We start from the raw sequence: 72,089 nt of genomic DNA on the forward strand, positions 1-72,089 counted from the left end.
GACAATCTCCACCTTTTCCTCATTTGGTGACTCCCTCCCATGCACCAGTTACTGAGTTAGGCAGTGGTGTACAAAATAGAAAAAACTGGCATTTTGGGTGATTGAAAAGAAATAGATTTTTTTCCAAAAATGGGTGCCTTTGATCCGTTTATTACAAAAATCAATTAATTTACTAATTAATTATATAGTAGAGTTAATTTCTTAATGATTTGACTAGTTTTTTTACAAAACTAGATTATTTTGATTTATTTATTATAAAGATGGATCAGTCTACTATCACAGATTTGATTTGATTAATGATATGATCTTTTTCTATCTTTTTTTAAACTTTTATAATAATTTCTAAAGTTATATATATATATATATATATATATATATATATATATATATATATTTATAAATAAATAATTTTTTAATAATTTGATTAAAAATATTTTAAATAAAATTTTATGATTGTAAATTTTATAATAAAATAAAATAATAAAATTTAAAATATAAGTTTTAAAATATCAAAATTTTTATAAAATTTTATTTAAAATAATTTTAATCAAATTTTATTATTGTAAATTTTATAATAAAATGTAATAATAAAATTTAAAATATTAAGTTTTAAAATATCAAAATTTTAATAATTTTTTTACAATATTTTTAATCAAATTTTATAATAAAATGTAATAATAAAATTTAAAATACAAAGTTTTAAAATATCAAAATTTTAATAAAATTTTATTTAAAATATTTTTAATCAAATTATTAAAAATTTATTTTTTTAAAAATATATAAAATTTTAGAAATTATATAAAAGTTAAAAATAAATAGAAAAAAGTCAAATTATCGTTAAACTGATTTTGTTATGTAATTAATTAATAAACTGACCTATTTTTATAATAAAAAAGGAAAAATGACCTTTTTTGTAAAAAAAAAAAAAAAGCAAAGAAATAAGGTGGCAGAAAACAATGGGAGGAACTAACCACCCCTTCCCATTTACGTAACCTAATGTTGAGGTATCAAGGACCTTCAGTTTTGAATCCTGAGGGATCCCTTGGTTAATATTCATGAGCTTTCTCAAAGGCCCCCGTAATTCTGTCACTCAGTGTTTGATCACATAAATCTTGTACGAAATGGTTGATGCCGCATGGTTGTTCGCCTACTGTTACTACTTCCCATTCTTCCATCATCATGCCTTCATGATTAACCACGTTGAGACCGACGCACACTACCCATACCCGAACCACATTTTTCTTCCTCCCGCTAAACCGGTAGACGCTAACTTTCCTCATAATCCTACAACTCAGACCCACATTTTTCATCTATCATCATTCTCCATAACCAACAAATACCATCACATAAAAACAACAGCTCCCTCTAGATTCTCTCCCCATTCACGCGCACACAAGCACTCATCCTTTCGCATTTCCAACTACACATTGTCGCCACCCATTCCCTCACCATCTTCCTCACCTCCCTTTTTCATCCATCTTTCATCTTCTTTCATTTTCTTCACCAAATAGAGGACTCGCTCACGCTTATCGCCTTATCACTCACATCTTCCACTTGCACAATAGAAAACAGAATACCAAAACAGTTTCCATCACTCCCAAGACTATTCCATCATCCAAGTAACAGAGAACAACCATCACCCAATCGAACAGATAAAGGGAAGAAAAATTCGTCGGCCGCATTGCCGGAGGCGTGTCAAAGTTCGATTGGAGAAGAGCGATTCCGGTTGAGGGCGCGACAGTAGGGCTCAGCGGCGTGGCTCCCAGACCTGGTGTGGCCGGCGCAAGAAGAAGAATGAGGGAGTTGGAGCGCCGTGGATGACGACGACGCTTCTGGTAGCAATGAGTGGAAGGAGTGTCTCGTGTTTGTGAGTAAAAATGAGATCAAAGGAGCACTCGGACGCGAAAGGGAATGAAAGAGAAACAGTGACGTTAACGTTGGCAGCTCCTTCGGCGGTGATCGGCGTCGGCAACATTGGCCCTGGCCAGCCATGAGTGTGTGAGGATTGGTGTTGCTCACGCAGAGGAAGAAGAAACCCTTAAGGGATTTTTATGTTTTGATAGTTATTTTGGGGTTGGGCTTAAATTGGGTTATTTTGCTTTCCGTACCCCACTTTTAATATTCTCAACCTCTTATCTATTGGGTCTTGGGTCTTGGGTCTAGCCTTCTTTTGTTTCCTACGCGCATCCCCATTTTAATATTTACACCTTCATCATTTGTATGTTTGTTTGTGTTTTCTTTTCCTATTCCTATTTACTCGTTACACCCGTATTATTTAAGTCCTGCACCCCTTTTGCCATTGGTTCTCGTCTACTTACTGTACCCTGCTTTTCACAATTCGCAGCCTCAATCTATTTTAATTTTATTTTCAGCCTTTACTCCTTGCATGCACCCTTCCATGCATCTTATCCCATTTTTCACCTTTGTTTTTTTATTAAACCCCATCTTTTTTACACACATGTTATTTTTTTAAAAAAGTTAAAAATATTTGAAAATTATAAAAAATTACAAAAATAGAAAAATTTTACAAAAATGAAAATTGTTTTCTTTTAGTGTTTATTCAGCCTTTACGTCGTGTGATACTAATTTTCAAATAATTTAAAAATATCAAAAAAGATATAAAATTTCAAAAATTAAAAACATCAACACTTTCTAACAAACAATTTCTCTAAGAACTACGTGAATCTTGATTTTCACTACGCGTAACGGACTTCCGGACCTAAAATCTAGTTCTTGTATAGCATGTCTTATTTTACTGTTTTCCATACATTTTCTATAATAAACTATGGTGACAACTTCAAAATCTCTTTTTAAGCTCGTCTCTTTTTTGTTCGTCGTCTAGTCAAGATTTTGGTTGTAATAGATGGCAACTCCACTAGAGATTCAAGCCATCCTTTTTTCATGAGTTGCTCTACTTGCTTTTGTATTTCTTTAGTCTCTTGTGGATTGCTCCTATAGGTTGGCATGTTATGAAGGATGTCCTTGGAATGAGATCCATATTATGTTCAATACATCTTTTAGGAGGTAAACCTTGAGGAATGTCTTTGGGAGATACATCTGCATTTTCCTTGAGAATGTGCTCCACACCTAAAGATAAAGAAACTTTTACAGAAGACAAATAAATATTGTTAGGCATAAGCATATATAGGGGGTGTTTTTGTCATTAACACTCTTTTTACCTCTTCTTCTCTCAAAAAAGGACTTTTACCACTATTTGATTTTTCAACTTTACTCCCCTTTTCTTGCCTTTTTTGGGTTTTCTCTCCCACTCTTATTTTCTCTCTTTCTTCTTCTCTCTCTTTCTTTTTCTCTCTCTTTCTTCTTTTCTCTCTCGCTCTCTCTTTACCCTCATTTTTATTTGGTCCTCACAAACCTCTATAGTTGATAAAGGTGTTACGGGCACCTTTTGCCCTTTGAGCAAGAAAAAATACTTGTTGGATAGACCATAATGTCACCTTTCTATCATATTGTCAAGGCCTTCCTAATAACAATTGACTTGTTTCCATAGGAACCACATCACATACCACTTAATCTACATACTTACCTATAGAAAAAGTAATATCCACCTGCTTATCCAGCACCAACTCTCCATCCTCACTTAGCCATTGCAAAAGCATAAAGACTAGGGTGTATAGATGTCTCCCAAACCAACTTTTCCACCAGCCTTTTACTTGCTACATTGGTACAACTCTTTCCATCAATGATGATTGAGCTCACCTTTTCCATAATTTAACATCTAAAATAGATAATATTTCTTCTTTGTGTCTCATCCTCCTCCTTGTTCATATTACCCAACAACCTCCTAACCATTAAAAGATCTCCCTCCAAAAGTGGTACTTCGCATTAGGGGTGGCAATGTCGGTTGGCCCGGCCCGTTTAGGCATGCCCCGCACTTAGCCACACATGGATAGACTCAACATAACGTTGGAAACTTATAATCTAAATCTCATATTGAGTCTAAGTCTTACAAGTAGAAATGAAAAAGTTGGACAACTTAGGTCTATAAACTCATTATCTTAAAATTTTATATTGAAGGTGGTGTTAATCAACTCTTATATGGATTGAACTCAGATCTGCTTGATGTTACCCCTGAATATGGTCATTGTATTGAAAGTCTTCTTAACAAAGAGTTTAAGTAATTGTGGGGTACTCAATTTCAAGTGAGTAAATAAAATTTCGTATTAAATATTATAGATACATATAAAATTTTGTGGAAAGTCAGAATGGCGAAACTTGGACAAAAACTTTAAGAGTGTCAAATTAGATTTTTTATATATAAATTATTTTTTCTAATTAAATAAAAAAATTCATTTTCTTTGTTTCAATCATTTTCATAAAGTGATTCTTGTATGCATTTTTCAATTTATAATCTTTCTAATTCATTAAATTAACATTATAAGGATATTCTAATTTTTAATCCAATTCAAAGTTATTCAACTAATTCATTATGTGCAACGAAATTCGTAGTTCAACCCAAGATACATCCATAAAATCTTACAAAATTTACCATATGTAATGGAAAACACAAAATTTCTAAATTTCATAATCTATGATATACTAATTTCAGGACAAATATAATTAAGGTTAGTGCCAATTTTAGAAAAGAATCCTTACCATCATAATTAGGCAAACTAATTCAAAAAAAAAAAAAAAAACTTAATGTAAGAAAATCATCGTAATATGAGAATCATAAACACATAAATTATAATAAGATACTAATCTCGATTCATGAGAGATATTGTGCATTTTTCAATCTTTTGTTTCCTAATCTATCTCTTTATATTTCTTTCTATTCTCATTATTTTTTGATGATTTACTGTAAAAGAACCTCATCACTAGTGATAAAATTTATTACCTTTCATTAACCAATATCCATCAAATTGATTTTTATTTTACTTTTTATACAATAAATATATATAAATTTTAATATATAAATAAGATAGATGATAAAAAAAAAATATTTTATTAAATTTAATATAAATAAAATAATAATCTATAAATATAATTTTAAAATATATATAACATATATAAAAAATAGAATTAAAATTTTTTTGGGGAGCCATGGCTCCCCTTGTCACAACAATGGTCCGCCATTGAAAAGTCGTATGTGTGGCTATGAATGAGATTTTTTCTATCTTTCAAGATCCACCCAACAATATAGTGCCAGAGCCAAAATAAGTGATTTTAGTTCTTATACAAGTTCTAAAAAGACATATTCCACCTTTTATACTCATGTCATGATGATCCAATCTATGTAATCAACTTAACATGTTGGTTAATTGTATTATCAATGTGGAAAGGATTCATTCTTGAAAAATATATTTTTGAAAATCCAAGTGAGTTTAAATTACTTTAAGGTTGTGCGTTGAAGATGGTGATAATCCATGTGAATTGAGCTTAGATTTCATTGTTGTTATACCTCCCTAATGAATTCTAGACATATATTTAACTCTAATTAACACCTTTGGTCTCTTAAATTTCCATACATTTTGCGTTCCTAGAAAGTTGAGATATTAGAAAGGGTCTAAATGACAAAAGCAATGGTAGGGAGCATGAAGTGATCCCAAGAGTAGAACTTGGTAACATCTAGATTAGAGTTGTTCCTTCAATTTCCGGGTAAGAGTATAAACTAAGGAAAGAAAATTGGGAATGCCGTATGAAGTCTGAGAAGCAGCACTATGAAGACCTGGTCAACAACCTCACTGCATACATAGTACAAATTCAATGATGTAACAGGGCATAACCAACCTTTTCAAAATTTCATTGTCATGTCTACAACAAAACAAATAAATACAGTGCCATGCTGAAACTAAAGTTGACTAGTAAACAAACAACCAGTGAAGAAAGATTAACACACGACCCAAAAGTCAAACCAATGAAGAAAGAGTCACACATGATCAGAAAATTTAAGCCCAAATTTGCATTATTACTCGATACAACAACAATGGGTTCTATCCAAAGGAACAACATTTAACAGTATATGTGGCTAGGTATAGTTGAAAAATCTATCACCCTTCATGTAGTGAGATTGTATCAATGAAGATCTCAGATAATACTCAATTCAGGGTACTTCTCACTAGGACTACTCTGGTTGCCTGCTATGTAAGTAACTTTATCACTGTGTGATACCTGAAATAGAGAAAAATCATGATGTGCCTCAGTAAATTGTAAAATAAATATTTTAGAGATTGAATGGATAACCTTTATAGGAAAAATGAAAGAAAGGAAGAAGAGACCTTATCCACCAATATGTATCATGGGCCTATTTGCAGTCTTTGCTATATCAAACATGCCAGCATGTGAAGCTTTCTTCTTCTTCACCTAGAACAAAGGAAAGATAACATTAAGAAATAGGATAGTACAAGACCACTCATAATATTGCTTACCTAAAGTTGGACACACAATTTCAAGTAGTCTATGATCCACTATTGACTATGTTGTTCAAAAGCAATCAAAGAGCTTACTAGGACAAGAGCAAACAGGTGGAAAATCATAGGAAAGAAGTGAGTCAGTAACATATTATTCAATGGAAATGCTCACGTTAGTCTAGAGGTTGAAGGTGATAAGTTATGATGCACTGATACCTCAATCTGTGTCATGTATTCATGTTTGACACGTATCAATATCTGATACTTTACCGATATTTATCAATAAAGTATCTAATCTATAAACTTGTAATACTTTTTGTGATAAAAATAATTTATAACTTTTTATTTTGACAGTTTTTAAGATATTTGATTTTAATTTGAATTCACACAATAACAATATATATTTATCATGTTTTAAGGTTTTTGTAAAATTTTTCAATATGCATATATAACGTATCATACCTTATTGTTTTCAAAATAAGTGTATTGATATATCCAATACGTACCATATCCGATACACGCATCATATCCATGCATCATTATAAGAATAGTTACATTATAAGGGTCTACCGATTGCCAAATGAGGCTAAACTTCACCTAACTCTATCACCCCCACCCACTTTTTTCTCCATATATACATAATCTCTAACTAACTCCTTTTCAGTTAGGTTGTGGGGTGTGTTGTCCCTTCTTGCTATGCTCCTCTTATTCCTAAAGTATATCTTTTTTAATAAAGGTTCACTACCATGTTAAATTAAAATAGCAATGAGTGAAATTCTTTTGCAGCAGCATCATTATATTAAAAGGATGATAAATCCTGGTAAAGAAATAAAAACATTATAAATCATTACAACACAATTGAGATTTAGCAATAATAATCAGAAGAAGTGCATACCGCTGCTCCTATTATCTCCCTAAGTTCATGATCCTCTGCACCACATCTCAAAGGATCTCTTAAACTAACCTGAAACACGATCCATATAAGAAAATCACAAAAATCTTTTAATGAAGCTCTCATTAAAGATGCTATATGTATGCCATGACACGTTTTATTGTCCCGACTGATGTCAACATCCATACATACATCAAGCACCTTTAACTTGAACATAAATGGTAGAGATAACATCCATAATGACCGGCATGTCTTGAATAGGGAAAATATTTATCAGTTTCATTGATAAGAAAATTTTCAGAAATGATTAAGAATTCAAAATAATGATGAAAGTATATTAGTGCGCCTAAAAAATCAATTACAAGTAATCAAATAAATAGAATATCAAATGAAATAGCATGTGCAATGGAAAGAAGGGGCAAGACAGTGCATGTTCAATCCAAAATATTGTATGAGGTAGAGCCATATTTTAATGTTCGCAAAGACCATGTCCTAATGTGAATCAAATCTTCCATTTACAGACAAATATCAAGATTCACTACAGGAATCCACTTTCTGCAGGGAACTTCAATCTTTGTAAACAAATATTTGAAGTTATGTTTTTCTATTATGAGTTGGCAGATAGTTTCCCTTTTCCCCATTATCGAGTATGTACCATATCAAGAATTCAGAACTGACAGTAGACATCACAGTTTCAAAGTACTAATCCAAAAGTAAACAACTCCCAGAACCATACTCAGCCATTGAAACAGCTAACTGCAAGAAATCAGTCACACTCCTTAAAAAACAAGACTGCTAAAAGTTTGCATAGAAAGTCTTGATTTTACTTGCCAAAAAATTTATAGGCCTTAAATACCAATTTCTTAATCCCGAGTCCTTCACCCTCATCACCAAACTATCTAATTCATTTACCGGTACATTTAGAAGGCCTGCAATTAATATGATCTACGATGCCCTGATACTCAAAATGGAAACATCAAGGTGTTTGTTCCCATGTCAAATACTGATACTTCTCCATTCATATCAATTTTTTAAATTAAATTGCGATCATCATAATCATGAATTAATGAGAAATTACCCCCACTCTCTCTTTCTTCACCGATATTATGCATCTATAATGTTTTGCTAAGAATCCAAAACATAGCATATCCTAAATTTCAAAAAGATCATCGTATTCCTGTAGTTGTACGTACTCATGTCGTACTAAGCATCCAGACTTCATATACTATCATCAAGTTTAGCGTTACAGATTCACCAAAAACATTAAGTATTCAAATAGAAGTGACATCACAGATTTTAGCCCAATTACCATCACCAGGTTTAGGGGACAAGCATAGTACACTGAGCTTTGATGATTTGAATATAACTTACCTCCGAAGGACCAAATAAACAGACTTTGAAGTTTCCATCAGCAAGTAGCCGCAATCTATTGCAACCAGCACAGAAATGCTCAGTCATTGATGTGATAAACGAAACTCTACCTTCATGCCCATCTATTGTGAAATTTTTGGCCGTATCTGTAGGGTGATCCTGATCTCTTTTTAAGCTTGGAAACTGTTTCATCTGTTTGGTAATGATGGTTATAAAGGGTCTCTATCTGCTATAAGAGAACAACAAAATGTAGTATAAAAGTTAGGCCTCCAGTCTGAATTCTACCTTACCACTGTATCCAACATTTCTGAGTAGGGTACAAGTTTCTTGACATTCCAAACATTCCCATCAAAAGGCATGAACTCTATAAAGCGAATATCAATTGGCTTGTCCCGGGTCAGCTCAACAAAATCACAGATCTCATCATCATTGAATCCTCGCATTACAACACAATTGACCTGAAATGCAGAGAAACATCAAAGATACCTTAAAATTCATCCATCAGTGACATGAAATTTACCTGAGGTTATGCACCCTTGTTGAAAAATTCATTTGATTAACTTAATGAATTTGAGCAAAAGGGTAGCTGCTCATGGGAAGGTGATCAATGAGAAACACTAGCAAAAAGTAATGATATGTAACCAAGAAATACCTTAACTGGATTAAATCCAAGGTCTATGGCAGCATTAATTGAATTCATAACTTTTTCATGCCCTCTGCGTCTGGTCATAAACTCAAACTTTGCAGGTACCAAAGTGTCTACACTAATGTTGAGGGAAGTAAGCCCACAATCTTTCAGCCTTGGAAGTTTTCTCGTTAAAGCAATACCATTGGTAGTCATGGACAATGTTCTCAGTCCCTTCAAGTTTGATAATTCCAAACATATGTCTTCAATATCCTTTCTAACAGTTGGTTCCCCACCCGTCAAACGTATTTTAGTTACCCCGGAGCTTACAAACAGATTTGCCAATCGTAGAATCTCAGTTTTTGTCAAAATTTGAGGGCTAGGAGTGAGTTCCACACCTTCTGCTGGCATACAATACTGACACCTTAAATTGCACCTCTCTGTTACAGATATTCTCAAGTATGTGTGAAGCCTTCCAAATGAATCTACCAACATATCAGAGACGGAATTATCCTTTGGCAGATCTTCAGACACCGAAGCACAAGATGTAGTGGCCAAAGCTCTTGTGGCACATTCATTCAAGTGTCCACCGAACAAACCTTGACGAATACTATTGGCAGCACAGAACGAACTCACATCACATTTCAACTGCTTCAAGAAAATTAGTGTCACATGCCAGCCACATTTTCATAAACAAAATTTGAACACATATAAACTCCACCAAAACCCCAGATTAATAAATTCTTAAACAACAAAAAATAATCATCTGGGTATCAATATTTAATCCTTCAAGTACGCATAAGGTAAAAACTTAATTTATATTAAAATGGAACAACTAAGTGATTGATTTTTGCATTTTCTAGGTTGGTAGAACCAGAGGAGGAGTACAAGTTTATTACTGAATTTGCACATATATTAGTACCACCACACCCCAGATTAACACACAAAGCATGAATCTAGCACAGGCTAACCAGTACTCTTAGGACAAGAAATAAAATAACAGTTCTCATCTGCATGTAAATGGGTATCACTATAACTTATCATTGAAGTGAGCATTCGATAAAAAAAGAAACTGAATTGAAGTACAATGAGGGGGTTTTCCATGATCCTGATAGAACAGGGAAATTATAAGTTTATACCCGAAATTTGACATGGCATGAACGATTCAGTTAACTTCATAGATGTGTTCCAAAACGTCAATTTTCAATCCATTACAACCAACTTGATTGACCAGTTACATCACCAAAAGAATAAGCTAAACAAACCGAGAGAGAGAGGGGTCTCACCGGAAAGGAATTTGATAGGTTAAACCCAATTGGGTAGTGAAAGAATTTTGATAAGTGTCGCCTCATGGTTGACGCTGAAACAATGAATTTGGACAAAATATTGAGTTGGGGTTGGAAAAGTTTTTCTCTTTTTTAATAATTTTTGTCTGGGACACCAGAGACTTATAACATATGTATCTATATATACAAGGTAAGAGGAAGTTCTGAGATGTTGTCGTGTTTGTTCTGAAGGGTAAGGTGACAGACACTGTGGCAAAGAGACCCGAAAGTGCAAAGTGCCGACTCCATTGTAATATATTATATTCTATCCACACTATTAAAAAATTATTTTTCTTAAGGGCCATATGACCCCAAACATTTTTTTTTTCCTAAGGGATTAGTTGGTTCCAGTTTTAGATATCCACCACAGATTATCTTTTCGAGATTTTTTAAGATGTGGAAGTATATGGTAGTTTTCAACTAAGGATGTAATTGTTGATTTAATTGGATTTTGAAACTTAATTATTTGAATTAGTTTTTCAATTAACTATTATCATAGAAAATTAATTATGAATTGATTTTCATTTAACTATTGTCATAAAATATTAATTGTGTAATTATGTAAATTTATTGAAAGGTTGTTGTAAATAGAGGTTAGAATGTATTCACAATCCTAAATCAATCCAACTTATCGCAAATTCGAATCGAACTCACCAACTATAGAGAAATTTTAATTTTACATTTAAATTTAGAATTATAAATATATTTAATCTAAAAAATTAAATTTATTTTAATTATAATATAATAAATATATAAAATAAATTAAAAAATATTTTTTAAGTAAGTCAATCCATTTAATTGTTGGGTTAAATCAAGTTACAAAATTTTTAATTTATCAAAAAATAAGAATTGAGTTAACTTATTTCTGACTCAACTTGTTGTGACTTATCCCATTCACTCTTTACAAGTGCTTAAATTGAATTGTGAATTGAAAAATTATTTATAAAAAGGTATTTGAATTTAGTGAACTTGTAGGGGAGAAAAAAAAAATCTGAAATAACGATTGCAAATTAAGGAAAATATATGAATTATAATGGTGATCGAAGCTTTAATCATATCTCCCCAAGATGGGAAAGTTAATCGCATCCACTGGCTTTGATAAAGGTAAACTTAACGGATGAGAATTTTTGTTATTTTATTTTGTTTGGTATATTATAAAAAAATCCGTAATTTTGGTTATTAAATATTTTTGTCATAATTTTAATAGTTTAATTTTTCATTATATATAACCTTAGTTCCCATTGCCCTCCGAAAAGGTATGTGTTCTACCCGTAATCCCTCTCCCCATTATATTACTGAGTTATCATCGATTGTCATTACCTTTTTATACATGTCTTTCCTCTCTTTCTTCTATGACCATTCCAAAAACTGTCCGTGACGCTTTAGCCCATCCTGGTTGGCGTCAGGCCATGACAGATGAATTAAGTGTTCTTCATAACAGTGGAACTTGGGAACTGGTCCCGTTGCCATCTGGAAAATCTGTTGTTGGTTGCAGGTGGGTGTTTGCTATCAAAGTTGGACCTGATGGTACTATTGATCGCCTCAAAGCTCGTCTTGTGGCCAAAGGTTATACTCAAATTTTTGGGTTGGATTATGGAGATACTTTTTCCCCCGTGGCAAAGATGGCGTCTGTTCGTTTATTTATCGCCATGGCTGCTCTTCAACAATGGCCTTTTTATCAACTAGATGTTAAAAATGCTTTTCTCAATGGTGATTTGCAAGAAGAAATCTATATGGAGAAACCTCCTGGATTTGTTGCTCAGGGAGAGTCTTCTGGGATGGTATGTCGTCTTCGAAAATCCCTATATGGCCTAAAACAATCTCCTAGAGCTTGGTTTGGAAAGTTTAGCAATGTTGTTCAGCAATTTGGTATGACTCGGTGTGAAACAGATCATTCTGTCTTTTATCAACACTCGAGTGCTGGATGTGTTTACTTGATAGTATATGTTGATGACATCGTTCTTACAGGGAGTAACAACCATGGCATCTCTCAGTTGAAACAACATATCTGTCACCATTTTCAGACCAAAGATCTTGGCAAACTCAGATATTTCTTGGGTATTGAGGTGGCACAGTCTAATGATGGTATTGTTATATCTCAGAGAAAGTATGCCATGGATATTCTGGAAGAAACTGGGTTGATGAGTTCAAAGTCTATTGATACACCCATGGATCCCAATACTAAACTTCTACCAAATCAGGGGGAGCCTATATCTGATCCTGAGCAGTATAGACGATTGGTTGGGAAATTGAATTATCATACCGTTACTCGTCCTGACATTTCCTTTGCAGTCAGTGTGGTAAGCCAATTTCTTAATTCTCCATGTGAAGATCATTGGAATGCAGTCATTCGCATCTTGAAGTATATTAAAAAATCTCCTGGAAAAGGATTGTTATATGGTTCTAATAACCATACAAGAGTTGTTTGCTATTCAGATGCTGATTGGGCAGGATCTCCTTCTGATAGAAGATCTACATCTGGGTATTGTGTCTCCATTGGTGGTAACTTGATCTCGTGGAAAAGTAAGAAACAAAGTGTTGTAGCAAGATCCAGTGCAAAAGCAGAATATAGAGCTATGGCCTCAGCTGCCTGTGAACTTATTTGGCTCAAGCAATTGCTTCAAAAGTTACAATTTGGAGATGTTACTCAAATGACACTTGTGTGTGACAATCAGGCTGCTCTTCATATTAGCTCTAATCCTGTCTTTCATGAGAGGACCAAACACATTGAGATTGATTGTCATTTTGTTCGGGAAAAGGTTATGTCTGGAGACATCAAGACTGAGTTTGTTAACTCAAGTGATCAATTAGCAGATATTTTTACTAAATTTTTACGGGGGCCTAGAATTGATTATATTTGTAACAAGCTTGGCACATACGATTTGTATGCTCCAGCTTGAGGGGGAGTGTTAGATATTGTTTGATATTATTAAGATATTGTTAGATATTGATAACCACAATATCAAACAATATCTTCTATTTAATCTTTTTATTTTCAGTTACTCTTTTTACTTGTACCTTTCTCTATTATAAATAGATTACCCTATGTGTGGTTTATACACAAGGGACATTAATCTCAATCCCTATTTTCTTTATTCTCAACAATACACAAGGGACACCAACTTATGTCCATATTCAAATATCACATGCAACCAATTTTTACAGGACTTAATGCTGCTGATAATTAAATCCAACATCTCGAAGTCATATGGTTGAATGATTTCATTCCACATACAAACAAATGGCATTGGAATAATAAAGCAGAAGCATGGTAAAAAGAATTATTTAACAGCATCCAAACTTTAACATGCATGACATGACACTTAATACCTCAACATTTTTTAGGTCTGCAGCAGCATGAAATGCAGTGTGATAAGCTGTAAATGGTAGATTCAAAAACCTTCCACGCCTATGAATATATTCTGCTGTTGGTAGGTTGTATAATTCTTCATCAGTAACACCCATCATCACATTCTCAGCATTGGCACTGTTGGTTTCAACTGAAGACCACATCTTTGACTTCTCCACAAACTCAATGACCTTTTTCCACAGAATAAAAGTTTTAGACATCACTGGATAAATACAGCATATACGATTCCAAATAAAAAGATAGGAATGATAACTACTTTTGCAGAAAAATCATCAGCAAGAGGTGTCTTATTCTTGTGTGCAACTATAAGCCCAGCATAGCAGAACTTGTTCAATCCCAGACCAGCAGCTATCATATCACGGACAATTGCATACCTGGATCAATACATTTCAATACATATAATTTAAATATTCCAAAAAAATAAAAAATATATCTAAGTGACGAGTTGATGATGCTGATATACAATTTGTACTAAAAAACAGACAACTAGAAGAGCAAAACCTCCTACGTTACTCAAAAGACAAGAAAAAAAATTATCTTGTAGAAAATCAGGTTTTACTTGTTAGGCCATTAAGAGTAGAATTTCATAACACTGTTTTAAAATAAAACAACAAGCATTGTATAAAACAGACAATGGAATTATAGAGAGAAGGAATTAAGGGCAAAAGTAATTTATAGTAAAGTATTAGATAGTGCAAGAAGTAGATGCAACATACACTCGGTCTATGCGTCCACCGGCAGCACAAGCATTTAGCAAGCAGATGTAGGTTTGTACATTAGGCTTTACTTCCATGCATTTCATTTCCTCCAAAATCTTCATTTCATACAAAAAACAAATAAATCATATATCTAAAGAGAAAGAAGCAAAAAACACAAATAGTAATACTTCAAATCCTTGACTATAAGCAATAGTCATAAGTACCTGAATAGCCTTATTAGAGTTCTTGCATTTTCCACAAGTCGAAATCAGAAAGTTGTACAAAGTAACCTACGTCATCAACATGAAACAACTGTCATAGACCTACATAGAGGATATACAAATTACACATCAAAATGTTTTGTGGCCTAATGGCATCTGCTGATACAAACTACTAGATAAAATCATTATGGGACACACATTCAAGCTCCCAACAACCTTTTCATGCAAAAATGTGTACAAAAATAACAAAAGTATCTTCTGATCTACAATAGCACGGAAACGCAAAAAAGACTATAAAGAATAAAAGAACCTCAAAACCTTCTTTTTCTCACTCAAGAGTGTCCATATTCTAAATTCTAAAAGTTATTATAAAAGGAAGAGACCCAGAAAATAAAAGTTCAACGCAGCAAACTAAAGATATCGAACTACAACACTTTCAAGTATAATCATTCCACTCTTATCCCTTCCCCTTGTTAATAAACACGGGGAAAGCAACAAAACTAGTTCAATATCTCAACTTCAGATCTCATTATATGCCAGTAGTACCAAATTGAATATCAAGCAATGATATCGATTTCTGCAAGGCGATGATCAACCTAAATTTGTTAAGCACCCCTTTCTCAGCATATAAATTCAAGTATTACATTCAATATCAATAAGTCCATTCCAACACCTCGTCACACCCAAAATGGAAAACTATTCAAGCAAAAATTATGAATAATGATATAAAAACAGTACATACATCAGGGAGCAAACCCATAGTTTTCATTTGGTCCACGAAGAAGAAAGCATCTTGCATCCTAGCTCCTTTCATAGTTCCAACAACAAGGGAATGGAAAGTGTCGCGCGTAGGTTTCACCCCATCAAGCATCATATCATGATACACATCTCTCAGCAAGAAATTCCTACCAAATAAACCCCTCATACAAAAATTCAAACTTGGCAAAATTCAAACAAATGGGATGCTCAAAATAATTAATTAACCCATTTTTTATTTAAAAAAAAAAGGAGACAAAACCTTCTTTGTGCAGTGAGAGAGCCCAAAACAGTGTTGTACTCGGAAACGTTGTTTGCATAGTTTCTCTTGGCGTACTCTTCAGTGGAAACAGCGAAGAATCGGAGTCCAGAAACCCCATTCAGTGACCCGACAAGCGCAGCATGACGTGATTGAACTACGGAAAGAGAAAAGAAAGAGAAACCGAGACTGTGAAAAAAGCTGCATAACGTGATTGAGCTATGGAAAGCGAAAAGAAAGAGAAAATGAGATTGTGAAAGAAAGTTTGTACAAGAAAATGAAGAAATAGTAGAACACGGAGAAGAAGAAGAAGAATATACCAATGAGAGATCGAAGGAACTTCATGGCAGAGAAGTGGAATGAATCACTTCAGAACAGGAGAGTTCCAATCTCTCTCTTGTTTCTTCCTAAAACCCTTGGATTTTGTTTGTCTTCGTTTTTGGGCTTTCGTTTGTTGTAAGGACTGTGTTTCGGGACAAGCCTGAGAAACTATTCTCGACATTTTCTTCCTGCGCCCCTCGTATTTCCTTTTACCACCCGTAATATAATAAAATGACTAAATTATTTTTGTCATTATATCCTTATTTATTCAATTCAAAATTATGTTTTGAATTACGTATTTGAAATAAAGTTTTGAACTATCCAATCAAGAATATGATTTTGGATAATTTGAAAAATAAGTTTAAATTGTATAATTTAGAGATGTTTTGAATTGTCTAATTCATAATTATTTAAATTATTTAATAGGTAGACTAAATTACAAATTTCTAGAAATAACAAATTCAAAATATATTTTTGAAAATATGATTTTAAAACAAGTCAACAAAAAATAAAGATAAAATATCACTTTATTCTCATCATGTTGATTGGGCTGTTTACTTGTCATCCACTACTAGAGATCATTGTTGAGCCAATCACAAATTAGGAAAGAAAATTAATTCTTAAACCTAAAGGATTGACTTTCTAAACCATTAACATCAAACCATGACTATAAACTTAATCTAGAAACAACAAAACCACATGCAAATAAAATAATACATTGAAACAAATTTTCTTTAAACATTACAAGCACAAAAAGGGAAGAAAATACAAGTGAATCGTTATATTTCTCTCTTACATAGAGAACGATCTTGAAATCACTATAAGAAATCTCAAAAAAAAAATGTTTTCTTCAAACACACATTGACATGACTTTCTAATTATAATTATAAGATTAAACTACTCAATAAGAAACTTACATAAAATCCCAATCAACATAACACACTTCATAAACACATCTAAGTCATCAAACTTCATGAATCTTCAAGGAAAGGTGATCAAGTCTTACTCAACTCAAAGAAAAGTTGGATTCATCAAATCTTGGTCAACTCCAACAACACCGACATCGTGTATTATTTGGACATGTAGTCACTCCTAACTAAGACCCTAGGTATGCTTTGGAATGTAGTCCTTCCTAGCTAAGATAAAGTATTGTTTGAAATGTAGTCACTTCTGACTAACCCACTAAGTATTATTTTAAACACAACAATTGGCCAAAACCAATTATTGTTTAAAACACATCCACTTATGACTAAACCACTAAGTATTGTTTGAAACATGGTCGCTTTTAGCTAAAAAACTCGAGTATTATTTGAAAATGCAACCACTCTTATCTAACAACTTTGGTGTTCTTTGGAATGCAACCACTATTGGTAACCCACTAAGTATTATTTTAAACACAATCACTCATGGACAAAACAAAAAATCTTACGGGGAAAATTATCTAAAATGATCACTAGATTGCACATTCTAAAAAGAAGTAATGTCTTAGGATTGATACAAGATCTTACAATATTTTATATTATTAATGAACATAAATATTGTTCTTCTTTTTTACAAATACAAGGCTAAGAATTGCTTCAAGTACCTTTATACATCAAACTAAAAGATATAATTCCCACTAATGCAAAATGGGCTTCTACAACATCAAATAATAACAACTAACTAACAAATGTCGTCAAATGAAACACAGTGACGTATTTTGTAATTTTGGTAGTTTTTAACAACGGTTCCTAACCATTGCTAGTTTTCACCCCACATCGTCCGAAGGCGAACCTTTGTACCTTATGAAGCTCTGTCGCACAACGTTCCTTACTCCGTAACGAGGCTCTGCCGCACTACCTTATGCAATCTCTACATCCTGCAAAGCTCCTTTGCACCACACTACACACTCCTTGAAGCTCCTCCTTGTCGCACTACGCCTTTATCCTTTCACCGGTGGCCTTTTATAGTGTCGAACTTCTGCGAGTTGCCCATGTGAAACCTAATGCATTCTTTGTGAACATCCCATGAGAAATTGACACAACCTGTAACATCCCTAAGGAATATTACTAATTTTTAATAAATAAAATTTGAAATAAAATAAATGCTGCATTTAATATAAACTATTTCCCAAAAGCACGGGAAATTTAAAACTTTAATATATAAGTCATAAAACCAAGAGTCCATAATTTATAAAACTAAAACAATATTCACATGGCTCCCAAAGGTTTACATATTTATCTCAAAAACCAAAATAATAACATATAAACAAAATTCCTGACTATCCCTCGCTCCGAGTCTAGGCATCTCCTGGCCCATCTATCAAATCATCTGCTCCCGAATAACGAGTTATCCGAACATCGCCACACATATATAGAAAGGGTGAGCTATGCACAATATATATATATATATATAAACAAATACATGAAATAAATATGCCACCCATCCCAAAATAACATAATTAAGTATCTCATTATCAAATTACCCAACCATGACCTCATAGTCCTTCATGAGTCATATGCATGAACTAAGTCTTGGGACTCCACTGTGCTTCCACGAAACTAACTCATTCGTGGTCCAACCCTATGAGCCTATCCTGCTCATAGTCCTGCCCTACAGACTCCTCGCTTGTAGTAAATCATCCAAGCCTCATAACTTGGACCCTGGCACGCACGCAATCACCATACTATGGACTCCTCGCCCAATAGTAGCTGACGGGAACATAACAGTTCCTTGCCCATCGTGCGTCCAACGCATGTAATCACCATACTAAGGACTCCTCGCCCAATAGTAGCCGACGGGAACTCAACCAGTTCCATGCCCATCATGCGTGCAACCATTCAAGCACATCTCAAACCCCTAATGGACTTAGTCCTTCAAGCCCAAACATCATAAACACAAGCATATACTTCCTATCCTTTAGGAAATAACAAGCAAACAATCCAATTAGTACACAAACACATGGCAATTCGCATAAACTCGCTTAAGCCAGGGACCCTCGCCCAAGCTAAGCCCTCAGCCTCGCTTAGGCTAATTTACCTCACCTGAGCGAGCTCAAAATAACAATCTCATCACGTTATCTCCAGGGATGAATCGAAAAAGCACTCTTTATTGGTTCTACCTCCTCTTTTTTATGAAGAGAATGAATCTTTTTATCGAAGGATCATAAAAAAATGGGTCCAGACCTCTTGCGGAAATAATGTGGAAGATCCAAAACCTAAAATAGTTGTATTTGCTAGCAACAACATAATGGAGGCAGTCAATCAATATAGATTGATCCGAAATCTGATTCAAATCCAATATAGCACCCATGGTTACATAAGAAATGTATTGAATCGATTCAATTGCAACTTCGAATATGGAATTCAAAGGTAGGCGAGATCATCTCTTGCCCAAACACCCAATTCAGTCTCGCCTGAGCTATAATGCAAGCACATATCCAACTTGATCGCAACATCTCGCTTAGGCGAGACCGTCTCGCCTGACCGAGACCCTGGTTCGCTCAAACCCACAAAACTCCTCGCCTGGACGAGTTTTCGCCCTCGAAACCAACCAGGTTTCCTCACGACCTCGCTTAGGCGAGCCAATCTCGCCTAAGCGAGACTATATTTCGCCCAAACCCAACCTTGGTCGCCTGAGCGAAATGCTCGAGTATGAACACTGAAAGGACTCCTGCAACTCTCGCCTAGGCGAGAAGGGGTCGCTTGGGCGAAACTTGTAGAGTTTCACAACTACTCGTGCACCAAAAACACCAAACCAATGCCAATTTACAATACAATCATGTTCATTCAATATGTACCATCAATCAAACTCTAAAGCACACTGTAAACATGTTTGAATCCTCAAAACGCATAAATTGACCATGAATCAAATAACAGTACCCGAAACCCTCATCACATTCTTGTTTCATACCCAAAAGACTTGACACTCCACATTCTCTTCCCAAATTCTCAATTGCAGTGTACATTATACCAGAAACCACAACACATAAAATTCCAATTTGAGAACAAAATGCAGGAACACAAACCATATAAAAATGCACATAATTCAGCACCCCTAACCTGAATGTTTGATTGAAATTGGGAAGAAAAGTGGGATTCCCCCCCCTTTTATAAGTGCCTTAATGGCTATTCAAGTCACTTAGTTGGGTGATTTTTCAGCACCTAAGGGTTACCCTTCTGCTAGGTTTTCTTTGCCTTTTCACCTTCAAACCACAACCAATAGTTAGCAAAAATAAAGCTTACTCTATGCCCATCAAGGTTTGAACCCGTGACCTTCCACTCATAAGGTCAAAGTACAATCACTATGCCAATTCACATTTGGTGATAACCATTATAATCTTATGATTATATATCACTCACTGTCAACAACCAATTTCGTCCGGGTAAATAAATTTATTTTCAAAAATAAATAAATAAATAAATAAAATGTGAAACATTATTTTCTTCAAAGATTTTCAAACTTTAATTTTAGAAAAAAAAAAGAAAATAAGAGAGATGAAAAAAAAAGGAATAAAGAGGGAAGAGCCCAATTTGTTATTAATTATTGCATTTCTTCTCATGAGCCCAACAACTCACCCTGCTTTCTACCCTTGTTCCTGGAAGAGAAATTAGTGATATGATTCTAATAATTAGAAGAAATATTTCTTCAAATGGTTATAATCAATATTAGTAATTGGGATTGATTTTGTGCTCTGATTTGTTAATCGTTAGAATCAATATTACTAATTTGGGATTGATTTTGTGCTCTGATTTACTATGATTTGATTCCCATAATGTGTTGCTATCATAACCAATTCCTTCCTTATATTGTTCATTACAATTAAGGCTGAGATTGCATTGAGATTGCAATATGTGAATATAAATATGTACTCTGTCATATGAAAAAGGGACTGAAAAAGAAAAATTCTCTACACTTCTCTAATTCTTTCACGTCACGACCTCCACATACACACCCCATTTTTTATCTCTCTTTCAAAACAAAAAAAAAAAACATATCGAAGGAGGTAGAAAAAAAGAAGAAGAAGAAGAAAACATTCTCTACACTCTCTCTTCCTCTCATTACCACCTACATAGACACCTCTCATCTTTATCTTTATTGGACAAACAAACACAAAAATATTAGAAAAGGAAGCAAAAAAAAAAAGAAAAGAGAAAAGGTGAGGAGATATTGAAAATTTTTTAAGGTACGTCTGAATTCTTTCATTTTTTTTATTTAGTTTTTTTTTTCAATTTTCATTCTTTTTTTTAATCATAAAAATATATTTTTCCCCTTTCTTTGTTGTCTGTCTGACCGCTCGCGTCGCATGATATCCAATTTAGACTTTTGCTGTTTTTTAAAAATATATACAAATGATCTAAAATTAAAATATAACTTTCTTTGTTTACTCTTTTATATCTATTTTGTTGCTCACGTCGCAATGACATCCACAACTACTCTAAAATAACTTTAAAAAAATATTAAAAATTTATAAATGATTAAAAAAATAAAAGATTAGAAAAAAAAGAATTTACTTGAAGTGTCTATCCGACCGCTCGCGTCGCATGACACCAATTTTAAAATAATACTAAAATTTAAATAAAAAGATTTTCAAAATTGTAAAACAAATTAAATCATTTTCAAATAATTTTCCAAATAGATTTTTCAAAAAGAACTACGTAACCCTGATTCTCCATTCACACGGAGATTTTCAAAAAAAATTAAAACAAATTAAATCGTTTTGTTGTTATACAACAAACACAAAATTGGCATACATGGGACTCAAACCCAAGTCCTCTCACATAATTAAAGTACTCTCAACCACTTGAGCTAATACTTTTTCACGTCACATCAAACAGTAATTAATGTCATAAAGGCTCTTTCTACTCGCATTTATTAATTAATTTAACGGGTCTTACACAACCTCTGTAAGCAAACCTTAAATTTTTAACAACAGTTAGAATCTAGAACAATCATCGTTTTTAAAAATTTTAATGACGGTTTAAAACCGTCATGGATTCTCCAACCTTTTAATGACGTCTAATTTAACAACGGTTAAAAAATCGTCTTTACAAGTCATCACCAAGGTTTGATCTTTCTTAAGTTTCTAGGTGTTTCCTGGTAGGATTTCATATCTACAAGTTGGGGTCTTGTCGTGTCTTGTTGAGATTCTTGTGAGATTCAAGATTTTTGTTGTAGTTTTATATTTTCGAAAGTGTAATCTTGGTGGATTTCTTAAAATTTTTGAAGTAGTCAAAGTCAAACTAATGTAGTCTTGACTAACTGGGTGTAACTCAGTTTTGAGTGAACCATTATAAAATTATGTGTGTATGTCTTTGATCTTTCTCTCTTTTTTTGTTGTTTGATAAAAAGTTTCAAAAAATCTGTTTTGATTTGATTTGAAATTGTAACTCTGTATTACTAATTTTTATCTTTAGAAATAAATACACATCTTGAGATTTGTTTTCTTGAAGAAGTTCCATTGCAGTTTAAAAGGTAATAAAAAATAGAACAATGACCAAAGTTAATTTTTTTTATCATTAATCCGAAAATCCAATTATCTTTTATGGGATTCAAAGGAAGATCGATAAAGAAACAATTTAAATATATTTCTATATTTTGAGTTTATACATCCCTTTAGTCATTCTAACTCTTAAAAAAATATCTTCAAAAATATTTTTAATTAATATTATCTTTAAATAAAATAAATCTCTTAAATTAATAAACTGTTTTATCTCTTATGACAATAATCTTTTAAATAAAATAAATATTATAAATTAAATAAATAATAAATTCTTTTATTTTTTACTTACAATATCTATTTAATCTTATTTATTTATCTTCTTAATTATTATAATTTTCAAGATGTACACATTATACATTCCTTTTAGTAAGCAGTTCTTTCTCTTTATGCATAATTCGAGAACCAAGCATCACAAGTTTTTATTTCAAAATTACTTATGTCTGGACAAATTATAAAACAACATTCATGTTACTCATTCGTTTTTTATATTATATTTACTATTTATACATAAGTATTTACCATGTTATTGTTTTCGTTTAAAGAATTCGTCACTCCTTGAAAAAAAGTATATGTATGACATAATTAATTAATAAATCATGGAACATTTCCACTTAATCTATTGGTTATAACATCATATTTTCTTTCATTAGCAAATAACATTTGTAATATGAAAAGTTCGTTAAGTTTTAGAAAATTGTTCCCTCGTACAAGATAAGATAAGGACGCGCGCTATATGAGAAAAAGAACATCTACGCTGTATGAGAAAAAGAAGATCAAGAACAAGAATAATTCACATAGTCTACTAAAATTATTTTTGAACGAAATTTGGATAATCTTTTTAAACCACGAATAGTTAGAGAAAAACAAAATCGTACGGGGCATATGATAGATACTCTGAATGAACAGAACATATGAAAGTAAAATTCTGCACTTTTTACTGCAATTAAGATGAAACGTACATTACCTAAACAAAGCAGCATGAACTAAGAAGATGCCAAAAACTAATTTAGTGTTAAAGAAAGACGACATATGGTATAACAATAACACAAAACCAAGTTCAGTAAAAAGAAAGCATGCTATAGTAATTGGTTTGATTTTGATATTGAGCAGAAATGGTTGGCAAGAGAGATTGATGAGGAAGATGACATGGTTGATAAGACGAATCACAATTAGAAAGTTCCCAAATCAATTCCTCAAACTCCAACTCACTGAGTTGATTGGTTGAATTCAGTGGCACATCTACTGCTTCATAATTCTTATCATAAAGTTCCATAAAATCTTGAAGCAGTGGTTGGCTTTGAGAGATGTTTTCCTGAGGCATGTTTGGCACAAAACTAAACCCACCCTCTTCCATGTTTCTCAACAAATAACTATTTTCATCGAAATTCTGCATCAGATTGGGTACATTCTTGTTCTTCAACAATTTAATTCCCTCATCACAGGCTTGAATTTTGGCATCCACATGAGCACAGAAGGCCCTCAATTCATCCTCTTCCATGTTCACGAAACTTGGATCCCAAGTTGGGTACTTGATGCTGCTGATTTCTTTATGAACTTTGGAAATCTCAGCTTCAATCATGTTCTTTCTGTTCTCAAAAAACTCTTGAATACCGTAAGTCTTGTGAGGTCTCCCATTCTTTAATTGAGTTTCATAGTACTTTTGAATCATCGAATGTATTTCTATAGGGTTTTGGGGCGAAGTCACTGCTTCAACATCACCATCATCATCATACACAATCAAACACTGCTCACCACCGCACCTCTTCGAAAATTCCCACATTTTCTTCATCAGTCCTCTCTTTCTTCGCGCCAAAGTTGTCTTGCGACATCTTTCACTCGAGATCTGTTTTAAGGTTACTCTTGCACGACCCATTTTCTGCAAAACAACACATACCAAAAACAATCAATACCAACCAATAAAACTCAACGGTGTAAAACACACAAGACTTCAACAATACTTTAGTTTCTTGAAACTATACCTGGCAAAAGCCAAAAGGGAGAACCAAAGGAGAAACTGAAATGGAAAAGCCTGAGGGAGAACAGTGAATAAAAAGGTTTACGTTGGTCTCTTTTTATTTCTTATTTTTGTCTCTTCTCAATCACAATCAAACATTTTCAACAAATTAAATCTGTTTCAAATATTTAATGCATAACGACAAATATAAGTTTTGTAACTACTAACTTTATATAAATTAATTGTAATTAGACCATACAAATCTTCATGGAAATATATCATTAATTATCATCCATCAATTAGTTAGCTTGAAATTAATGAATAACAACAAATTTTTATAAATTGACTCGTTGAAATCAAATTTAGATTAAAATGCTTAAGATGCCATCATTAATGCAACAAGAAAAATATTATTGTATGAATTATTAGACTTTTCTGCATTAATTATTTATATTTCTTTTAACATATCATAGCAAATCAAATAAATTCTCTATCTTTTGTCTCTTTCTCCTCATCTAAATCTTTATCTTTGTTTTTTCCGTATAGCAAAAAGGAATTTCTGTACAATACAACTAAACAACTCATAACCCGTACTCAAAAAATGAATGAATTAATTAATTGACTTTATACATATTTATATTTTAGTTTCAAGAACTAACCTTAACAAATAATAAATCAAAGTTAACAATATAATATATATTATTGTAATTATTATGAAATTTAACAATTAACTACATTATTTATTAAATAATCATTTTAAAATTTGTGATTATTTAAAAGAAGTCTATCATTTGTTAGATTTGTTAGATGTACTCTGTTCTGAATCATTCTAACTTGTTATCCGATATTGCCTCGTGTCTTCTCATGTGTGTGTGATGTGACAAGTAACTAAATGTTGCTTGAGCACTTGCGGCTGTTTTTGTTTGGTGAAAAAAGTCTTCTTGCCCTAATTATAAATAATTACTTATAGAGAAGAATGTGTTAGAAAAAAATAATGATAAAGCATAAACAATATAGAAATATGGATAAAAGAGATGATCAAGTCAGATTGTTCTTATAACAAACAATAACAATATAAAGATAATGTAAATATGTAAATGAGATAAGGATAGAGTAAGCCTGGGTTGAGGCACGCTGAGCGCTATCCTTAGAGAGAAAATGCTCCTATTGTACAAGACAATACTCAATATTATGCGCTCCTCCCCCAAGATACAACAACCCGTCAGATCGATCGAGTGCAGCGAAGGATCTCTGAATCTTATGAACACCACTATTTTTAAGAGATAATATAGAGAAGGAAAAGAAAAACACTATTGAGAGGAAGAACTCTAGTGTTTGTTGTGTGTCTATTCCTTATGAAACTAGGTGGTATTTATAGGTGAGAAAAGGAGACACAAGAGTAAATGGCCATCAAACTGATTTAAACCAAAAATAATTTCAAATCAATGAAAAGAATAAAAACTGTTTATACAGAAATAGAATTTAACTCTGCAATTAACATTGTATTAAAACTCCAGTAACAACAATATTTTATTTTATTTATTTTTTAAATTATATTAATATTTCTAACAATAATAATAATACATATACCTCAACCTTATTATTGTCACAATTTATAGTACACCTCGCCATAGGAATGAGACATAACATTTAATCAAATCAATTGGTGTACTTTAGTCAACAAACAACTTTGTTGTTACCCATTGAACTCCATTCCATGGGATCGCCATTCATATGGAGATGGGTGTCCATTGTTGCAACTAATTTATGGGCTTTAGTCCCATTCCCCTCGACGACTCAAGTACTTGTTGACGCGTCAACCCTTTGGTAAGCGGATCCGCAATATTTCTTTCTGACCTGACAAAGTCAAGAGAAATAATACCATTAGTAATTAAGTTTCTAATAGATTTATGTCTCACTCTGAGATGCCTTCTTTTTTTATTAAAGTTTTTGCTAGAAACTTTAGATATGGCAGCTTGACTATCACAATGCATTGAAATAGGAGGTATGGGTTTATTTAACAATGGTAAATCATATAGAAATTTTTTAATAAACTTTGCCTCAGCAGTAGCAGTATCTAAAGCAATAATCTCTACTTCCATGGTAGATCGTGAAATAATAGATTGTTTAGCAGATTTCCATGATACTGCACCTCCACCCAAAGTAAAAACATAACTAGTGGTTGACTTTGTTTCATCAGAATCATAAATCCAATTTGCATCACTATATCCTTCAATAGCAGCAGGAAATTTTGTATAGTGAATTCCATAATTAATGGTTCCTTTCAAATATTTAAACACCCGTTCTAATGCAGTCCAATGAGAATGATCAGGATTATGTGTATATTTCCCTAATCTACCAACTGCATATGCAATATCAGGTCTAGAGAAATTTGTCAAATGTAATAAGGAACCAATAATTTGAGAATATTTATGAGAAGAAATGCCTTCACCTAAATTTTTCTTTAGTTCAATAGATGGGTCAAAAGGCATTAAAACAGGTTTCACATCAGAATAATTAAATTTCTTCAATAATTTCTCAACATAATGAGACTGCATTAACATAATATCACCATCTTTTTGTAAAATCTTAATACCCAAAATAACATCTATAGGACTAAGGTCTTTCATAACAAAATTACTGGACAACATATGTTTCACATCATTTATAACATCTATGTTGGTACCAAATATTAATGTCATCTACATACAAGCATAAAATAGCATAAACACCATCATCATATTGTTTTACATACACACATTTATCACTATTATTAATATGAAAACCATATGAAATAATAACTTCATCAAATTTTTCATGCCATTGCTTTGGTGCTTGTTTTAAACCATATAAAGACTTAACAAGTTTACACACTTTATTTTCTTTCCCTGACTCAATAAAGCCCTCAGGTTGTTTCATATATATTTCCTCTTCCAAATCACCATTTAAAAATGCAGTTTTAACATCCATTTGATGATTTTGTAAATTAAAAATGCAAGCAAGAGCAATCAAAACTCTAATGGTAGTGATTTTTGAAACAGGTGAATATGTATCAAAGAAATCTACACCTTCTACTTGTTGGCAACCAATAACAACAAGTCTTGCCTTAAATTTATCTACAGACCCATCAGTCCTTAATTTTTTCCTAAAAATCCATTTACATCCAATACTTCTACAACCAGGAGGAAGATCAGTTAAAAACCAAGTTTTATTTTCTTTAAGTGAATTCATTTCATTATTAATAGCTTCTTTCCAAAAAGGAGCATCAATAGATCTCATTGCTTCACCAAAAGTTTTAGGATCATCTTCAAGCATAAAAGAATAAAAGTCTGGTCCAAAATCTTTAGCTTTTCTTTTTCTTTTACTCTTTCTTGACTCATTTTGAATACTTTTATTACCATTTTCACTTGAAGGAAAAACAGAACTAAAACCACCACAAATAACATTACCACCAGAAGGCAAACCAAAAGTAGAAGTATCATAAATAGTTTTAGTCATTTTATTTTTTAAAGGAAAAACATTTTCAAAGAAAATTACATCTCTAGATTCCATAATAGTATTATTAGAGATTTCATTCACTTCAGAATTAATAACCAAAAATCTATAAGTGGTGCTATTCAGAGAGTAACCAATAAAAACACAATCAATTGTTTTAATTCCTAATTTTCTTTTCTTATTAGGTGGTATATTAACCTTTGCAAGACACCCCCACACTTTAAAATATTTTAGTAAAGGTTCTCTTTGCTTCCATAACTCATAAGGAGTTTTATCACAATCTTTATAAGGAATTATATTGAGAATATAACAAACTGAATATAAAGCTTCACCCCACATATTTTTTGGCAAACCAGAACTTGTAAGCATAACATTCACCATATCAAGCAAAGTTCTATTTTTTCTTCCAGCTACACCATTAGATTGAGGACTATAGGGTGGTGTTGTTTCATGAATAATACCACGAGTTTCACAAAAAGCATTCATTTCTAAAGATGTATATTCACCCCCTCTATCAGAACGAAGGATTTTAATTATTCTTTCTAATTGATTTTCTACCTCAAATTTATATATTTTGAATTTTTCAGAAAATTCATGTTTGTGGTTTATTAAATACACATAACACTATTTAGAGAAATCATCAATAAAAGTAATAAAATATCTTTTACCACCACGTGTTAAAACATCATTACTATCACATACATCACTATGTATCAATTCAAGTAGATTAGTTTTCTTTTTCATGCATGTATGGAAACCTTTTCTTGGTTGCTTTGATTGAACACATATTTCACATTTTTTTCTTCAAATCAATAGAATATTTAGGAATAAGATTAAGAGACATCATTCTTCTAATAGAATTTAAATTTATATGGCCTAGTCTAGCATGCCACATATCACAACTTTCAACATTGGTAATAGTCAATGAAGAATTATCATATATTTTATTAGAAGAAAAAGGCATAAGACTTAATTTAAACAAACCATCACAAATATATCCTTTACCAATAAAAACACCATGTTTAGTAATAACAACTCTATTGGACTCAAAAACAACTTTGTAACCTTGTTGTACTAACAAAGAATTACTTATGAGGTTTTTTCTAATTTCAGAAACATGAAAGACTCCATTTAAAATAAGATAATTTCTAGAAGACAACTCTAATTTCACTTGACCCACTCCTAGAACATGTGCAATGCTCCCATTTCCCATACTCACGGTACATGTGCTTGTTTCCTGATATAGAGAAAATAATTTTTTATTAGCACACACATGAACATTAGCACCAGAGTCTATAAACCAATCGTTTGAGTTAAAAACATAATTTAACTCAGGGCTAGTGACATGGTACCTTTCAGATGGGAAATCAGAGGCAACACCCATAGTAATAGTATTAGCTTCAGGTTTGGAATTAAACACAGGTTGGCGACGACGCTAAATGTAAGACCCGTGAAAATTAATTAATTAAATATTTAACTAATTAATAAATGCGGGTAGAAAGCGCCTTTATGGCATTAACTATTGTTTAATGTGACGTGGAAAAGTGCTAGCTCATATGGTTGAGAGTACTTTGATTGTGTGAGAGAACTTGGGTTCGAGTCCTATGTATGCCAATTATGTGTAGTTGTTTTATTATTGATTTTAAAGATATGTATGAGTATGTGATTGGTATTGTAAACTTATGTTGATTTGTGTGTATCACCAAATGGGATTTGGTATAGTGGTTGTGCTTTGGCCTTATGAGTGGAAGGTCATGGGTTCAAACCTTGGTGGGCAAAGAATAAGCTTTATTTTTGCAGGCACCTATAAAAGCCAAAACTTAGGAAAAGGGAAAGGTTTTGGGCATTGTGGTGGACTGCTATAGTGAGAAGCACAAATTTGAGAGTGTGAGAAGAGTTGTGAGTGTGCAAGGGCTAGACCAAGAGGGAGAGTGCGAATCAAGGATTTCCTCATCTCAATTTTTGATCACTAATTCTAGGTTAGGGGTGCTGAGATTTCGTGTACATCAATATTGCTTAGGTTTCTGCGTTTTGTTCTTAAATTGGATTTCTGTGTGGTGTGAATTGGTTTGATATGCATTGAAATTGAGAAATTGTGAATGGGTTGTGGGGTGAAAAGTCTTGTTGGTATGAAATAAGAACCTGATGGGGGTTTTGGTATTGTAATTTTGATGTGAGGTCAAATCCTGTATTTTGGACATTCCAACATGTTTACATGGCGTTTTATGAATTGGTTGATGACTTAGAACGAATGAAAAGGGATTGAGTGTAAATTGACATTGTTTTGGTGTTTTTGGTGTATGGGCAGTGGCGAAACTCTGCAAGTTTCGCCCAAGCGACTCCTTCTCGCCTAGGCGAGAGTTGTAGGAGTCCATTACGCATTCAGAGTCGAGCAGTTTGCTCAGATGACCAAAGTGGGGTTTGGGCGAAACACGTTCTCGCTTAGGCGAGATTGGCTCGCCTAAGCGAGATCACGATGAAATTTGTACCATTTTGAGCACGATATCTCGCCCAGGCGAGAGGTTTAGAGTCTTGAGCGACTGACACTCTCGCCTAGGCGAGAGTGGCTCGCCTAAGCGAGTCCACGAAGTGTGATCTTGTGTATTTGGTTGGATACTCGTCTAGGCGAGGTTTGTGAGATGTTTTGGGCGAATGTGTGGCTCGCCCAAGTGAGAGGATCATGCCTAAGCGAGAATACATGGTGAGGTTGTTGTTTTAAGCTCGCTCAGGCGAGGTAAATTAGCCTAAGCAAGGCTGAGGGCTTAGCTTGGGCGAGGGTCCCTAGCTTAAGCGAGTTTATGTGAAATTCCATGTTTGTGTGTTCTTGTGTGTATGATTTGGCTAATTTATCTTAGGTATAGGATGTTTATGCATGTGGTGTGATGTTTGGGCTTAAAGGACTAAGTCCATTAGGGGTCTGGGATGTGCTCGGTGGGTGGACACATGATGGGCATGGAACTGGTTGAGTTCCCTTCGGCTACTAATGGGTGAGGAGTCCTTAGTATGGTGATTGCATGTGTCGGGCACACGATAGGCAAGGAACTGTGATGTTCCCGTCGACTACTATTGGGCGAGGAGTCCATCGTATGATGATTGCGTGCGTGCCAGGGTCCAAGTTATGAGACTTGGATGTTTATACTACAAGCGAGGAGTCTGTAGGGCAGGACTATGAGCGGGAGGCTCATAGGGTTGAACCACGAATGAGTTAGTTTCGTGGGAGCACAAGGAAGTCCCAAGACCTAGTTCATGCATATGACTCATGAAGGACTATGAGGTCATGGTTGGGTGATTTGGAAATTATGAGTTTGGTACTTACGTTGTTTTGGGTTGGGAAACATGTTTATTTCATATATTTGTTTATATTTTATTGTGCGTAGCTCACCCTATCTGTGTGTGTGGCGATGATCGGATATCTTGTTATCCGGGAGCAGATTGTAACATCCCTAAGGAATGTTACTTATTTTAAATAAATAAGTTTTCCAATTCAAATAAATACCACATTAATTATAACCATTTCCCAAAAACGCGAAAAATTTAAAACCATAATTAGTACTATACATAATCCGAATATACCATAACATTATTTACAAATGATATTAAAATTTATCATAGAAAATATTTACATAAAAAATAAACAGTAGAGTTTCTTTCAAAATCCCAAGTGGCCCCTACTCTCCGTCTCTAAGCAGCTCCTGGCTCACCTGTCACATCATCTGCTCCCGGATAACAAATTATCCAATCATCGCCATACACACACAGATAGGGTGAGCTATGCACAATGAAACATAAACAGATATATGTGAAATAAATATGCTTCCCCACCCAAAACAATATTAGTACAAACTCAAAATTTCCAAATCACCCAACCATGACCTCATAGTCCTTCATGAGTCATATGCATGAACTAGGTCTTAGGACTTCCTTGTGCTCCCACGAAACTAACTCATTTGTGGTCCAACCCTATGAGCCTATCTCGCTCATAGTCCTGCCCTACAGACTCCTCGTCTGTAGTAAAACATCCAAGTCTCATACTTGGACCCTGGCACGCACGCAATGACCATACTATGGACTCCTCGCCCAATAGTAGCCGACAGGAACATCACAGTTCCTTGCCCATCGTGCGCCCGACACATGCAATCACCATACCAAGGACTCCTCGCCCATTGGTAGCCGACAGGAACTCAACCGATTCCATGCCCATCATGTGTCCAATCACCGAGCACATCCCAAACCCCTATTGGACTTAGTCCTTCAAGCCCAAACATTACACCACATGCATATACAATCTATCCTTATGGTAAACAACCAAAACACACTCACAAACACATAGAAATACAATAGTTCATATAAACTCGCTTAGACTAGGAACCCCTCGCCCAAGCTAAGCCCTCTGCTTCGCTTAGGCTAGTTCGCCTCGCCTGGGCGAGCTTTAGGCAATCCCAATTACACGTTATCTCGCTTAGGCGAGATTCCCTCGCCTGGGCGAGTTGCACCATCGCTCAAAGCAACAACGTTCCCTCGCCTAGACGAGGAACCACTTAACCACGTCATTTCATATCGCAACCTCGCTCAGGCGAATATCCCTCGCTTGAGCGAGACAGAGTCGCTCAAAACACCAATTCTTCTCGCCTGGGCGAGATATCACGCTCAAAAGCGCTCAAGTTTCCTCGCGACCTTGCTTAGGCGAGCTGTCCCTCGCCTGAGCGAGACTCAGTCGCTCAACACCAAACCAAAGTCGTCTGGGCGAGCAACGCGACCCCAAACCAGACGTGAGGTTCTGCAACTCTCGCCTAGACGAGATAGACTCGCTTGGGTGAGACTTATAGAGTTCCCTCACTGTCACACACGGATTTTACCCAAAACAATGTCAAATCATACCCAAAAACATACCACAAAACATGCAATCGATACCAATGTAATTGTAATGTCAATTAGCACCCAGAACCATACTTTTCACACAAAATTGACAACCACATTCGAAATACAATCCCCAATAACCTGAAAGGTCAAAATCCTCCTCCCATAACATATTACCCACACATGATTATGCATCCAAACTCAAATACCCCAAATTCCCATTCACAATACATCAAGTACGAATTTTTCCCAATTAAACAGGACCCAATTGGAACTCAAATTCATAACACAGAACAAATTTTCGACATACACAAAGTACAACTCCCCTGACCTGGATTATTGGATTAAATTTTGAGAAGATTCGCACTCTCCCTCTTGGTTCAGCCCTTGCACACTCACAACTCTTCTCACACTCTCCAATTCGTGCTTCTCACTACAATTGCCAAAACCCTTCCCTTTGCCTAATTTTTGGCTTTTATAGTTGCCTTTAAAATGGGTTATAAAAATAAAATGGGATTGGCTTTAGTGTGGGCTTAATGGCTATTCAAGTCCCTTAGTGAGTGATTTTTCAGCACCTACTGGTTACCCTTCTGCTAGGTTTTCTTTACCCCTTCACATTCATGCCACATCTAATAATTAGCAAAAATAAAGCTTATGAGGCCATAGCACAACCACTATACCAAATCCCATTTGGTGATACCCTCCAATAAAAAACAGCTTACATCATCAATCCCATACTCATACATTTATAAAAAGGTAATAATAAAATAGCCACACATAACTGACATACATAGGACTCGAACCCAAGTCCTCTCACACAACCAAAGTACTCTCAACCACATGAACTAGTACTTTTCCACATCACATTAAACCACAATTAATGCCATAAAGGCGCCTCCTACCCGTATTTATTAATTAATTAATTATTTAATTAATTAATTTTTCCCGGGTCTTACATAAATGATGTGATAGGTGGGCCAGGAGATGCATAGACTCGGAGCAGGGGCTAGCTTGGGATTTTTGTATATATATATATATGTAATATTTTAGTTTTGAGATAATTATGTAATCATTTCAGGAGCCATTAAATTTTATTTCAGTTTTATGAGTATGGACTCCTAGTTTATGACAGTGATATTAAAGTTTTAAATTTCCCGTGTTTTTGGAAAATGGTTTTAATAAATGCGTTCTTTATTTTATCTTGGATTTTATTTATTAAATTTTCATAATATTCCTTAGGGATGTTACACTGAAAGCAATTTTTTGCTAGATGATTAGTTTGCCCACAAACAAAACAAAACATCTCATTCCCCATATTTTTATCTTTATTTTTATTGTTGTTATAAGAAAAGTTGTTCTTTGGTTCAGAGAAAGAAGGATTTTTCGTAAACTTATTTTTATTAAAACCATGTCTTTTGAATTGTTTAGGATTAGGCTTGTAAGAGTTCTCAGATTTATTAGAGTTCTCAACAAAAAAGGCTTTAGACTGAGAATTTTGAACAGAATTTTGAGAAAAACGATGTTTTTCCTCAATACGAAGACACACAAGAAAATCATCAAAAGAGAAATTTGCGGGCTTATGTTTTAATCTTCGAGCACAATCAGACCAAGAAGGAGGCAACTTAGAGATCAAAAGAGCCACAAGCATAATGTCTGGTAAAATAATATTTTTTAATTTCATGTCATAGACAATATTTTCAAACTCATGAATTTGATCAGAAATGAGTTTATTATCAACCATTTGAAATTCAATAACTTTTTCACAAGAATATCTAGATAAACCTTTTTCTGCAGATCCATATTTAAGTTCAAGTGCTTCCCATAACTCAATAGCAGTTTTGGTGTGGCAAAATATTTTATAAATATTATCAGACAAAGCACTTAAAATATGTCCATGACATAAAATATCTTTATCAGAAGTATCAGAAGAAGAAGAATCACTTAATATGATAGAAGAATCAGTAGCTTTAGAAATCACAGAAAATAATCCTATTTCAGTGAGCCAAAACCTCATCTGTTATTGCCAACAAAAAAATTTTTCACCTGTAAACTTTTCAGGCTTACTTGAGAGTGACTTAATCATATCCATGGCAAACATAATAAGGAAAAAAAATTTATATATATTTTTTATAATTAAATTTTCTCTCTAAGAATGTTAGAAAAAAAATAATGATAAACCACAAACAATATAGAAATATGGATAAAAGAGATGATCAAGTCAAATTGTTCTTATAACAAACAATAACAATATAAAGATAATGTAATTATGTAAATGAGATAAGGATAGAGTAAGTCTAGGTTGAGGCACGCTGAGCGCTATCCTTAGAGAGAAAACGCCCCCACTGCACAGGGCAATACTCAATATTATGCGCTCCTCCCCCAAGATACAACAACCCGTCAGATCGATCGAGTGCATCGAAGGATCTCTGAACCTTATGAACACCATTGTTTTTAAGAGATAATATAGAGAAGGAAAAGAAAATCACTTTTGAGAGGAAGAACTCTAGTGTTTGTTGTGTGTCTATTCCTTATGAAACTAGGTGGTATTTATAGGTGAGAAAAGGAGACACAAGAGTAAATGGCCATCAAACTGATTTAAACAAAAAATAATTTCAAATCAATGAAAAGAATAAAAACTATTTATACATAAATAGAATTTAACTCTGGAATTAACATTGTAGTAAAACCCCAGTAACAACAATATTTTATTTTAATTTTTTTTAAATTATATTAATATTTCTAACAGAATGGTGTTCATTGAAGATGAAACACAAACAAAGAGAATAAAATTCTCAAACTCTCATTTGAATAGCCAGTCTGACTTTACAATAGTACACATATGTCAGCATGGATGAAATAAAATGTGAATACACAGTGCAAAGCATGGTAGATGAACAACACCTATATAGAGGTAAGTAGCACTGTTCCAAACCCAAAGGATTCCAACCACTTTTAGTAGTCACCAACATTAATACCATAAAAATCTTCAAAATGCACCCTTAAGTAAAACAAATGGAACCGGAGGAAACACAACAAATCCTAAAACAATATTACATGAGGCCCTTGGTAAGGTTCTCCAGGTCCTAGCTTGAATATCAAGCTTCAATGGTCTAGCCAATAGACAAATTGGGACAATAATTAAAGCCCTAATTTCTGCACTAGCGAAGTTAATGAATTAGAGACAAGACGATGAATGTTGTTGATATAGTTACAGACTTTAAGCTAGCCCACTTGTTTTTCCCAAGTTGAGATGCAGATGCTTTGAAAATTGGACAACCCAAGATCAAGTATAAAATCGGCAAGCTAAAAACTGATAGAAAACCCCATGATACAAAGTTCATCGTTAGGGTGGTATTGGGTACTTGACTTAGGAAAAATGGGAGTAAGGAGACAATAACATGTTAGGTTTACACAAGGGTTTTACTGGAGAGATACAACACCAATGAAACTTGAGCCCAACCACATAAGACATTGACACCACTCTCAAACCAAAACCTTAAGGCAATGAGTTTATGAGTCTTTATCCTTATATAATGCTCAACTTTCTCATTTATAGCCAATGTGGTTGATATGCTTGAGACTCAAGTTAATGAACCAACTGAGGTAACTCCTCCTAAACCACCTGTAGAGCCTCTTTTGAGAAGATCTGCTAGAGAAAGACATCCTTCACAAAAATATTCCCATCATGAGTTTGTGTTGTTGACTGATGGCGAAGAGCCTAAAAGTTATGAAGAAGCTATGTTGCATGAAGAGATGAAATCATTGCATGAGAATCATAATTTTGAATTGGTGAAACTATATTTTCACCCGTGATTAAAATGTCTTCAATCAGAGTTGAACTTGGCTTGGCAACAAGTTTAAATTTAGAAATTGACCAACTTGATGTGAAAATAGCCTTCTTTCAAACGGTGACTTGGAGGAAGAGATTTATATGGTACAATTTGAAGATTTTGCAATCAAAGGTAAAGAAAATTTTGTTTGTAGATTGAGAAAGAGTTTGTATGGGCTCAAACAAGCTCCAAGGTAATGATATAGAAAATTTGATTCCTTCATGATGGATCACAGGTATGATAAAACTTTTTCTAATCATTGTGTTTTTGTGAAGAAATTTCCTGGTGGAAAATATATTATTCTCTTGCTCTATGTTGATGACATGTTGATTGTTGGTCATGATAAAAATGACATTCAAAGTCTTAAAAGAGAGTTGAGCAAGTCATTTGCAATGAAGGGTTTGGTTCCTACAAAACAAATCCTTGGCATGAAAATTGTTCGTGATAGGAAGAATGGAAAATTGTGGCTATCCCAGCAAAAATATATTGAAAAGGTATTAGATAGATTTAATGTGAAAAATTCTAAGCCTCTTAGCACTCCACTTGCAGGTCACTTTAGGTTGAGCTCAAAGGATTATCCTATAAATGAGTATGAGAAAGAAGAAATGCAGAAGATTCCATATTCATTTCCAGTTGGTAGCTTGATGTATGTCATGGTGTGTACAAGGCCAAACATTGCTCATGAGGTTGGTGTTGTGAGTCATTTTCTTGCTAATCCTAGAAAAGAGCATTGACAAGCTATGAAATGGATACTTAAGTATCTCAAAGGTACTTCTAGAGTTTGTTTATGCTTTAGAAGCGGTAAGCCTGTGTTGAATGGTTACACAGATGCAAACATGGCTGGTGATGTGGATTCTAGAAAATCTACTTCTGGCTATATGATGACTTTTGTAGGGGGAGCAGTGTCATGGCAATCTAGACTACAAAAATGTGTTGTTCTATCTTCTACAGAGGTAGGATATATTGTTGTTATCGAAGCTTCTAAGAAGCTCTTGTGGATACAAAAATTCCTATAAGATTTGGGTTATCATAAGAAAAATATTTGTATTATGATAGTTAAAGTGCAATGCATCTTAGTAAGAACTCAACTTTTCATTCAAGGTCAAAGCATATTGAAGTCCGATATCATTGGATACAAGATGCATTATAGATGAAGCAATTATCATTGGAGAAAATTCATACTGATGAGAATTGGTCAGATATGATGACAAAGATCTTACTTGCAAGAAATTATGCTATATGTAAGGATAAAGCCAATTTGGTTGACTAAAACCCCAATTAATTGGTGAGGGGGAGATTTTTTAGGTGGGTCACCAATTTATTGGGCCCACATAAATTTATTTAAGAAAAATGAGAAGTAGGTTTTTTTATGGGCTCCGAACCCATTATGCAATTTAAATATGCAACCCTTGCATCAGGTTTGTTATGAGAGATTGTGGTTCTATATATATGACATAAGTCTTACACATATAAGACATTTGACATCACTTTTACCCCAAAACCTTAAGGTGATGTGGTTATGGGCCTTTCATCTTATATAGTGTTTAACTTTGTCTATTCTATCCAATGTAGGACTTTGACTCATACTTGGACTATTCCCAACAATCTCCCCTCAAGGGTGAATTTTTTTTTCTTTTTTTCATATGGTATATTTCCCCTCAGGTGTATGGTGGCCCCCTTTTTGGTTATGGTTATGCGGTCAGTCACTTCGGTAACCCCTTTTTTGTGTTATAGTTATGCGGTCAATCACTCTGAACCATTCGCTCTGATACCACTTGTTAGGATCAAGCGCTTACCACTAGGCCAAAAGCTATCACCATTAGTCAGGGCACGACTCTTTTTACTTAAGAGTGTAACAGTTCAAACGCCATGATTCGATTGTGACCCAACCCACTTAGCCTCCGCCACGGGACAATTGATGCTACTTGCAACAAGCTCCTGCTGCTTTTGAAAAAATCTCCTACTATTTCTCTAAATTGAGATTCCCAAGAAGAAAGAGAAACCAAATCTTTTCTGGTGTGGAAGATTAGACAATGCTACAACCACAAAACATACTAAGAAAAATGGCTCTTGATATTATATGAAGAGGTGATATTAATATTATAACTTCTAATGGAAGCGTGTGGACTTTGAATAATGTTAGACATATTCCTACCTGAAAGAGAAACTTAATATCTATAAGGCAATTGGATGATGAAGGGCATTACACCACCTTTGGAGATGGACACTGAAAGGTAATGAAAGGTAATCTTGTTGCTGCTCCTGGAAAGAAGCAAGGATCTCTTTACATGATTGTAGATGAGGATATGATATAAGTTGCAAAAGTTGGCAATAATTCATCTTTGGGCATCAAAGACTTGGGCATATGAGTGAGAAAGGAATGAAGCTCATGGTCTCAAAAGGTAAAATACCTAACTTGAAGCATGTTGATATTGGACCTTGCGAACACTGTATCTTTGGAAAGCAGAAAAAGGTTAGCTTCTCCAAAACAAGTAAGTCGTCTAAAGTTGAAAGACTAGAACTAGTGCATACATATGTTTGGGGGTAGCTCCAATGAAATACCTTGGAGGTTCACAGTATTATGTAACCTTCATCAACGACTCTACAAGAAAGGTATGAGTTTATTTTCTTAAAAATAAATCTTATGTGTTTTATGTGTTTAAAAGGTGGAAAAAGGAGGTTGAGACTCAAACAGGTTTAAAGGTTAAATGTTTGAAGTCTAATAATGGTGGAGAATATGACAGTAATCAATTCAAGGAGTTTTGTTCAGAGAATGGGATCAGAATGATCAAGACAGTTCCAGGAACACCAGAACAAAATGGTGTGCAAAAAGAAGGAACAAAACCTTAAATGAGAGAGCAAGATGTATGAGAATCCAATCAAGATTACCCAAGGTATTTTGGGCAGACGTAATAAGCACAACAACCTATCTCATAAACAGAGGACCATAAGTTCCTTTAGACTATTAGTTACCTGAAGAAGTATGGTCTGGAAATGAGGTAAAAATTTCACATCTGAAAGTTTTTTAGTTGTGTTTCATATATTTTGTTAGACTTTAATAGTAGAAATAAATTGGACCCTAAGGCAAAGTGATGTTATTTCATTCGTTATGGATCTAACATGTATGGCTACATGTTTGGGGATGACTAAAACAAGAAAATTATCACCAGCAACTCCTGAAGTCCTAATTAGAAGATCTAGTAGAACAATTGTAGCATCGCAAATGTATTCTCTTTCATTGCATTACTTGTTGTTGATTGATGCTGGTTAGCTAAAGCATTTTGTTGAGGCTATGTAGGGAGATGAATCTATTAAATGGGGGCTAACAATGGAAGATGAGATAAAGTCTCTTTAGAAGAATAAAACATGGTCTTTAACCAAGATACTAGAAGGAAAGAAGGTTTTGCAAAACAGGTAGGTCTATCGATTAAAAGAACTAGATGGCAGCAAAAGATATAAGGCTAGACTCGTAGTGAAAGGGTTCCAAGAGAGATAAGGAATTGACTTCACAAAAATTTTCTCTCCTATTGTCAATATGACTACCACCAGAGTTATCTTGAGTACAGTAGCTGCAGAAAATCTTCATCTGGAGCAGTTAGATATGAAAACTGCATTGCTACATTGGGATCTTGAGGAAGAAATCTTTATGTCACAACTAAAAAGTTTTGAAGTACAAGGCAAATAGAATCTTGTATGCAAGCTTCATAAAAGTTTGTATGGATTGAAACAAGCACCGAGACAATGGTGTAAGAAGTTTAATGAGTTTATGAGAAACTCATGATTTCACAGATGTGAAGAAGATCATTAATGTTATGTGAAGAAATATGTTGACCACTATATCATTCTTGCCTTGTATGTTGACGACATGTTGATTGTTGGTGCTAATATGGCAAAAATTGACAGGTTGAAGAAACAATTGTCAGAAAATTTTGATGATAAAGACACTGCATTAGGTGGTAATGTTAATCAAACCCCAAGTAAGAGAATTGTTAGTATTATGGTGCTTGATTTATTCCCACATCGCTTAGGATTGTGAGATGTGGTTCTCTATTTTGGCTATATAAGAGACCCTTTGTAAAGCTTGATACACACAAAAAATAAAATACTTTCTATGGTAGTCGTGGATGTAGGCATACACATTGTATGCTGAATCACATTAAATTCTTCGTTTGTTTATTTTTCTCTCCTTTGTTCTTTCCTTTATTGCCTTATTCCTAACAATTGGTATTAGAGTCAAGGTCACGAGTTCGATTCCTAGTGGGCAATTGTTAAGGGGGAGATTGTTGCGGATTGCACAATTGTCCCATAATGGAGGGCAAGTGGGCCAAGTCACAATCCAAGAGTGTGATTCCTAGTAGGACAATTGCTGAGGCGAAGATTATTGCAGGTGCTGTTAATTATCTTGTGGCAAAGGCCAAGTGGGCCGGGTCATACTAGTGCATAATGGGTTTTTTACAGCACCCTATATGCCTCGGTTCACCTGCAAACGAGGCATATGAAGACGCGGTGGCACTTTTGTAATTTTTTCAAACTTTTATGCCTCGGTTGTACTTAGAATCGAGGCATAAATCCCCTAAAATTTATATTTTTCCCGCTGCATTGATATTTTTAAACTGGTGGCAGACTTTTAAGCCTCGAGTCACATCTAACCGAGACAGATAGATGTTTATGCCTCGGGTATATTTTAACCGAGGCATATTTGATTGCTTTTCGAGTGGAATATGCCTCGGGTCACATCTAACTGAGGCAAATAGATGTTTATGCCTCAATTTAAAATCAATTGAGGCAATAAGCCTTCTTAGGGTTTAAAAGAAATTGTGCCACTGTTCGTCTTCTTCGCATGGAGCAGCGACCATTTTTCTTTCTTCCATTTCCGAACGCCATTATTGCAGAACGCAAAGGTTCCTTCTTCCACGTAGCTGCAGTTTCGTCTCTCCACCACCGGTGCATCGTTGAACGGGCCTTCTCCGTCACGCGGGCCTCCTCCATTGTTGTCGTCGCAGAGGTTGCGAAGCCGCCTCCATTTAGGGTTTGAATGGTGGCTAGGGTTTCTGATTTGGGAGAAGGTTGAAGATGATGATGTGGCACACTATGGTTGGTCTAGGTATGTGTACAAGGATCATGACTACGTGTGATGTGTTATTGGGTCAAAAAGTACTGTGTTTTTTTAAATTTGCAATGCACATTAGGCCTCGGTTCCCTCTAGAACCGAGGCAGTAACCCTCACTATGCCTCGGTTCATAACTGAGACATAAACATATCTTTTTTTACCTCGCCCGCATATGCCTCGGGTGTAAAACCGAAGCCAAAAAGCCAAAATAATCGCAACATAATTTCTTCCTTGCACTAGTGTCACAATCGAATCGATCGTAGTGTTTAGGCTTGTGTTGCACTCTTAAATAAAAAGAGTTACACCCTAACTAAGGCTATAACTTTTGACCTAGTGATAAGTGTTGAATCCTAACACAACAACCCCCATAAATGAATCCCCATAAATCAATGACCAAAAGCTTCCTAGCGGAACCCAACCATTTCCACCATTTGGAATGGAATTACATCCTTTTGATAAACTTGAACAGTAAGTTCTTTTTGAAAGCTTCATTGTTGCTTTTGAGCTGCCGTATTCCTAATATACATAAACAAGGTTCGAGATTAGAGTTAAAGAAAGAGAAAATCCCTATAATCATCAACCTCGCTTGAGGACGAAATAGCGCAACGAGTGGAGGACCACCTCCAGAGTACTCTCAGGCTGGCCAGGTCACCTAGGTACTACATGATGCACGTGATCTCGCAGCGGTCCTGACGAGATTCGATGTGGGTCTGCTAGAAAAGGTGAGCGGTCAGATTTTGTAAACATTGTTAAAATGCTAAATCGTTCATAAATGAATTTTTTAATATAAAATTCTACTTTATATTACATAATTACCCATTGTTAATTAATTCTTTTCCATAAATTGATGTTGTATTAAGATTTTGATCCGGATTTTTATTCATAAAATAAAAAATAAAAATTTATTATTCATATGTAGTAAAATTTATAAGTTGTTTCAAAGATAGTTTGTTTTATAGATTTTTAGTCATAAAAACAATTATGTAATGTTATCATTATAATGAATTATCTTTTAAAACAATTATAGACTTCTTTGCAAAAAAATGATTCTGAAAATTAATTTATAGAAAAATTGTAAATATTTTTGTGAATATATTTTCAAAACAAAAATACAAATAATGATTTTTTAATAGTTAAACTTAAATGAAGATACATTTAATAAATGTTTTAGTAGTGAATATAACTAATAAGCATAGTTTAAATAATTGTATAACATTTAAATGGAAAACAAAAGAATAATATTGTGTTCATTAAATGTTATTTATAATTTTAAAAATGTATAATTATTGATTTGGTACCCAATTTTATGGGTTTGTTCAATTTGTACCCAAACTTTTTGGAAGGTTCAATTTGGTATCCTCATTTTTTTAAAGTGGTTCAATTTAGTAACTCCCATTAAATCCCAGTTAACGCCGTTTGTGTAGTGTTGAGGTGACACTGTGCAACAAAAACGTGACAGAAATGTCGTTCAATTAAAATAATGTGGAATCTCCTTTTTGGTGATGAAGAATAATGTGCCCTAATTTGTGGAGGAGGTAGTGGTTTTATCTTCTTTAGCTGAATTGGTGTTTGTAGACGGTAATTAAATGTCAATGGGTCATTCATCTTCTTCTTGCTCTTGTAATTCATGGGGATGCAAAATTAGACCTTCTCCTCTAACAATGGTGGCTCGAGAGGGTTGGGTGAAGCATCCACTTGTAATTGCAGAGTGGTAACTATGCTGAGAATGGCTAGAACCGTTTAGAATGGTGGGAGACAGTTTTGGGGATGCCCTAACTACAAGGTTAGCTATATGATGTTTTTTTATGATTAGTTTATGTTTGGGTTTGCATCTAACTAACTACAAAGTTATTTTTTTGTGTTATTGTTTGTGAACAACAAAGTGGAAGTGAAGCTTCTTATGGGTGTAATTTCTTTAAATGGTGCATTGAAGATGGTGATGACGAAATGAATGCTACTATTGTGAGGTAAAGGTGAAAGATTTATATTCTAGAGAAAGAAGTTAAGGGGTGGAGAAAGTGGGTCAAGTTGTTAATTGGGTTGGTTTGCCTATTGGCTTAGTTAATCTCATTTTAGTGTCTTTGTTGATGTTTCCTTGATGAAGTTTATTGTGTATGTTATTAAGATTAGTAGTTTAAAGTTGTTGGATTTCACTTTATGTGTTTGGAAAGTTAGTTTGTAATATGTAATTTTATGAAATCAGTGAAAATTTGTAGTTATGGAAAATCTGGAGTTAGTTATTCCCATTTGGCAAAGTTTTGTTTTTCTTTTTCTTGTATTTGAAATGTTATATCATATGTAATTTTATGAAATCAGTGAAAATTTTATCAATAGTCGTATAACTTGGCACAAATTAATTCAACAACCAATATGATATAAAGAGGACATTGTTCATAAAAAAATTGTACATGACAAAAGATATCAAAGATAACAAAAGATATAAAAAATATCAAAAGATAACAAAAAATAAAATAAAATAAAACGAGGATAAGCTGGATCATTTATAGAATTAAATTTAATTATTAAGTTTAATTATATAAATTATTCTTTAATTGTATGATCTTTATGTCTCATGTCCTTTTATGCTAAAAGTTGGCAAAATTACAAAAGGGGGTCATTTATAAATGTAAATTACAAAATGGGGTCAGTTGACTAATTCATCATAGGGGTGAAGTCGCTAGGACACTGAACGATATACAAAGTAAAGTCGTTAGGTGACTTAACGGTTTCTTTATAAATTTTGAAAAAGTGAAAACTATTATGTGTAATAACGACTTCTATCCATTAACACAAAAGTGCCTATAACGTCATGTAGTTAATGCCTGCTGGAGAGAACACAAACGTCAAAAATGATCAGTGACATTTTTGTAAATAAAGGGTCACATTTAACGTCTGTCCAACACTACCCCGACGTCGCTTAACGTCGATTTCTCCCTGCCCCGACATCAATCCAGCATAACAGCGGTCTCCCACACGCCCGACGTCACTTGACATATGTTATTTTACTTATCCGACGTCACTTAACATCGGGTAAGCGCATAACCGATGTCCCCTTTGTTATATTGCAGATATGCAACGTGAAACACCATTGTTCTCTTCCCCGCGAGCTCATCTCCACGTTCCGCCGTCCAACGCAACCACCGCAGGTGATTTTTCCACCATGAAACTTGTTGGGTTTTGATTTGTGCACTCATTTAAGCATTTTGAACAGATTGGATTTCGTTTTGGTCTCCATTTCACATAAATGCAGGGTTTTCTTCTCCTTTGCACCATGAAACACATGTGCTACACAATCTTTCAAATAAGAGCAAGCACAAATGACATCTATTTTCTTGAGTTGCTAGATCATTGCAATTGTGTTGTTCATCTAGGCCAAGTTACCTTTTTACTTGAGGACAAGCAAGGTTTTAAGTTTGAGGGAGTTGATAATGTAAACTTTTACCATTATCCAAGTTATATTTTATTAGCAAAATCATCTCTTCCAAAGCTTTTAACCTACTTAATCCTCAATTTTACCTTACTTTTGTAAATAAATACATTTTGGGTTACATTGATCTAAATATACCACTAATCCATATTTTTTTGTGTCTATTTATAGATTGGAAGCTTTGTTCCAAAAGTCCAGACAAATGAGTAACCCAGAACAGTAAGGAGAAGTGCAAAAATGTCAACAGGAAGTGCCTAGCGACACAAAGGCAGCGCCAGGCGCAAGAGGTCGTCAACGTCAGGCGCCAGATAAGCACCAGCCAGGCGCCACTACTGCTCACCGCCTGGCGGGACTTGGACATCGTCAGGCAGTAGATGGAAAGTTTGGCTACTGTTTTGCAGCTAGCGCCTGGCGGTAAGAAGCTTCCGCCAGGCGCTAGTCTCGTTGATGTGGCAAGTTGGCCCTTTTTCTTCTATTTTCAAGAGGGGAAAATCATCTTGGACAGTTTGGAGCTCGAGCAACACGTTTTGGAGCGCTTGGAGGTCTGTTAGGGCTAGTGGGAACTATCCTTTCTTCCTCTTTGTATCTCCTCCTTCTTCCACTTTCATTTTGTAAGCTTGAGCTCTCCATGACAATGGAGAGCTAAACCCATTTTTGTTGGGGTTAGATGTAGCCACTAAACTTTCATGTATTTTTGAATGGTTTGAATATATATATGCTTCTTCCATTGATTGCTAGTATCTTTGTTTATGTATTTAAAGCTTGCTTTGTTTTAACCATTCATTGCATGATATTTGGGTCATTAGGTATTGGAAAATATTTCTTGAAACCTAGAATTGGAACAACATACCTAATGGAACTTGTATCTAGGAATGGAACTTGACCCATTAGTTGTCTTAAACCCTAATTTGTAAAGCGAGTTTGTTTATTTAGGGATTCAAGGAATTGGCTCTAAATAAGGAAACCTAGGCTCATTCAACTAAGGGATTAGGGTTTGAGTAGACTTGTGGGTTGACATTAGTAATTAATGGAGAAGAGTTTTATTGTTTAATATACATGAGAGTGAAGTAGGTGAAGTCTAACTCCAACAATATCAATCCATTGCATTTCTAGTCTTTACCATTTTCTAGAGTCTTCAAATATCCAAGTTCAATTTTACTTGTTTATGAAATATTTACTTTCTTGCATACAAAAACCCAAATTATGGATTTATTCATTAGTTTAAATTAGTCACTAATTACGCAATTATTTAGTATACACGAGTCTCTTGGGAAACGATATCCTGGTCTTACCGGTTACTACTTGCGCGACTTGGTACACTTGCCAAAGTCTTAGCAGTTAGTTTTTCATTTTCCTCTAGTTCATGTATGCATTTATTTTGTATATTTTTTTGGCTTAGTTTTTTTATTAGAAAAATTATGATTTTTGATAAATTTGGAATAAAATTTAGATTTATTATAAGATGGGTTGCATGTTATTAACTCACTTTTTCATATTCATTTTTCAAGAGTTAAAGAAAATGTAAATTATTCCCCCTAATGAAGTATAGGGAATTTGACTCAGGATCGAATCCAATGAAATGGAGCGTATCAAGCATAGCTTGTATAATTTAATCTCGCTAAAATGAAAATAAAGTTAAACCAAAAGGGGGAAATTAAAATAAAATAAAGAGAAGAAACTAAAAGAAAATGTTGATTTTATTCACTTGAAAACTATATAAATGCATGATAAAAAGTGAAATCAAGATATGCATGACTCCAATGCATGAGATGCAAGGAACCTAGAATGGAATTGAGAAACTAGATTTAATGAAATGAGAATCTAAGTGAATGGTAAGGAAGGATGCACGAAGCATGCATATGCAAATCTACTGTGATGAAATGTTACTACAGACCAAGAATAATATCTAGATTTAGATATCATGTGGCATCAAACAAGGCAGAGATTGACAACAGGTATTTAATTAATGGTTGCAACAATTTAATCAGCAAAAGAGTAAATGCCAAAATGTAACAACACTGAATTAACCTAAAACAACCACAATATGTAAAGCAAGTTTCTTGGGTAGATTTTCAACCGACAACAACACAATTAAACAAATTCCTTCCCAAGTGCAATGCAAATGAAAATATATGTGGAACTCAATGGCAGCAGAGAATGGAATATGACTGCACAATTTAATTCGCAAAAACAATATGCATTGATGCAAATGAAATTGAACTAGTAGAAAGTAAACATGATAACAACATCTAATCATCACATGGTAGCAAAAGTTGATCTATGATAGCAGAAATCTACCATGAGACAACACTTTCTATCAAAGATCACATTAATTCACCACATAACATCAATGAACTAGATATCACAACATAGAACCAGATTTAATTCATATTAGAATGCGGGTTCAGATTTATGCAGAATCATATTGGGACTATACACGTAATGCAATGCAAAGATGAATTTGGTCCTAAAATGCCTGTCAACATGAAATGAAACACAACTGTGAATTCCTAAGGAGGATGTTAAATATTCAAGCTTAGACAGCCCTCACCCGTTAGGCTAATTCTTTGGACAAATTGAAATTAAATTTACAATAGGAGAATATGGAGGATTAGATGCTCTATCATGAACAATTAGGAGATGCAAATGCAGGTGCAAAAATTAAACATGCATGAGTTACAAGCCCCTACCACTACTACTAACAGAAACTATGATCCTATAATCTAAATGTTGCATGAATTTAAAATCTGAAACAAGGAAAGTAAATGGTGCAAAAACGTAAAATCAAACAAGAAGATAACAGAAAGCAATAAAGGAAGCTTAAATGCAATCAAAAAGTAAAGCTTGAAAAACATAAGGTTGCAAGATAAATAAAACGAGCACAAAACTATAAACTGAATAATGCAAAATCAAAACTAAAGCAGTGCATTTCATTAAAAATCAAAGGCTTACAAGAGAGAACGAAAATGCTGGAAATTTAAATGGTTAAAGGGAACTCTCTTAGACAATCCCAATTTCTGTTTTTAAGTGGGAGAACTAAGTAGAGTTACCTAACACATTAGGGAAAACCCCAATCTCATGAAGGCTACTATTTCACTTCATCAAATATGGAGGAAACCCTCTTACATTACACTTTCCCCCTCTCTCACAAGAACAGGAACACTAAACCCTAGCCTCTCAAAATTTCTCTCTCGCACATAGCCAAGGCCCTCTCTCACAAAACCTAATTCACCCCTTTTAAACCCCTACGAAAATAAACCAGAAAATGAAACCGGAAAACCTAACCCTTATCCATGCTCTCTTCACGCACCAAAATCGTCAATCTTGCACCCAATTTCGTTGCGCCCTTGATTTGCTTCAATCTTCTCCTCGTTCTCCATCTTGAATCAGCCTCAATCGCCTCCCTCCAATTCGAATCAACATCAACTTCAATCTCTCTCTCGGATCAAATCTCACGCCTCAGATTTGGTTTGTATTCATCAAGATGTAGTGTCAGGTTATGCCCTTGATTCAACATCAACAAGACTCTACCCTCTTAAGTGAGACTGTGCATTTTGGGTGAAGGGTTGATATGCAAATAAGAAAGATTGAAGTCAAGGGATCAAGAATGCAAATTAGCACAAAGAAAAGGACTTCCTTGTAATCTAACTTATTAAAATGGAAGTCTAAAAAGAAGAGAACTAGATTGCAACAAAAGACTACTAAAACTAAACCTTTTATCACATTTTTACGAAAACTCTATTGGCATAAGCAAGCATGAAGCAAAAAATTGATAAAGCCAAGTGCATGAATATCACATGTGTTTGATGAAGATTAAGAAGGATCCACTTGAAGATTAAGTTTTAAGTGTTAAATTTGGAAATAATATGTTAAATGTAATGTTTTGGTGTTATATCATGTTGGCAGGCTATATGACATAGGTTAGATGTCTTGTTAGTCTTGGTGTGTCTCTTTTAATATGTTAAAATGGGTTTTAAATGGCTAAAAGGCTTGCAGTATATAGTTTTTGGTATGAATGCATTCAGTTAGTTGAATTATTTTTCAATCGATTGATTTCACTTAAGTCAAGTGAAATCAGCTAACTGTACGAAAAATTTAGTTGACTGATTTCACTTAAACCAGACTATATATGTTGTGTTTTCGAGAACAAAGTTAACTTTTTGAGTTTTTGAGCGCGAAATCTTGTCATTCTTCTTTGGAAAACTCTCTAGAATACACAACTGCAACGTGAAGTTTAAAGATCTTGGTTTATTTTGGAGGCATTTTGGCTTGTGAATAGCTTGAACCTTTAGGAAGCTGCTCATAAAATTACACAAATTGAAGAGAGAATCAATAGTGCTAGAGTGAGAGTTAAGAGTATTTGGCCTCCATTGTCATGTCCTATTGTACATCAATCTGAATGATGCATTAGATATCGTTGTAGGAGACAAGATGTTAAATATTTCAATTTTACAACTATGGTGCATGTAAGATTTTTTATTGTATTCCACATTTAAAACTTGGAATTAGTACCTTTTAATTTATACCTAACTATCTTATTGTAGGTACATGGACAAGGTAATTGTGGAACAAGGTCGAGCTTCTATGGATGGATTCATTGAACCTCAGACCATTCAAGCTTTTGGAAACACACTTGATCACATGGACGACTGAGTCAAACAGAGAGATTTACATTGCGTCGTACATTGATGGGTAGGTGTTATTTCTTGTAATATTTTATGAATTATTATTGATTATTTGACTAAGTACTTGTGATTGATGATAGGTCCCATTGACAACTACTGGTCATCATTTCAAATCAATGCACAATTGTATGGTTTGTTCATTGCATTGCAAGATTAAAAATGCTTTGAAAAACATGTTACAAGAGTAAGTGTTACTTTTTTTTTCATATCATGTATTTAGTTATATTAAAACTAACCTATATTTTATGTTTCCAAAATTTCATTACAGTTGTGGGTAAGTCCAGAGCACAATAGAATAAAGTATTATACCCAAAGGTTGTAACTCATTAATTTACCAAGTTATTAATTTCTGCATGTCAACTTATGAACTTAATATGTGATTATTTTTTTTGTCATCTTTAGTGTAACAAGCAAAAAGATTCATGGGAATGTGGGTATTATGTCATGTCTTGGATAAGAATAATCATTCGAGCTGCAATTAAAGATGATTGGATAGAGGTAATAATATATGTATATATCTTTAAGATATTATAAATAATTTCAAACTTTAAACAATGATATTCATGCATAATTAATTTGTATTATCTTTTCAACGCTTCAAGAATCCATCACCTTTATCAGATTACACTATCCAGACACTAAGACAAGAGTGTTCAACATATTTATTAGAACAATGGAGTTAGGCCCTAGAACAACATAAGAATTTTATTTTTAAAACTTTGGAGAACAATTTTTTAATGAAACTTTTAGTTTTGTGGTAATTGTAAAAAGTTTAGACAACTTTACAATTATTAGTTAGAATTGTAAATTCACCACGTTGTCGGAATATAATTTGAACTGTTTTAGGACTTTTCTGTTTTTCAGGTGTGGGAATTTGTAAATATAGCAAAATTTTAAAAAGTAGCTAAAATTGACGTCTATCCTTGCATTGTTAGACGTCAATTTCAACAATTTTCACCTCCAGATGGCGCGAGTTGAACGTCGGGTGGGGTTCGAACTAACATTAAGGGACGTTGATTACTCATATTTTCGACATTAAGTAACATCAATTTTTCTTTTAGACATTAATTTTGACGTTACCCAATATGAGGTTGGTATTTTCGCAAACGTAAAAAAATTGAAAATAACAGATGTTATAAAGACTTTTTGTATTAGTGATCAAAAGTCATTATGAATGTGAACGACTTCCGCATGAAACCGTATATGATCTTAATTACATTCATATTATATATATATATATATATATATATATATATATATATATATATATATATATATATATATATATATATATATATATATATATATATATATATATATATTAAGCTTTATTTTTTAAATGCAGGCAAGTCTTATACTAAAAAATTTCAAAAAAAAACAATAAAAATATCTCAAAATTAATATTTATGTTCACGTATATAAAAAAAACTCAATTAAAAAAAATAAATCAACATATAAAAAATAAAATAAACTATATTAAACAATAAAATCAATTAAAACAAAATAAATCAACATATATAAAAATAATATAAACTAAATTAAAAAAATCAACATTATATTCACGTATACAAAAAAAACAACAAACTCAATTAAAAAAAAAAATTAAAGCAACATATGGAATAAATAAAAATGAAAACTAAATTATAAAAAAAAAATCAACATTATCTTCACGTATATAAAAAAACAATAAAATCAATTAATAAAAATTAAATATCAATATATAAAAAATAACATATAAAAAAGTAAAATAAAATAAATTAAAAATAATTTAACACTAAAATAGTCATGATGGACGACGACAACAAGTTAAAGTCGTTACGGGATCTAACGTTTTTCCTAGTAGAAGTCATTATGCATAGTTTCTGCTTTTTAAATTTTTTCAAAGAAATCGCTGCTTCATGGTGGTCGATCCGACCACTATGATACACCAAGTATTCTTTAAAACTTTAATCTCTTTCTTCATAATTCATCATCATCCAACTTCTTCTTCATGTGATTTAAAATTGGATACCCATCTTTATCTTAAATAATCACATCTTCATGTTAGTAATTTTGGGTCATGCATATATATGATACATAATTAAATGTGTTAGGGCCATCATTTATAAAGCCAAATAATAAAGTGATTTGACTAAATTAAAGATATGGCTAAAGGCATATGTCATGAAAATAAATATTGTGTAGAGACCAGTTAGTAATTTCTAATTTGATGAGGGGCTAAATTAGAAATACTAAAACTTAAGTAATTCAGTTTATAAATGGTCGTGGTTCCCTTTTGAGAGCACACACATAGTCATAACGTACTTTCCCTGTTCCTTTCCCTCTACCCCCATCAAGAGAGAAAACCAAAGGGAAATCAAGGTGCTCTACAGGAGGAAGATCAATGAGCATATAGGAGTGCTCTAATATTATCGTTATGGCCAATTCAGGTATGCTTCCGTTTACTATTTACAACATGATTATCAGTATGGGTATGAGATATTGTTTATGAGTTTATGATTTACATGAATGTGCGTTTATGTGTGTAAAAGTGTGATTATGTGCATGAAGATGTCAGAATCAATAATAGGATCATATTCCGCGTTTATGCTTACATGTTGTAACAGAGCCACCCATACTTGATTCATGTTTGTCTTTGGTTAATTTAATTAATTTCTATTCAGAACCCTAAATCCCTAATTCTGAAACCCTTAATCCCAATTTTGTTTTTGGGATAAAAACCCCAAATTGAGAATCCTAGGGTTTCTTAAAACCCTAATTGAAGTAAATTATTTTAATTAATTTTGTATTTTGAGTTCAAGACATTTGAACATAAGGATTTATATTTTAGAATATAAATAATTTTATTTATTTATTTTATAAATTTTTTGGTTGTTTAATATATAAAATAAATATATTTGGTTTTGGCATAAATAAAAACCCCAAATTGAGAATCCTAGGGTTTTTTAAAACCCTAATTGAAGTAAATTATTTTAATTAATTTTGAATTTTGGGTTCAAGACATTTGAACATAAGGATTTATATTTTAGAATATAAATAATTTTATTTATTTTATATATTTTTTGGTTGTTTAATATAAAAAATAAATTATTTGGTTTTGGAATAAATATATAATCAAATTTTGGTTTTGTTTAATATTTTAAATGAATTAATTAAATCAAGAAGTCACCAAAGTGACCTCTCTTGAGTAGATAGTTCGTGAAAAATGTTAAATGTTGGTGTTTATGTACGTTCATGCGAGTATTAATCGGCCCAAAGGAAGATTAATATTTGGTCGGATTGCATACACACTTGTGATGATAAACATGTGATAATTATAAGGATTTGCTTTGTCGATGATAAATTAATCCAAAGATTAGTTTGTTGTTGGACGTGCTTTATTATCAATGTTTGATCATTACAACCAGATACCTCTAGTAGTTAATATTACTGTCCAAAGACTTGATATTAATGGTGCATTGGGTGTTTTGGGATGGGTTAAACCATTATTTGACTATTTTTATAATGATTTATTTTATTATGTGAGCATAATAAGTTATTCCTCTAGTTTATATATATAGCTTTAGTTGCTTCTGTATCTGCCAATGTGAATTCTGTTCCGATCCTCAATGGAACAAATTTTAAGGACTGGAAGGAGAATATTGAAATTATTCTTAGCTGCATGGATTTGGATCTTGCGTTAAGGACTGAGGAACCCCCCTACTCCTACGATGGAGAGTACTCCTGAAGAGAGGAGGGATCATGAGAAGTGGGATCGCTCAAACCGCATGAGCATAATAATCATTAGGCGCGGCATCCCAGAGGTGTTTAGGGGCACTGTTTCTGAAGACGTTACTACTGCCAAAGAATTCCTTGTTGAGATTGAGAAGTGCTTTGCAAAAAGCGATAAGGCGGAGGCAAGTACTCTTCTTCAGAACTTGATCTCCATGAAATATCAAGGCAAAGGAAATATCAGGGAATATATTATGAGCATGTCTAATATTGTCTTCAAACTCAAGGCACTAAAGCTTGAAATCTCAGAAAATTTGCTCATTCATTTGGTGTTGATTTCTCTTCCTGCACAGTTTAATCAGTTTAAAGTATATTATAACTGTCAAAAGGATAAATGGTCTCTTAATGAGCTCATTTCATATTGTGTGCAAGAAGAGGAAAGACAAAAGCAAGACAAGACAGAAAGTGATCATTTTGCAAGCACCTCAAAGGCTAAGGGCAAAAGAAAGAGATCGGAGGATCCCAAGAAGGAAGCTGCTAAGGGTCCAGAACAAAAGAAACAATCTCAGGAAAACAAATGTTTCTTTTGCAATAAGACTGGACACGTAAAGAAGCAATGTGCCAAATATCATGCTTGGCGAGCAAAGAAAGGTATGTTTCTGAATTTGGTCTGTTTTGAGGTCAATTTAGCGTCAGTACCTAGTAACACTTGGTGGTTAGACTCAGGTGCAACTACTAACATCAGTGTTTCTATGAAGGGTTGCCTAAACTACCGGAAGCCAACTGATTTTGAAATATGGATATATGTTGGAGATGGCAAATCGGTGGAGGTGGAGGCTATTGGGCATTTTAGATTATTATTATGTACTGGTTTTTATTTGGATTTGAAAGACACTTTTGTTGTGCCGTCATTTAGACGGAATTTAATTTCGGTTTCTTATTTGGACAAATCCAGTTATTCTTGTTCATTTGGAAACAATGAATTTAGTTTGTCTTTTAATTCAAATATTGTTGGAACTGGTTCACTTTTGGCTTATGATAATCTATATTTGCTTGATACGGTGACCACCTATAATGAAACCCTCAATACAGAATCTCATGGTACTAAACGTAAAATTGACAATACTCAATCAAGAGCATTATGGCACAAGCACTTAGGTCACATCTCTAAAAATAGAGTTGAACGACTTGTGTCAAATGGAATCTTAGAGTCCATTGACTTCACAAACTTTGATGTTTGTGTTGAATGCATTAAGGGCAAACAGACCAAAGCGAAGAGATTAAGTGCATATAGAGCTTCAGACGTCTTAGAGTTGATTCATACGGATATTTGTGGGCCATTTCCTACACCTTCTTGGAATGGTCAACAATACTTTATATCATTCATAGACGATTACTCAAGATATGCATACTTATTTCTTATACATGAAAAGTCACAGTCTTTGGATGTGTTCAAATCTTTTAAAGTTGAAGTTGGAAATCAACTCAACAAAAGAATTAAGTTTGTTAGATCTGACCGTGGTGGTGAGTACTATGGCAGATATGATGGATCAGGTGAACAGCGTCCAGGACCTTTTGCCAGGTACCTAGAGGAGTGTGGAATTGTCCCACAGTACACCATGTCGGGATCACCCAGTATGAATGGTGTAGTTGAGAGACGAAACCGAACTCTTAAGGATATGGTAAGGAGTATGATTTGTCATTCCACCTTACCATAGTCACTCTAGGGAGAGGCACTAAAGACGACAACTTATATTCTAAACAGAGTACCAACTAAAGCAGCTACTAAAACACCTTATGAGCTTTGGATTGGTCGAAAGCCTAGTCTAAAGCATTTCCATGTGTGGGGTTGTCCAGCTGAGGCAAGGTCTTATAAGCCAAATGAAAAGAAATTGGACTCCCGAATAGTAAGTAGTTACTTTATTGGTTATTCTGAGAGATCCAGGGGATATAAATTTTATGATCTCATATTAAAGACAATTTTTGAGACAAAGACTGCTAAATTTTTTGAGGATATTGAGTTTGGGGGGAAGAATCAGATTAGGAAATTTGTTTTGGAGGAAGAATCGGTAATAATTTCAGAATCGATTCAAACAATTACTTTTGATGAAGTAAGTTCGGAACCTCAACAAAACATTGCTGATGAACCCCATACTCAAGATGATTTGGTTGTTCGTGAAGAACAAACTCCAGATCCTCAACAACCTATGCTTCATGAGCCAGCACCTTTGCGGAGATCCATGAGAGAAAGGAGAAGTGTCATTTCAGATGATTATGTTGTATTTCTCCAAGAAAATGAAGATCCTAACAATGGTGTGATGGAAGATGATCCAATCACCGTCCGTCAAGCCATACAAGATCCTAATTCAGAAAAATGGATTGAAGCAATGAGGGAAGAGTATGAATCCATGCAAGACAATAAGGTTTGGGAACTTGTCCCATTACCAAAAGGTGTGAAACTCATTGGTTGTAAATGGTTATTTAAGACCAAACGGGATTCTAACGGTAATGTGGAGAGGTATAAGGCTCGTCTTGTAGCTAAGGGATTTACTCAAAAAGAAGGGATTGACTTTAAAGAGACTTTTTCTCCAGTTTCATCAAAAGACTCTTTTAGGACAATTATGGCTTTTGTTGCACATTATGATTTGGAGCTTCATCAAATGGATGTCAAAACGGCGTTTCTCAATGGTGACATTGACGAGACGATCTATATGGTGCAACCAGAAAATTTTGTGTCGGGAGACCCAAAGAATATGGTTTGCAAATTGACTAAATCCATTTATGGACTAAAACAAGCATCCCGTCAATGGTACCATAAGTTTCATCAAGTAATTCTCTCATTTGGCTTCGAGATGAATCTTGTTTATGACTGTGTGTATCACAAATTTAAGGGGAGCAAGTTTATTTTTCTGATCTTGTATGTTGATGACATTCTGCTTGCCACTAATGATATAGGCATATTGCTCGAAACTAAGAAATTTCTGTCAAAGAATTTTGAAATGAAAGATCTTGGTGACACCTCCTTTGTATTAGGAATTTAGATACACCGAGATCGATCTCGGGGTATTCTAGGATTATCACAAAGGAGCTATATCGATAAAGTTCTTAAAAGGTTTAGCATGCATGAATGTAAATCTGAGGATACTCCAGTTGCTAAGGGAGACAAGTTCAGTCTCAATCAGTGCCCAAAGGGAAATTTGGAAATTGAGGAAATGCAAAAGATTCCTTATGCATCAGCTGTAGGGAGTTTGATGTATGCCCAAGTATGTACGCGTCCAGACATAGCATACGTAGTTGGGGTTCTAGGCAAATACTTAAGCAATCCAGGAATGGACCATTGGAAAGCAGCAAAGAGGGTCATGAGATATTTAAAGAGAACAAGAGGTTATATGCTCACATACAGGAGGTTAGACCAGTTGGAGATCATTAGGTTTTCTGACTCAGATTTTGCAGGATGTCAAGATAGCTTAAAATGTACTTCAGGTTACATTTTTATGTTGGTAGGTGGTGCGGTTTCTTGGCGCAGTGTCAAGCAAACCCTTACAGCTTCATCCATCATGGCAGCAGAATTTGTAGCATGCTATGAGGCATCTAATCATGGGATATGGCTGAGAAATTTTGTCACAGGGCTAAAAATTGTGGAAACCATTGAAAGACCACTTAAGTTATATTGTGACAATAAATCAGCTGTATTGTATTCCAACAACAATATGATCTCGACTAAGTTGAAGCAGATCGACATTAAGTTCCTAGTTGTTAAAGAAAGAGTACATAGTGGACAGATTTCCATAGAATATTTAGGGACAAACTCCATGATTGCAGATCCTCTAACTAAAGGACTTCCACCCAAGGTCTTTCATGAGCATGTTGCTCACATGGGTGTTTTACAGTTTGAGGAATCTGAGGTTTAGTGGGAGATAGTTATTTTTATATGTTTTATGTTCTATGTTTAATTTCTTGTATGCATACATTAAACTTTCAGACATATTTGGTTATTTATATATGTGGTTTTAATTTTACACTTTGTACATTAAATTTTTATATTGATCTCATTAAGTTAAAGTTTGGACCAGTTGAAAATAGATGTGTATATACAGATCACCTTCACATAATTTTTCATGCTACACATTTCATGATGAATCCATGTCATTTGGTTGTGTCAGGATTAGTGATCATTGTTGGTTTTAGTTGCGATTGATGCAATAAAAAACTAGTTTGGTTCTACATACTGATATAATCAATGGACGAGACTTTTAGAGTATGCTCGAGTAATATAATCGCAATTTTGAGCTCATAAAGTCTAACACATTTATAAGGTTGTAAGTACATATATATTTGTGACCAGTGGGAGATTGTTAGTAATTTTGGGTCATGCATATATATGATACATAATTAAATGTGTTAGGGCCATTATTTATAAAGCCAAATAATAAAGTGATCTGACTAAATTAAATATTTGACTAAAGGCATATATCATGAAAATAAATATTGTGTAGAGACCAGTTAGTAATTTCTAATTTGATGAGGGGCCAAATTAGAAATACTAAAACTTAAGTAATTGAGTTTATAAATGGTCGTGGTCCCCTTCTGAGAGCACACACAGAGTCATAACGTACTTTTCCTGTTCCTTTCCCTCTATCCCCATCAAGAGAGAAAACCAAAGGGAAATCAAGGTGCTCTACAGGAGGAAGATCACTGCACATATAGGAGTGCTCTAATATTATCGTTATGGCCAATTCAGGTACGCTTCCGTTTACTATTTACAACATGATTATCAGTATGGGTATGAGATATTGTTTATGAGTTTATGATTGATTATTAGAATCAATATTATGATTTATATTATGTTTATGTACATGAATGTGCATTTATGTGCGTAAAAATGTGATTACGTGAATGAAGATGTCAGAATCAATAATAGGATCATATTATGCGTGTTACAGGCTTTGCTAATCTTTGTATTGCTAATAAACATGAGTTTTTATGTTATGATTTTTCACTTTCGAATATTAGATTTAATTTCTTCATAAATCGTTTAAATATCTCTAAGTTTAGGTATTGTCAGTGACTTCAAGATTATTTTTTCTTACACGAGTTTTGGTTTGATTCCGTCTTTTTGTATTTTTTGTTTTTCCTCTTTTATAAAATTTTCAAATAATGGCATATAACTGATGAAGTTTTAAGATGATTGGCATGTTAACATTATGTTGCGATACCTCACATGATTTTATAAAAAACAATTAAAGAAATTACCTAAACCTAAGTTTGAGATACAAGAGAAGTATAATTAATTTGCCTAAACCTAATTTTGAGATATAAGAAAAATAGAGGTTGCAACATGTTTGATACAGGGTGTCATGCATATTTTTGTTATTATTTCAATCAAGTGAAACTACTAAGCTAGCTCTTGAAAACAAGGTTAGTTGGTAGTAGTGATCTTAATTGTTTAATAAAATACAACATGCCTACTTTTTGTAGCATGTGTAGAGTTAAAAGTGCACCTTCCTTCTTCTCTTATGCAAAAAGGCCCACATATTATGATGGAAGAGAAAATGTTTTACTTTATGACATGTAATATTAATAACAACCTATAATGCCGACAGATTACCCTGCTTCTATGCAATTACCTTAGTCTAGGCAAAATGGTGTTCTATCGTATTCTCCGACAAAATATTTAACACAAATTTTGTTCTTTTTGCATTTATGCTTTTGTTCATAAAAGTTAAAAGAGTGCATATTTTATCAAAACAACAGAACAAAAATGTGAATCCTGCATAATCAGAGGGCGAGAGAGAAAGGACAAAATGAAAAGTATAAAATCTGTTCTGTGTTTTAGAACTGGTTTTTCATTTTGTCTATTCTTGGTTAGAAAAGTAATTTTATATTGTATTCCATCAACAAAATTTACTTCTAAAGGGCTATGAAAGTAGCTTTTGAAATATAATTTCCTTTCTAGCATAACAAATATTTATTTGAAGTTAAATAGAATATAGGTATAATGTAAAAATCACACCTTATACCTATTTAATTATAGACTGCTATATATTTGAATTCTTTTAATTTTGTAATAATTATTGGTCAACTATCCACCTCGGCCTTTAGACCTAATTTCTTAACGGTCTATTAATACCTCCTGTTACCTCCTACATTTTGGAATCAACATTTCAAAATACAAAAAAATCTATTTGTCAAAAGTTCATTCTGCAACTAATGAATAAAACATGATTTAGAAATCTATAAAGTGCAAGAAGAAATACCCTTAAAATTTTCAACCTTCCATGCTAATCATGCTTTATAGATCTTAACAATAAAAGTCACTTTTGAATATCTAAAATTATAAAACCACTATGCTTAAACATGGAATAAGACAAATATATAAATATTAGGGTAATAATACACACAAACCCCCATTTTTTTCATTCAATACCCTTCTAACACTAATAAAATAACATTAATTTAAAAATAAAATTGGACAAATTAACTAGAAAATTATAAATACTGTTTTTTTTATTAGGTGTTGGAAAGAGTAAGAAATAAAAAAAGGTGTACATGTAAAATTTTCTTAAATAATACATGTAAAATACACTACTCTATAGAACATTGAGTCGATGTATGTCTCCTTCTAGAAATGAAATAGATCTGATATATTTGCAAACCAAATTAAAGTGCCAAAAGGGATCTATTATTGTGGCACATTTCATTCACAGCACAACTCATATCTAAAGCAATTTTCTTTGATTGAGAACTAAAATTTTTCACATTAGACTAAAAGCTTTGTACCTATGTTCATGCTTACAAATAATATGCAACAAATGAAAGGCTAAAAAGCTTATACAGGGAGAAACAGGAAAGCACTTGCATTTGTATATATAAATAACAAAAAAAAAAAAACAGAAAAAAAAAATCAAGAAAACAAGACTTAGCTGGAAGAAGAAGAAGAAGAAGAAGGCAATGGTTATTGGAATCATGACTATAAATAACAACACATCAAACAATTTTTGCTTGAGAAAGCTTGTTTTGAAGATACTTGAGTGATGTTGGGTTGATTTGAGTGAAGACATAGTTCCCAGCAAATAGGTCACCAAAATGACCATGTCCCTCTTTGAACCTTCTCTTCACCTTAGAACACAGAAGCATAACTTTTTTCATCATCCAAACCTTCCTCCAACTTCCCACTTTGACCCTCAACCTTCTCCTCAAGGGCACCCCTCTAAGCCTGCCCCACTTCTTAGGCCTTAGGCTCACCCTCTCATCTCTCTCATCATCAGATAAAGGGCCATCATGCCTCAGAATTTGGTATGGTACCTTAAAATTGATGGCACTTGCAGAAACCATTTCAACAGAAGACATGTTGTGACTGTGATGAGAAGGATGAGGAAAAGGGTATATCCCTCCAGAAGAAAGAAGAAAGGATCTTTGGTGAATGAGTTTGAGGTGGTGTTGGTAAGAACATGGTGGTGTATTATTATTACGAGAGGAAGGAAACTACCGTAGAGGTAGTTGAAGTAGCATTGTATTTATTGTACCTTGGAAACTTTCATAAGCATTTATTGGCCCGGTACGTACACATTTCTTTATTAACCAACAACAACAAAAATATTTTTCACACCCATTTTCTTTACAGAAGAAAGAGAAATCACACACTTCTGGATAAAAAATTACTTTCTAATTTAATTATGGATTACTGATCACATTCATTAATAGAAAAGTAATAATTTTAATGAAAATATAAATATTAGATTAAATTACTACGTAACCCTTTCAATTATTTTATTATTTTATATGTTTTACTTTCTGCAGTAAGTTTTGTTCGGTTTTTTTGACAAAAACTAATTTTTTTAATGGTGACGTAGTTGTTATACAAACTTTTACATTGAAAGATGATAAATGCGTCCTCAGAATTTAACATTTCCACTTTATTAGAATTAGGGAGTGAAAAGAGAAAGGATAGACGAGAAGGAAAAATAATATAAAAAAAATGGTGAAAAGCATGAAAAGGCTTATGAATAATATAGATAACATAATAGAAAAAACATATACATTAATTTGATAATTTATAAAATATCTAAAATATCATTGTAATACAAATGAAATGCGACAACTAAGCCCATATGCTCCCGCTCGCTTTCACGACAAATATAATGCTTTTTTATGACAGAATCCTAAACGCTCACTATTTTTTATTTTTTTTCAAATATCATTGTAAAATCTATACAAATAACTTGATCTTACGTATTTTATTTTCCCATTCTTAACACTCTCTCATACGTGTAAGTAAATTCTTTCTTCATTTACGGCCTTTTTCTCTAATTTCATTCCTATAAACTTCATATTTTTTAGAACCTAGTTACACTCTGCAATAGGGGTGAGTTAATGATTATTTTCAGTCAATCAATTTTTAGAGTAATTGTGTATTTATTATGAAAAATCTTAATTTTCTTTCTTTCCTTTTAAATTTACACTACTATTATAAAAAAAACTCATATTTTCTGTCAATTTTGTTTTGAAATTTTTTTCACAGGAAATACTTATAAATTTTGTTATGAAAAAAATAATTACAGAAAATTACTGCTAACTTTTTTTTTTAAATATTTTGTATAAAACACTTTTCACAACAAATTGTGTAGGAAATACTTACGAAATTTATAATTTTGTAAGAAATAATTACTTGCAAATGAATTATCTTTTCTTGCAAATTTTTTTAACAAATTTGTAAGAAAAATCCCATGTAATATGAGAATTTTTAGTAGTGTTATTATTAATTTTGATGAAGTCATTTGAAAATAGTGATTTTTTCAACATGATTACTAAATTTTTGTTATGTTTAGACCATTGTTAGATCTTTAAATTTTGAGTAAATCTCTTATTTGAGATCAAAATTCTTTAAATTAAGAAATTACAAAGGAAGGAAACTATCTTTGAAAATACTTTAATGATGGTGTGTTGTACACATACATGATATCTTCCAAGGTACACGACATGGGGGCTGATGGGATCACACGACCAAGACACCCCACCCTTAGAGTACACGGCTTAAGGGCTAGTGGGACCACACAGTCATATATGGCCCAGCCGAGTACATGTCGATCCTGTAAGACGACATGTACTCGAATCATGTCGATTTGCCAAGGCAATGTAATCACCCCAAATGAGGTAAATCCAAGGTTAATTAACTCATTCTAATTTGTAGGTAATTATGTCAATTGAACCAAAGCTCAACCAGGTAAGGCTCATGAACTCTAGTATAAAAGACACATTTTACGAAGTACATTATTACGTTTTATTCTAACATCTGATCCTCCCTATCTCAAACTGAATTTGGCATCGAAGTGTCTTTTGTAGACACCTCTCCCTCCTTTGTTCGAGACTAGAAGACGAGATATCCTTGAAGTTAGGATTGTGGACCCTTGAAGCTTGTTTATGAGACTTTACAAGATATATTTCAATCTTGAAGAACAAATGGATTTGTATATAGGATTTGATTTAGCTGTGAGATTTTGGTAGAATAATTTGTAATGTTGTAGTTCGATATTTTGATTTTTAAAAAAGGATTGGAATAAGGAATTTGCATATTAAAATGAAGTTTCTGGTTTTGAAAGTAATTATATTATTTAATTATAGTTTTACATGAGATATGACAAATGCTTTGTAATGAGAACGTTATTCTCAATTTAAGTTGGGTGTAGTTTGAAGTTTGAATTAATAGATATTTAATTTGGAGTATATAGAATTCTATGTTCTTTTAGATGTTCATAAAGTGGTTAGATTATTTATGTTAGAGTTTCTTAAATTAAGTTGTGAATATGATTTAAATGAGTAAAGTTATATTTTTATATTTTTTTCATATATTAGTTATGAGTTTAATTTGATGGAAATTATATGGACCTTCGCTACTAGAAATATATGAATTATCGATGGAAACGTTTCGACGGATCTAGATCCGTCGGTAAATTATCAATATCGACAGATTTACCGATGGACAATGACTTGACAACATTACCAACGGATATGTCTATCGGTAATGTCAAGGAAAGAATGGACAAGCACAGACCGACGGAATAATCTGTCGGTAATGTCCATGTTAAATTAGACTATCATTTACCGACGGATAGTTTGCCATTACCGACGAATTTAATCCTCCGGTAAATAAAAACCTAATATCAAAACCCACTTCACTTTCTTCCTCCCCTAATTTCATTTCACCACGAAAACGAACGCGAACGCGAACGTAGATGCCACCCTGCCGCTGAATCAATCCAACATCATGGGCCACCTTGTCGCATTTCACCTTGCCGGTGTGTTGAGATTGCCGCTGCCATCTACCGTGCCACGACCGCTGTTATTCCCCCAAAACGCCAATTAGAAACCCTGTCGCTGCTGATCACCTCGCTGCTACTGTCACCTCGCCATTGCCGTCATCGCGCCGCTGCCATGACCTCTCTGGTGTCGTCACCTCATCGCTGCCACCGTGGGTCTAGGTTCACGACAAAAGTTCATCATTAGTGGAGGAAGCACAACATCTCTGCATTCTCGCCGACCACCGCATTCTCGGACCCTCACCGTCGTTTTGGTGAGTTTAATTCGTTCTGGTTTTTGCAATGTTGATCCGTGCTACTTGTTCTGACATGGTTCTTTGATTTGTAAGAGATTGTGTTTGGTCTTCCCACATCCGTTGGTCCAGAACACTGACGTTGGTCCCAGAGCATTGAAGTTGTAGTGTGTTTGCAAGATATCGGAGCCATTGGAAGGTGATCACTTATCCCATTCTCTGTATATTTTGTTATTGGTTTGATTGTCATTCTGTTTTTGATTTGATTATGGCTGATTGATGCTTAGTCCAGTTTGAGATTGTTTGAATTGTTATATGCATTTGAATTGGTCTAATTCTAATAATAGCAGTGTAATTCTAAATGAAAAGTTTGTACTTGTAATGGGATTGGATTTCTAATTTTAGCAGCTTCTTTTTTCTTCCCTTTTTTCCGAAAATGAACCTTAGCATAATAGTAAGGTTGATGCTTTATGAACTCTTAGTCACAATAGTTAAGTATTGAAATTGAGGATCATGATGGTGAAGTTGAGGTATATTGCCCTACATTTTCTATAATGGCTTTGCGATTTTCCTTGATTGATTGGGCTGAAATTATTTAAAATGATTTTGGTTTTGAATAATTTTGAATGAAGCTGTTGTCCAAACTTTATTGAATGAAACTGGTTTTTTACAATTGATTTTGAATGGTGAAATTGGTTTTGCAAATTAGTTTTCATTACATTTTGAATAATCATGTTTGGATGTTTTTTTAAGCAAGTTATTAGGAAAATTCTGAATAAAAGAATTTCTTTGCCGCAAAAGTATTTAAACTTAAAGTTCTTTCTCACTAAATCAATTTTTGGATCAATCAAGTGAACATTTACGTAAAAAAAAAAACTTCCAAAGGCATTGATGATAATAAATGTGTGAATCTGTGAATATAATATTTGTTTTAGTTTGTGTTCAACCTTTGTCTGGTAATAGATGTAGTTTCCTCTAGAAAGTGCTTGTCATTATTTTAAAATGTTAAATCAGTGTTTGTCATTGAAATTATTAATGAAATAGCTAGCGGTCATAAATTTGTGTCTCACATAAAAATAGGGTATGAAACTAATTGTTTGGTTTTAATCGGTGAAACTAATTGTTTGTTTTTATTGGTTATGATTTGTGCCAATGTAGGTGTTTGTGAGTAGGGTTGTTGATTTGTGGTAAGTGTTTTGCGTTGAAGCTTTAAAGTAAAGGTGAGTGAGTTATTTGACTCTTTGATTGTTGGTTTTTTTTATCTGTTTATGCTTTTAATCTATTTTATGGTTTGAATATGTTTATGATTTGAACGTGTTTATGCTTTGAATTTGATTTTAGATTCATCTAGGATCCATTTTACTATCATTAGGTAATTACTATTGGAATTCCTATAACTAGTAATTCCAATTAATACTTTTGGTCTGCATAGTCATGGGACTTACATTCTAATTAGGACAGTGATGTTTGGTTTCTATTTGGATATCTTACACAATAAGTGAGATATATCCCCACATTGCTCCACTTAATTCCAATTTTCCCTTTAACAATCTAATTTAAGGCCTTTATTATTTTATAGAACATGGGCGAACCTTCTTTCAATCGTGCTTGCATGTATGATCGTTGTTATAGTGGTAGAAGGGGGTTGAAGGAGTCTTTTGTCTTAGGCGTTGAAGAGTTTATCCGAGTAATAAGACAATCTAGATATTTTGAACTTGAAGGTGGGATTAGATGCCCTTGCATTAAGTGTGACTGTACAAGGATTTTGACAGATGAGGTTGTCAAAGTTCACCTTTATAAAAAAGGGTTCATACCAAATTATTGGATTTGGACATTACACGGTGAAGATATGCCAGCTATTGATTTACATGAAGGTGATAATTATGTCCCTAGAGATGGTGTACGTACTGTATAAATGGTTGTAATGATCAAGATTAAGTTGAAATGAGTAAAGAATAACATTTAAGAAAGTTATGGTTGTAATGGTATAATTTTGAATTTGTTTAAAAATTGTATTTGTTAAGCTGATTTTGGATAAAATTTTGGAAACAAATTTGATCTTGCTGCATAAAAATGATTTTATGATATTCTCCCTCAAGTAAAAAAAAATTGTCCAAGCAAAAGTAGAGAACAAACTTGTCAGTGGGTTGCTTAGAGGAACAAATTGGCAGTAAATGGAAGAACTTGCTCTGAAGTTTCTCACGGGCAACATGGCAGTCCAGATCGATATGTTTGGTTTGCTCGAGGAAGATGGGATTGTGAGCAATTTTCCTAGCCGATTGACTATCACAATATAGGATGGCTTGATTTGTGGTTTGGACATGCAGATCATGAAGGAGGTAGTTGAGCCATTGAATCTCGCAAGTGGTAGTAGCCAAGGCCCTGTAATCGACTTTTGAAGAGGATCTCAACACTATGTTGTTTCTTTGATTTCAAGGAAATCAAGGATGTGCCTAAAAAGGCATACTATCCTGTTATACTACGTCTTATGTTTGGGCAAGTAGCCCAATCCGAGTCCCTGAAAGCCTTGATTTGAATGTTGTTGGATGCAGTAAAGGAAAGACCATTAGTTGGGCTTGCCTTAATGTATCTCAGGATATGTTGGGCTACTTGATGATGATAGAGGGTAGGTGCCTGCACAAACTAGCTTAATAAGTGTACAAAATAACAAATGTCAGGTATGGAATTAGTAAGAAAAAGTAACTTTCCTATTAGACGTTTGTAGGAATCAGGATTCTTGACAGGTTCACCTTAATCATAGAAGATTTTAATGTTGTTCATGAGAGGGGTTTGACTAGGTCTACATTCCAACATCCCTATTTCGGATAAAATATCCAGGGCATATTTTATTTGACACAAATGAATTTCATTGCTAGATTTGGCCACTTCAAGACCCAGGAAGTACTTTATGGGTCCTAACATTAGTGCAATTTTGGTTTTTTAACTCATGTTATAGGCCTCAGTTGTCGCTTAATCGAAGCATAAAATGGCACCGTGGCATTTTTGCATTTTTTTCCAAGTTTTATGCCTTGGTTTAGAATATAGTCGAGGCAGAAAACACCTTTCTCCTCGGTTCTAAGAAAATTGGTGCCAAAAAGTTTACTAGTATTTCAAAAATGCCACTGGGGTGATATTTGGCCTTGGGTGAAATCGAACTGGTGCCAAAAAGAGTTTTCTGCCTCGGTTAAAAATTGAACCAAGGCTAAAAAGTTGGCCAGTATTTCAAAAATGCCACTAGGGTGATGTTTGGCCTTGGGTGAAACTGAATCGATGCCAAAAAGAGTTTTTTGCCTCGGTTAAAAATTGAACCAAGGTCATATGTTCTGTTAGGGTTCAAAAACGCGAATCCCTTTTCTTCTTCTTCTTCTTCTTCCTCGCACCTGCGATTTCTCTCATTGCGCCTCGCACCTATTTTAGTTGCGCTCTGGCTAATCACGCCACCATAGGTCTTCTACTTCGTCTACCTCGCACCGCCATGTCGTACCGTTGGGTCTCCTTCCTTACGAACGCTGCTACAATCCATGGTGTTGTGTTCATGGTGCAGATTTGAGGTGAAGGTTGGTGGTTCTGTCTTCGATGACTGTTGCGAGACGATAATAGACTCGTTGATGCATGAAGATGCGAGTGGCGGAGGTTCCTAGGATGTGTGGTGGTTTTCGTTGAGTCGAAGATGGACGGCGGCTTCCGTGGTGGTCTAAAGGTGTCGGAAGAACCTAGGGTTGATTTTCTATCGCACCATATGGCTTCAGTTCTCATAAGAACCGAGGCAGAATGTGAGATTTCTGCTTCGATTCACACCTGAGGACAAAATCTGACCCCTATTGGCCTCGTCCTAATATGCCTTGATTCTGGAACCGGGGCAGAATGAAAAAAATAACCGCTACCAAACACTCTTCCTACATTAGTGTAAGTCTTTAATTCTCAAGGTTTTGTGTAGGCGTGTCTTTATTTTCTCAATTCCTGTCATAAAATTTCCTGCCAAAATCACTTCATCCACATAGACAAGTAAAATTGTGAAAGTATTTAAGCTCTCTTTAGTAAATAAAGGGTGATCAAATTTAGATTGTACAAAACCAATAGAAGTAAGGAAAAAGGATAGTTTAGCAAACCATTAACGACTAGCTTATTTTAAACCATAGAGGCACTTGGTTAGCCTGCAAACTTGACCTGGTTTAGGAATATGAAGCTCAAGAGGTGGGCTGATATACACTTCTTCTTCTTCAAGGTTCCCATGTAAGAAGGCATTGTCAACATCCAGTTGATGTAAATACCAATTTTTGGTGGCTGTAATGGCTAATAAAAGTCTCATTGTTGTGAGTTTATCAACAGGGGAAAAAGTGTCAATAAAATCAATTCCTTCCAATTGTATGTTACCTTTAGCCACAAGTCTTGCTTTGTGCCTTTCAATAGTACCATCAGAATTGAATTTGATTTTCAAAATCCACTTACATCCTATCGGTTTCTTTCCTTTAAGGAGATTGGTAAAGTGTTAGCATCAACCCTTTAATATCTTGACAAGCTTCAGCATAATTTCGGGGTTCATGATAAGTAGATACAACAAGAGTGTAATTAAGGTGTTCTTTAGAAAGGGATTTATATGAAAGGACAGAACTAATAGGGTAATTGGTTTTTTTAACAGATTTGTTATGGACAAAATGTCTAGGGTTCATGGAATTGTTCACCTGGTGTATGTAATCCTTTAGATAAGAATGAGTCTTTCTTTGCCTCTTTGATCTTCGCGGCTTTGCATCTTCGAGATTTTGATAATTGTTCCTTAACAACTCATTGTCTTCATTGTTGGTGGAATCATCACTAATAGTGTCAGGAATGGATTATGTTTTTGTGTTATCAGTAGTCTCTTTGGGAAGAATTTGATAAGCATGTTTGTCATTCTTGAGTAAGTGATTATCGTTTTCCAATTATGGCAAAGAGTGCTCTTATTGCCATAAGATGAATCATACTATTGATGAATGCTATTCAAAACATGGGTACCCCCCATGGTATAAACAAAGGACTGAATACAACATCAATCCCTCTAAAAAAGGAAGTCAAGATAAGAAGTAGCAGCAGGTATGCAATCTAAATATGAAAGAAGACCCTAATGACAAGTAGAATGTCAAGGATGAAGCCATCAAAGGGCTCACAACAGACCAGATGCAAAACTTGTTAAAGTTCATGAGTTACTCTAATGATTCTGGACACAATATTAACCTAATACAAAAACGTGTAAATTCTATTAACAAAGAAGCCTAAGGTAAAAACTTCTAGATTCTTGATACAAGTGCAACTGATCATGTTGCATAAAATAAAGGTTGCTTTACCACTTTTTTCAAGATAAGACTTGTGAATATTAAACTGCCTAATAATAGTACTGTTATTGCTAATTTTGTTGGAACAATCCAATTTTCTGAGAATCTCATTCTTTTTAATATGTATTGTATGTTCAAGAATTTCTTTCAATTTAATTTCAGTTCAAACCTTGATCAAGGATTTGAACTGTAATATGATTTTCTCCTTTAAGTGTTGTTAGATACAATACATTACTACACTCAAATGATTGGGCAAGTGATGATTTCATCTTTATGCCCTCATTTAATGTTTAATTCTAGATTTTTTATTGGATTTTGGTTCTTAAATGATTGATTTAACTGGGATTTCCTATAATTGGGTTTATTGAGCATGAGATACAAAAACATGTTAAAAATAGCTTTTTAGTTGCATAAATGTTTTATTAGATATTTTTAGGTGTGTTAGTGCAGTTGCAACAAAGTTGAGCTCATGGAGGTGTGGAAATAAATTTATTAAAACTTCATGACACCTTAAAGATAAATCCAAGAATAAGAAATTATAAAGTTCACAAAAATCGAAGCCAAGAAGAAGAGCGAACGAGCAACAAAAATTGGACCTTGCGGTTTTCTCTATCATTTTCTAGAAAAAAGGACTTTGATAATCATAAATATTTATGATAAAAGATAATTTGGGAAAATATATCTTTAGATATTTTATTTGATATTTTTAAATAATTATCTTATTTAATTAATCATAAAATATCAAAACATAGTAACTACCAAATATTTTTAAATATGGCAAGATCTTCTTAAATCTTTTGGATATATCTTGAAGATATTGGATTATTTAGAAGATAATTAATGCAAATATTAGTTGGTAATAATTTATCGTATATCTTTAAGTAATTAATTTATTTAATTATATAAGAAATTATCAACCAACTATATTTGTCAAATAGCTTATATCTCTCCAAATATTTTTAAATATTCATAATCACTATAAAGATAAATAATATTTATCTTTATCTTTATTTTAAAAGATATTTGAGAGATTTTAGTAAAAAAAGAAAAGCCCAGTTCAAGTCCTATATAAAGAGACCAAGGAAGAAGCAAAAGAGGAAGCTTGGGACTTCAGAGTTTAGGAACCCTTAGGGGGGCTAATTTTGTTTCCTTTCTCTCTTTATTCTTCTTATATTTTTATTTTACTTTTGCATTCCATTGTAATTTCATTATGGATTCTGAGGTTATAATGAAATAATTTCTTTGTTCTTTTTATTATTGTTATGGTTTTCATTCATCTATGTATTTTGTCTTTGAATCGCGTAAAAAGTAATGATTTTTACACACATCTATGTATTTGATCAATCCTTTATTCCCACCAACCCATACTACATACATCCAGGAGAGAACCCAGGACATGTTCTTGTATCACTATCTTTGAATGAAACTAATTACAGCTCATGGACTAGAAATATGAGAAGAGCTCTCATGTCCAAGAATAAACTAAAATTTGTGGATGGCAACATCAAAAGTCCCACCAGAGACGAACCCCTCTATGAAGCTTGGGAAAGAGTTAATGTTATGATTTTGTCTTGTATTATTAGGACTCTTTGTCCTTGAATAGTAGAAAGTGCATCTATATTGATTCTACCAAAGATCTTTGGGATGACTTAAAGGAAAGATTCACAAAGGGGGATTATTTTCACATTTTAGACCTTCTTCGAGAAATGCACTATGCCAAACAAGGTGAAAGGAGTATCACTCAATTCTTCACAAATATGAAGATTGTTTGGGAGGAATTAGAGTTTCTAAGACATGTTCCCAACTGTGTTTGTGGTAAGTCTTGTGAATGTAATCTTTCTAAAATTTTCGTAAAACAGAGGAAAATTGAGTATGTGATATGTTTTTCTAAAGGGTCTAAATGATAACTATAACATTGTTAAGACTCAAATCCTATTGTTAGAACCCCTACCCTATATGAATAAAGTTTACTCCTTCATTATGCAACAAGAAAGGCAAAACAATGGTACTACTAGTTTTAACCTGGAAGGTAAGGTTTTCTTCAATGCCATTAAAAGGCATTACAAATCTCAAGAACAAGGCAATTGGAGAGGTCAAGGAAGAGGTGTTAGTTCTCGGTCTCAAGGAAAAAGAAGAGATGCAACAAAATAGTAAGGAAGAAAAACTCTTATTATCACTGTCACACAGTAAAACGGGAGAGGATCTATCTTAAATAGATCCCAAAACAGAAAAGGGAGAAAACAACCCTAACTGACCCTAACAACAGAAACCTTAATTAGTAGGGTTTCAACATTTACTTTTGCTATCAATCCTATTTTCACTCAACAAAAAATAGTTCAGACTCAACATTTGCTCAACATTTGCTCTTATATTTAAATGATTTGTTGTATTGTTTAAGTGATTATATTGTATGAAAATGATTCTTGAAAATTGTAAGAATTGCATAAATTTGATCGATAATCTAAGTCGCAAGTC

The 72,089-nt window shown here is 33.7% G+C and overlaps 3 protein-coding genes and 2 pseudogenes across 7 annotated transcripts; 1 reads left to right on the forward strand and 4 right to left on the reverse strand.

Annotated features, from left to right (window-relative positions):
- Nucleotides 1–5,894: 5,894 nt before the first annotated feature.
- LOC114172723 (GTP 3',8-cyclase-like) lies at nt 5,895–16,378 on the reverse strand. Of its 5 annotated transcripts, none has more exons than XM_085672639.1 (13): nt 16,206–16,378; nt 15,889–16,042; nt 15,613–15,775; nt 14,874–14,939; nt 14,668–14,765; nt 14,208–14,325; nt 13,912–14,121; nt 9,284–9,907; nt 8,922–9,089; nt 8,632–8,823; nt 7,264–7,332; nt 6,237–6,321; nt 5,895–6,129 (listed from the first exon to the last, which is right to left on the reverse strand). In XM_085672639.1, exons 1-12 carry the CDS (start codon nt 16,228–16,230, stop codon nt 6,238–6,240), a joined length of 1,971 nt encoding a protein of 656 aa, XP_085528765.1. In that variant the 5' UTR covers nt 16,231–16,378; the 3' UTR covers nt 5,895–6,129; nt 6,237. The 5 variants fall into 5 exon arrangements, with proteins under 5 accessions (XP_085528765.1, XP_085528766.1, XP_085528767.1 ...); XM_085672640.1 differs by having other exon boundaries at nt 9,284–9,904; nt 16,206–16,377; XM_085672641.1 differs by having other exon boundaries at nt 15,889–16,104; nt 16,206–16,348.
- Nucleotides 16,379–23,599: 7,221 nt separating this feature from the next.
- On the reverse strand, nt 23,600–24,775 carry LOC114171266 (agamous-like MADS-box protein AGL103). Its single transcript, XM_028056404.1, has 2 exons — nt 24,667–24,775; nt 23,600–24,563 (listed from the first exon to the last, which is right to left on the reverse strand). Exon 2 carries the CDS (start codon nt 24,558–24,560, stop codon nt 23,745–23,747), a length of 816 nt encoding a protein of 271 aa, XP_027912205.1. The 5' UTR covers nt 24,561–24,563; nt 24,667–24,775; the 3' UTR covers nt 23,600–23,744.
- Nucleotides 24,776–26,401: 1,626 nt separating this feature from the next.
- LOC146886895 (uncharacterized) lies at nt 26,402–35,091 on the reverse strand (annotated as a pseudogene).
- A 21,784-nt stretch (nt 35,092–56,875) lies between these two features.
- On the forward strand, nt 56,876–57,667 carry LOC146886896 (secreted RxLR effector protein 161 pseudogene; annotated as a pseudogene).
- Nucleotides 57,668–60,472: 2,805 nt separating this feature from the next.
- LOC114171264 (uncharacterized) lies at nt 60,473–61,244 on the reverse strand. The gene has a single exon (XM_028056402.2). The coding sequence runs from the start codon at nt 61,104–61,106 to the stop codon at nt 60,744–60,746; it is 363 nt and encodes a 120-aa protein (XP_027912203.1). The 5' UTR covers nt 61,107–61,244; the 3' UTR covers nt 60,473–60,743.
- Between the last annotated feature and the right edge of the window lie 10,845 nt (nt 61,245–72,089).

Source organism: Vigna unguiculata, chromosome 4 (assembly GCF_037176805.1).
Source record: "Vigna unguiculata cultivar grain cowpea cultivar isolate G323 ecotype 2 chromosome 4, ASM3717680v1, whole genome shotgun sequence".
NCBI lineage: Eukaryota > Viridiplantae > Streptophyta > Magnoliopsida > Fabales > Fabaceae > Vigna > Vigna unguiculata.

Excerpts from the sequence above, each read along its gene's own strand:
- LOC114171264 (XM_028056402.2), bottom strand. The coding sequence starts at position 61,106 with ATGTCTTCTGTTGAAATGGTTTCTGCAAGTGCCATCAATTTTAAGGTA.
- LOC114171266 (XM_028056404.1), bottom strand. The coding sequence starts at position 24,560 with ATGGGTCGTGCAAGAGTAACCTTAAAACAGATCTCGAGTGAAAGATGT.
- LOC114172723 (XM_085672639.1), bottom strand. The coding sequence starts at position 16,230 with ATGAAGTTCCTTCGATCTCTCATTG. Across the intron at positions 9,908-13,911 it reads CAGACCTAAAAAATGTTGAG|CAGTTGAAATGTGATGTGAG; the intron begins GTATTAAGTGTC and ends ATTTTCTTGAAG. Across the intron at positions 7,333-8,631 it reads GTTTATTTGGTCCTTCGGAG|GTTAGTTTAAGAGATCCTTT; the intron begins GTAAGTTATATT and ends ATCGTGTTTCAG.